The 70,486-nt window shown below is 49.0% G+C and overlaps 1 protein-coding gene, 1 long non-coding RNA gene and 1 pseudogene across 7 annotated transcripts; 1 reads left to right on the top strand and 2 right to left on the bottom strand.

Moving 5' to 3' along the window:
* Positions 1-2,961: 2,961 nt before the first annotated feature.
* Positions 2,962-3,584, bottom strand: LOC145713655 (large ribosomal subunit protein eL34 pseudogene; annotated as a pseudogene).
* A 25,635-nt stretch (positions 3,585-29,219) lies between these two features.
* On the bottom strand, positions 29,220-35,866 carry LOC145713914 (uncharacterized). 5 transcript variants are annotated; one of them, XR_014136720.1, is made up of 4 exons: positions 35,399-35,866; positions 34,069-34,408; positions 31,480-31,813; positions 29,220-29,490 (listed from the first exon to the last, which is right to left on the bottom strand). It is a non-coding gene; the product is annotated as an uncharacterized LOC145713914 (long non-coding RNA). The 5 variants fall into 5 exon arrangements; XR_014136723.1 differs by having other exon boundaries at positions 34,069-34,275; positions 35,399-35,861; XR_014136721.1 differs by lacking the exon at positions 35,399-35,866 and adding an exon at positions 34,934-35,047.
* SLC25A43 (solute carrier family 25 member 43) lies at positions 34,836-69,433 on the top strand. Of its 2 annotated transcripts, XM_081792735.1 has the most exons (5): positions 34,836-35,119; positions 42,698-42,939; positions 45,557-45,729; positions 66,177-66,311; positions 67,132-69,433. In XM_081792735.1, the coding sequence occupies exons 1-5, from the start codon at positions 34,845-34,847 to the stop codon at positions 67,330-67,332; spliced, it is 1,026 nt and encodes a 341-aa protein (XP_081648861.1). In that variant the 5' UTR covers positions 34,836-34,844; the 3' UTR covers positions 67,333-69,433. The 2 variants fall into 2 exon arrangements, with proteins under 2 accessions (XP_081648861.1, XP_081648862.1); XM_081792736.1 differs by lacking the exons at positions 66,177-66,311; positions 67,132-69,433 and adding an exon at positions 50,693-50,863.
* Positions 69,434-70,486: the final 1,053 nt, after the last annotated feature.

The following is a 70,486-nucleotide window of genomic DNA, read 5'->3' as shown; positions in this document are numbered from 1 at the left end:
TTAACATTGTCAGTTCCCCATAAATTAATCTAGAAATCTAACACGCACACAATGAAAATTCTAGAAAGAAATTCGCAGAAGGGAGAGATGGGGAACTCGACAAAATGATCATAAAAATACATTAAAATTTAGAAAAGGACGGTAATAAGTAGGGATTGAGCCTACCAGACAGTAAAGGGTATTATCAAGCCACACTATTTCAAGAAGTGTGATGCAGAAATTGACAAGAATTGGCAATTTAAAGGATCAGAATGGAGTATAGAAACAGACTCAAATATATGGGAGGAGAACATAGTACTATATGATAAAGTTGATATGCATTCATTCAACAAATACTTATCGAGCCATATGTGATGCAGGCGTGCAACACTCAAAATTTCTGTCTTAAGGGGAGTTTAAATTCTCATGGAGAAAAAAAAACCACAGTAAATAAAATCTGTAGGACAGCAGTGATCAGTGCTATTGAGAAAACTCAGGCAGGAAACGGTGATGGGAGTTGGAGGGATTGTGATTTTCAACAGAGTGGTCATCTCTGAGAAGGTGACATTTCAGCACAGACCGGGAGGTGAAGGCACGGGCCATGTAGACATCTGGGGAAAGAGCAGACCAGGATTTTTCAACCTGGGCGATATTGACGGTTGGCAAGATAATTCTTCATTGGAGGGGAGGCTGTGGTGTGAACATGTCTCCAAACATCCCCAAATGTCACCTGGGGAGCAAAATGGCCCCTGAATGAGAGCCTCCGCGTTGGAGGGAACAGTGAGGGCAAAGGTTTTGAGTGGCTGGGCATGTTAAAGCAACAGCAAGGGAGCCACTGTGACAGGAGTGGAGTGAACGTGGGTCGGGGATCCAGGTGGGGAGGGATACTGGGAGGAGAGCCAGTAGAATATGAGGTAACATTTCCAAGGGAGCAGTCGATGGCAGATGGCACAGGGTCTTGTAAGGCACTGTGATGACTGAATCTCTTACGCGGGATGAGACGAAAAAGCCATCAGAGGATTTTGTGCCAAGAAATGATTTGATGTTTGGGGCGCCTGGGTGGCTCCGTCGGTTAAGTGTCCGGCTCTTGATCTGGGCTCAGTCATGATCTCACGGTTCATGAGTTCAAGCCCCGCGTTGGGCTCTGTGCTGACAGAGTGGAGCCTGCTTGGGATTCTCTCTCCCTCTGTCTCTTTACTGTTCGGGAGAAAACCTCGGCGCTTGAAAAGATTTTCTTTTTTTCCAGCCTACTAGAAGAAACAGACGTATAAAGCACTGCTTTATATGCAGCAATAAAAACGCCTGTAGGATATCCAAATAAATGAACACAGATTTTATTTTTACGTCATCGCTACACCCAGTGCGGGGTTTGAACTCACAACCCGGGGATCAAAGGTCACATGATCCGCCGCCGACTGAGCCAGCCAGGCACCCCAGGGCTTGCAGACTTTAAGAGAAGATTGGGAGTTGGGTTTTGGACACGTTGAACTCCAGTGACCTTTTGTCCATCAGAGTGGAGGGGAGGTGGTCAGGGGATATGTGGCTCTGAATTGCCTAAGAGAGGTCAGGGCTGGAAATATACATTTGAGGTCGTTAGCAGATGGGTGGTATTTAAAGCCTTGAGAGCAAATGAGATCACCATAGGAGTAAACTCAGACAGGGGCGCTTGGCTGGCTCCGTTGATAGAGCATATGCGACTCTTGATCTTGGGGTTGTGAGTTGGAGCCCCACATTGGGTGTAGAGATTACTTGAAACTAAAATCTTCCCAAAAAATGGGGGGGGGGTAGTAAATTCAGACGGAAAAAGATCTAAGGACTGAGCCCCGGGACAGACCAACGCCAAGAGGTCAGGGGGGAGCGGGGAGGAGCTGGCAGAGGAAACTGAAAGGACAAGTCGAGAGAAATGAATGAAAACCAGCAGCGCGTGTGCGTCCTGGAAGCCGAGAGGAGAAAATGCCTCAAGGAAGCGGGAGTAATCGATTATGTCAAACGTCACGCACAGGTCACCGGATTTAGCACAAGGGAAGTAATTAGTCACCTTGATAAAGGCGGTTTTAGCGGAATAGCCGGGGCGACTTCGACTTCTCCAGGGTGGGGGGGGGGGGGGAGCCTTGTTTTAGCCGAGGAAGAGAAAGTAACCAGAGGAGGGAGTGAGTTCAAGAGAAAGATTCCAGAGGGGGGTCTAGAAGTAACATCTTGGCAGGCCTCTAGGAGAGACACAGTAAAGGGAGGGGCAGGAGGGACGGGGGCACTGCGGGAGTCAGGTCCCTGCGTAGAAGGGGGTGGAATCCAACGCACGCACAGAGGAAGCAGGTACTACCGCCAGAAATGCGAAGAGGTGTTTGGCTTTTATGAAAAGAGCTGCTACCGAACTATACCGTAGGGTCCTTCAGCAAAGCGACGTGGTCTCACGCAAACTTCTGGAAAGCAGGGGATACCTTTTGCTTTAGGCCGCTTCGGTTTACAAAAGGTTTCAAGGCAACACTACGCTTTCAGACAGTGGGGGGAACCTGAATACGGATGTATTCAAATGGTTTCTAGTAGTAGGATTTGGACGCACCCAAATATCTATCACATTGATTTTTTTTTTTTTTTTTAAATACCGTGTATTGGGGCACCTGGCTGGCTCAGTCGGTCAAGCGTTCAAGTGCGGCTCAGGTCATGATCTCGCGGTTCGTGAGTTCGAGCCCTGCATCGGGCTCTCTGCTGTCAGCACACAGCCCGCTTCGGATCCTCTGCCTCCCCCTCTCTCTGCCCCTCCCCTACTCTTGTGCTGTCTTTCTCTCCCTCTCCCTCTTTCTCTCTCTCTCTCAAAAATAAATAAACCTTTTCCAAAAAGTTACTCAGGCGATACTTTCAGGCGGATACTTTAAGTGGAAACAGCAAGCTGCGAATCACATGGAAAAGATGATGTTGTTGTTGTTGTTCTAACAGAACAAGCCTTTTGATTTGTTTATTACTCAACAACCCTTCGTGGTTTGTTTGTTTGTTTTTATTTCGCTTTCTGACTCTGTGCTTTTGCCTTCGACACTTTCACCACGATTTTCTGCTCCTCGATAAGGAAAGCATGTTTGATCCTGTCACGAACACACTTAGCACACGCGGAACCACCATAGGTCCTGCTGACGTGTGTTTTCGTCGTAGGCAACCTCGTAAGAACCTCAGGTCTCCCGGCACGAACTCCTCGAAGTCAGCCTGGGCACATACCACATGCTTTTTGGTGCCTTCTCACCCTTCTTGGTATAAAGGTAGACGATTCTGTTGCCAGGGGTTTGGGACAGCCTCGTTTTGTTAAGGGCTGTAGCGAACGATGGCCTACGACAGGTTGCCAAATGCTGGACCATTCTGAATGCCTACAGACGTTGTCCCCTGATCTTTTTTTTTTTTTTTTTAAGAAGCGGGAGGGAGGATATTAAAGTATCAAGACCCGATGACAGCGGTTTCCTAAGGGCGGTGGGAATGGGGCAGGAAAGGGGGTCAGAAGGCTCTTAATTTTTACTCTATGCAGTTCTAAGTGACTTAGTTTCTACAACAGACATTTCTTTATTTTTTTTTTTAAAGTTTTTACTTCTTTATTTATTTGAGAGAGACAGAGACAGCGCAGGTCCGGGAGGCGCACAGAGAGAAGGAGGGAGAGAATCCCAAGCAGGCTCCTCGCTGCCAACGTAGAGCCCGACGAGACTCGAAGTCATGAGATCATGACCTGAGCCAAAATCGGGAGTCGGATGCTTAACCAACCGAGCCACCCAGACGCCCCTACAACAGACATTTCTTAATTTGGTAGTAATTTGTATTTGTTTTTTTTAAATGTTTATTGATTTTGAGAGAGGGAGCATGAGCCCGGGCGGGGGGGAGCAGAGAGAAAGGGAGACAGAGAACCCCAAGCAGGCTCCAAGCTCAGCGCGGGGCCAAAAGCGGGGCTCGATCTCACGAACCGTGAGATCACGACCTGAGCCGAAACCAAGAGTCGGGCGCTTAACGGACTGAGCCCCCCGGGCGCCCCACAACCTGCTTTCCTGTAAACGTTTGGACAAAGTGGACCACAAGCAGTTTACAAAGGAGTCGTCAGTGATTCATTCAGTCGGTCACATGTTCATTTCTCCCTTCATGCAGCAAATATGTCTCAAGTTCGCGCTAGGCACCGGATACACCAAGATGCCCTTGGTGATGGACAGACACTGCTCCGAGGCAGCTCACTCACCCGGGGGGGTTGCTAAAGCCAGCAGTCGCAGCCTGAAGTGACTGAACCACAGGAGCAGCTGATACGGCCCGAATCAATTGTGCGTCATTAACCGCCACGAACAAAACAGGAAGTGAATGCCTGTCCCAAGAATGTCCCAAAGTAGAAGAGAACAGGACAGAAGCAGACATTTTTTTCAGTTTTTTAAATTTGATTTTTAATTTATTCAAGTAACCTCTACACCCAACGTGGGGCTCGAACTCACGACCCCTGAGATCAAAAGCCACATACTCCACCGACTGAGCCCGGCGGGCGTCCCCGGAAAGAGAACTTTTGAATCTAATGATGGGGCACCTGGGTGGCTCAGTCGGTTGAGCGTCTGACTTCGGCTCAGGTCATGATCTCACAGTCCGTGAGTTCGAGCCCCGCGTCGGGCTCTGCGCTGACAGCTCAGAGCGTAGAGCCTGCTCCGGATTCTGTGTCTCCTTCTCTCTCCACCCCTCCCCCACTCACGCTCTGTCTCTCTCTGTCTCTCAAAAATAGGTAAATGTTAAATAAAAGAGCAAGCCACATTGGAAAAATCCAAGAAAGCAGCGTAGGCTGCCAAGAACCTGAATAGCAGGTCAAGTCAAAGCCCTCAGGAGGAAATGTAGGTGTGAACGAGACGAGTTGATCTGGGGCCCTACCAGATCCCAAGAACCCGAGGCAAGATCCAGGCTGAGCCAAGAATTTGGTGCTGTGTCTCCTCTCAGTTTGCCTGCCCCCATCTCTCTGAGCTACTGAATTCCCTCCTCACGTTGCCCTTTCTGTCCTCCCACATCCTTTGGACTCAACGTGTGATGTTGGCTTTCCTATTAAAACCTCTGCTCTTCTGCCCATAGCGCCTGGCTCTCGGCCCCAGGCTGCCGGAAAGTCCTGACACAACCCAGCCCCTGGAACCCTGCTACCCAGAAGTCAAGCCTATGGCCAGCACTCCCCCGCCCCACTTGGTCCTAGTCCCTATGGTGGGGGGAGACCAGGACCCAGATACGGGCATGAGGACCTCACTTAAAGGACCCTTGGCAAGGCCCTGTCCGAGCGGCTCTCCCTTCTCGATACTGCTTCTCTTGGCAATACTTGTGACACTTGGCAGGTATGTTTTTCGGTGCAAATTCTCAGCTTGGTGTTCTGGACTAGGAATCAATCGCCTGCAAGTGTAGATAGGGCAATTCTGACCCTAGACCCAAACGCCCCTGGGGAAGCCAGCAAGACAAAGTCTCTGAATCTTCAAATCTGAGAAACAGACGCCAGACCATTTCAGAAACAGACCCTAGGCCCCTGGGAGGCCCTGTTCATACAGTCAGCTGGTTTCTTTCTTTACCACCTCATCATAGCCACAGGCAGAGTCCCAGGGATGATCCTGACACGTAAGACCCTCTCTGGGAAGGCAGGCTTAAGGAGGGCCTCCGGGAGAGCCGCTGGGTGTGCCGCGGAATAAAGGGTGTGCAAGCATATGGCAGTGAGGAGGGGCCGTTGGAAGATGCAGGGTGGCAAAGTAGTTAAGACTGTGGGTTCTGCCTGCGTTTGTGTCTCAGCCCGGCCACTTACAAACGGCGAGACTCGGACAAGTTCATTAACCTCTCTGAGTTTCAGTTTCCTCATTTGTAAAACGGGATCACAGTAGCATTTATGGCTACGTTATGCGAATGGAACGGGTAGTACCACGGAAAACATAGCACAGTGGCTCGCACAGAGGGAGCACTGAGTAAATGTCACCTGTTTCTAGAGGAGAGAGTAAGGCTAAGGAGGTTCCGACAGGGAGGAAAAGAGAAATGAAAGAGAGGTGACAAAGGCTCAAATAGACTTGGCCTAATTAATTCTCACTTTTGCCCTAAGGCCAACCTTGAGCGTTTTAGGCACATATGCAGAAACACATTTGCGTGCTTTGTACATTACCCCGTCATTGCTGATTTCCAGCCCCAACTCTCTCCTTGTCTAGTTGCATGACCTTGGGCCAGTCTCCTGATTGTTCTAGGCCTCAGTTTCTCCAAATGGAAAACTAAATGGCTATTGTCGGAAAATGTTACGGTCGCCCATACTTTAACATTCTGGTTCTATCTTATGTTCTTGCCTTTCTCTCTGGGCAAGTGTTATGGGTTGAATTGTATCCCCCGAAAAGATGTGTTGAAGACCTAATGCCCGGTACCTGTGAACGTGACCTCATTTGGAAATAATTACAGATGGAATCGCGTTAAGAGGAGGTCATCAGGGCTGGCCCTAATCTAATAGGAGAAGTGTCCTTATAAAAAGAGTAGAAGACAGACAGAAACACACAGGGAAACATTTAGCCGTGGAAAATAGGTCAACAGGCCCATAAATTAAGTGCCGCATTCCATTTTTACACTCATAATCGTGCTTCTAGAAACAACTGTCTTAAGCATCAAATAGTGTTCACGTGCAGATAAGGTGACCAAAAATACTTTTAAATATCATCAACTAAAAATAGAACTACCCTACGACCCGCAATTGCACTACTAGGCATTTATCCACGGGATACAGGTGTGCTGTTTCGAAGGGGCACATGCACCCCCATGTTTATAGCAGCGCTATCGACAATAGCCAAAGTATAGAAAGAGCCCAAATGCCCATCGATGGATGGATGGATAAAGAAGATGTGGTCTATATGTGTGTGTATACACACACACACACACACACACACACACACACACACACACAATGGAGTATTATTCGGCACTCAAAAAGAATGAAATCTTGCCATTTGCAACTACGTGGATGGAACTGGAGGGTATTATGTGAAGTGAAATTAGTCAGAAAGACAAAAATAATATGACTTCACTCATATGAGGACTTGAAGAGACAAAACAGATGAACATAAGGGAAGGGAAACAAAAATAATATAAAAACAGGGAGGGGGACAAAACAAAAGAGACTCTTAAATATGGAGAACACACTGAGGGTTACTGGAGGGGGTGTGGGAGGGGGGATGGGCTACGTGGGTAAGGGGCACTAAGGAATCTACTCCTGAAATCATTGTTGCACTATATGCTGACTAATTTGGATGTAAATCTTTAAAAATAAAAAATAAAATTTAAAAAAATCACCAAAAGAACTTGATATACCTTTCAAACTATGCATATCTGTACCATGAAGTAACATTTCTACCTTGAAATTTTCCCAAACTGAGAAAATACCCTATAACAGATTCTCTAGTCTCCTTTTTCTGACTTCTGGGGCAACGACAGCTATTTAAAGCCTTATGAGACATTCCTAAGTGTTTTATAGCAGCCTGCAAAATTTAACTTCTACTCTTTATTCATAAAAGAAACTTTCTAATAGACGCTAATGAATTTTGTATTTAAACAGTAGTATGTATATAAAATCATGCTGTTTCTCGGATTTCGATTGATGAGCTCAAAGTAAAGCTACCAGTTGGTAAATATAATGCATTTAATCCTTTCGTGCAATACAGAACCCACACCAGGGCATCTGGGAGGCAGGCTTAGTCCATATGCTTTTTTCTGACATAGTACTAACAGCAACCAAAAATTGTAACCCCAAGGAAACCATAAAGTTTAGAGTGCCTTAAATTTTAATGTTTCCAATAAAATGACTTAATATATATGCCTTTGTTGGGACGCCTGGGTGGTTCAGTCGGTTAAGCGTCCGACTTCGGCTCAGGTCATGATCTCACAGTCCATGAGTTCGAGCGCCGCGTCAGGCTCCGTGCTGACAGCTCAGAGCCTGGAGCCTGCTTCAGATTCTGTGTCTCCCCACTCTCTGCCCCTTCCCTGTTCACACTCTGTCTCTCTCTCTCTCCCTCTCTCTCAGCCCATCCCCTGCCCATACTCTCTCTCTCAAAAAAAAAAATAATAATGAATATGCTTAAAAATTAAAAAATAAAATAAAATCTTTAATATGTATATGTATTTAATAAAAAAGAAAAGAAAAGAAAGAAAGAAAGAAAGAAAGACAGACAGACACGGGGGAAGACAGCCATGTGATGATACAAGAAAATGTGGAAGCAATGCATCTACAAGCCAAGGAACACCAGCCACTACGAGCAAACAATGGAAGCAGAGAGAGAGAGAGAGAGAGAGAGAGAGAAAGGAAGGTTTCTTCCCTAAAGGTTTTCAAGGAAGCAAGGCCCTGCTGACACCTTCATGTCAGACTTCCAGCCTCCAAAACCGTAAGAGAATAAATTTCCGTTGCTTTCAGCCACCCAGCTAGTTGTATTTGTCACAGCAGCCCTGCGAAACGAATTCAGAAAGTTTTCTCCAAGTCATGTCTATCTGCTGCTACCAAACTGTGATTTCTGCGGGTCCTGGCTGTTTCCGTATCTCCATTTCCAATTAAAGAAAGCCTCCGCACAGCATTCTAAATTCCTGATTTAGTAATTTCATTAAATGATAGAAATTAATGCACGATAGACCCGATATTCAGAAAATGTAAATTGCCAGAAGATTGTTATAGCAACATCCATACTAATTATCGTGTCTTAAGAAAGGCCATGCATGTTTAGCAACTAATTAGAATCATACAATCAGAAGAATAAAGAGTACTTCCTCGGGGACATAAAATAAATAAATAACTACAATATTTTCATTAGGTAGTTGGCAATGTTCCTTGGAACCTATTTGAGTGTTAGAAATTGATGTACAAATGAAATGGTTTTATGGTTTAGATTTGATATTTAGAAAGGACTCAGGCCATTAGAGAAAATTGTTTGAAAACGTACCATGCGTTTGAAAAATGCCATGAGGTTTGTGATGTTATGTGAACAAAATCAACTGTAACTCATTTCAAATCTTGAAGAATGTTTTAGAGACTCATTTCCATATTCTTATAAGACCTGAAAAATTCTCAAAAGTTCAGAGAGCTTGATTTAAAAATGCACCAATGCGGGGCGCCTGGGTGGCGCAGTCGGTTGAGCGTCCATCTTCAGCCAGGTCACGATCTCGCGGTCCGTGAGTTCGAGCCCCGCGTCAGGCTCTGGGCTGATGGCTCGGAGCCTGGAGCCTGTTTCCGATTCTGTGTCTCCCTCTCTCTGCCCCTCCCCCGTTCATGCTCTGTCTCTCTCTGTCCCAAAAATAAATAAAAAACGTTGAAAAAAAAATTTAAAAAAAAAATAAAATAAAATAAAAAAAATGAAAATGCACCAATGCAGGGGTGCCTGGGTGGCTCGGTCGGTTAAGCGTCCGACTTCGGCTCGGGTCATGATCTCACAGTCCGTGAGTTCGGGCCCCGAGTCAGGCTCTGTGCTGACAGCTCGGAGCCTGGAGCCGGCTTCAGATTCTGTGTCTCCCTCTCTCTGCCCCTCCCCCGCTCATGCTCTGTCTCTCTCTCTCTCTTCAAAATAAATAAATAAAGATATGTAAAAAAATTTTTTTACAAATGCACCAATTCCTAGATCAGGGCTTGCCAACTATATAACCCACAAGCCAAATTCATCCCACCACTGGTTTCAGCCCATGAGTTAAGAATGGTTTCTTTAGGGGCACCTGGGTGGCTCAGTCGGTTGAGCGTCCGACTCTTGGTTTCAGCTCAAGTCATGATCTCCTGGTTCACGGTATTGAGCCCCGTGTTGGGTTCTGTCCTGACAGGGTAGAGCCTGCTTGGGATTCTCTCTCTCTCTCTCTCTCTCCCCCTCTCTCTCTGCCCCTCCTCTGCTCACTCTCTATCCCTCTCCATCTCAAAATAAATAAACACTTTAAAAAAAAAAAAGAATTTTTTTAGATACTCTAATTTTTGAAAATATATATATATTTTTAAAATTATATATATATATATATATATGTGTGTGTGTATATATATATATATATATATATATATTTTATTAAGCCAACTCTATGCCCAACATGGGGCTCAAAGTCACAACCCTGAGATCAAGAGTCACATGCTCTACCGACTAAGCCAGCCAGGTACCTCTCTAATTTTTTGATACTTTATTCTTTGTTGAAGTATAGTCGACACACCATGTGACATTAGTATCAGGTGGACAACGTCGTGATGCAGAAAAAACTCTATATGTTTTGCTGTGCTCACCACAAGCGTAACTACCACCTGTCCCCATACAATGTTATTCCAATACCGTTGACTATATTCCCCGTGCTGTACCTTTGATCCCCGAGAATGGTTTTTACATATTTAAATGATTGGGAAAAACTCAAAAATCAGGGCGCCTGGGGGGAGGGGGCGGGGCTCAGTCGGCTAAGCGTTCAACTCGATTTCAGCTCAGGTCATGATCTCGCCGTGCCGACGGCACGGAGCCTGCTTGGGATTCTCTCTCTATCGCCCTCTCTCTCTGTCCCTCCTGTGCTCTCTCTCTCTCTCTCCCCCAAAGTAAATAAACTTAAAAACAGACAAACCATAAAATAAAATAATTTTTTTTAATAAAAATTTCTAAGCAGCAAAACAGACGCAGTCGAAGCCCCCATTGCACCCTTCTCTAATCCCATGCCACTCCCTTCCGCTCCAGAGGCTAACCGCTACCCTGTGACCACCTGTTCCATCGACAACATATGGTCCAGTTTATCACGTCTTCAGCTTCCCATAAATGGAACTATACGCCACGTATTCCGCAATTTGGATCTTTTGCTCTGTGTACTTATGAGACTCATCCACACTGATGTGTGTAGTTACAACGTATTCATTTTTACCGCTCTATAGTATTCCATTGTATGAATAGGCCGTGGTTTATTTGTCTGTTCGACTGGTGATCTACGTTTGCGTTATACCCGGCTGTTTGCTATTAAAACGATGCTGCTCTGAATATCCTCGAGGAGCCTCTTGGCTCAAATATGAAAATTTGGCTCTTGTGTGTTCACCTGGGAGTAGAGGTTCTGGGTCTTGGGGTATGTGCATGCTTTTATTTATTGGATATTACCAAATTCTCCTCCAAAATGGTTGTGCCAACTTATACTCCAACCAACAGTGAACAGAGTTCCTTTTTCCTCCATCCTTCCCAACAATTGGCATTATCAGTCTTTTAATTTTTGCCAATCTCTCGAGTGTGAAGTGGTTGCTTCCTTATTGTTTAATTTTGCAATTTCTTGATTGCAAGTGGTATTAAATATTTTTCCATATTTTTATTGTCCCTTCAGGTTTGTGCTTTTGTGAACTGCCCATTCATAGCCCTGATCGATTTTCCTATTGAGCCGTTTGTTCAAATATTTCTCTTTTTTAATGTTTATTTATTTTGAAAGAGAGAGAGAGAGAGCGCATGCACGAGTGGGGAAAGGGCAGAGAAAGAGAGGGAGAAACAGAATCCCAAACAGACTCCACACCGTGAGCGTGGAGCTCGACGCAAGGTTCGATCCCACAAACCGTGAGTGAGATCATGACCTGAGCCGAAATTGAGAGTTGGGTGCTCAACCGACTGAGCCACCCAGGCACCTCATTTATTCAAATATTTCTAATTGATCTGTAGTTCTTTACATACCCTGGATACTAGGCCTTCATCATTTATATTCATCTGATAAATATTTACTAGGATATGCCATGTGCTAGACATTGGTTGGGAGCCAAGAAATATGGCAGCCAACAGAACAAAGTCCCTGTGCTCAAGGAGCTTGAATTCGAGTGGAGAGGTGGGTAGTAAATAAATTGAGCAAATAGATGTAGAATATCAGGTCGTAGTAAGTGGTACGTAGGCAAAACAGATGGTGAAGTGATGGAGGTGTTATTTTCAAAAAGGAGGTCAGGAAGTCCTCTCTGAGGAGGAGACACCTGGACGGAGACATGACTGAATTGAAAGAAAGAGCCAAACGTGCGTTTGAATGAAGACTGTTCCAGGCAGAGGAAGACCAGATTGCCAAGGGTCTGAAGGTAGGAGCCAGGACATCACAAATACCTTTCGCTGGTCTGTGGTCTGTGTTTTCATTTTGTTCATGGTTTATTTACTTGTACGCAAATTGTACATTTTCAGTGTAGTAACACTTATTCAGCTGATGCTTACGGTTCATCTATTGACATTTTGTTTAAGACATCCTTCCTTCCCACAAGATCATAAAGATACAGCATGGGGTCAGGGTGTAATTCTGGCTTGGGTTTTGTTTTTCCACATAGATAACCAACGGTTCCAGCAACGTGTATTAAATAATTCCTCCTCTCCACCCTGGTCATGTATCAAGTTTCCATGTATGCACGGGTCTGTTTCTGGGCTTGCTGTGTGGTGACACTGGTCTATTTCTTTTTCTCTGCACTGTCTTAATTACTACCACTTCTGAAACGTGTTGACATCCGCTAGGGTATAGAGTGCTGCTTCAATATCGCCTTGGCTATTCTCGGTCCTATTTAGAGAGACTTGGTATGATTACTTATTAAGTTTCCCTCCACATGAACATGTCTCATCCGTCCATTAACTTCGGCTTTCTCTAATGTCATTCAATAAAGATTTGCGCTCTTCTGTATACAGGTCTTAAACATCTGTTGTTAGATTTGTCCTTGGGGGACTTTCAGCGTTTGCTCCTACTGTAAGCTCTGATTATGGCGCTACTGACTTTTTCGTGCAGCTCTTACATCCTCAAACATTGCTAACCGTTCCGAATTTTTCAGTATTTGTATATTCTCTTGTATGTAGGCAAGCGTGCCATCTGCTAAGAGCCCCCTCTGTTTCTCCCTTCTCAATCCTGACTTTTTATTTACTCTCCTTTCTTTACTATACTGATGGTGACTTCTAGTGCAACACTGAATAGACGTGATCGTTTCGTTCCTTGTTTATTGTGGTGATTTAATAGATTTTCCTTTTTTTTTTTAATTTTTTTTTAATGTTTATTTTTGACAGAGAGAGAGACAGAGCGTGAGCGGGGGAGGGGCAGAGAGAGGGGGAGGCACAGAATCCGAAACAGGCTCCAGGCTCTGAGCTGTCAGCACAGAGCCCGACGCGGGGCTCGAGCTCGCGGACCGCGAGATCGTGACCTGAGCCGAAGTCGGACGCTCAACCGACTGAGCCCCTCAGGCGCCCCTAATAGATTTTTCTAATGTTAAAACATTCCTATTACAGAGATACATACAACTTGGCCCTAATGTATTCTTACACGTTATCGTTTCTGATGGCTCGTTTCGTTTGGTTTGGCATGACAGTTACGTTAGCCTTGATAAAACGAGTTGAAAGGGATTTACTGCAACAGTTTATATAGTATTGAGATTATCTGTTCCCTGAATGTTTGATGAGCTCATCTGTACAGCCAGCTCTCTAGGGGATCCATGGCGAGTTGCATATTTGCTTGTCGGTTGGTTGGTTGGTTGGTAGATTGTACCCACCACTTCAATTTCATTAACAATCATAAGTCAGCTCAGCTCTCCCATTTCTTCTTGAGTCAGTTTTGCTAAATTGTAGTTTCGTATAAAATGAATCATTTCGAGGGCGCCTGGGTGGCTCCGTCAGTGAAGCGTCCGACTCTTGACTTCAGCTCAGGTCATGATCTCCCGGTTCGTGAGTTCAAGCCCCGCATCGGGCTCTTTGCTGAGAGCGAGGAGCCCCTTTGGGATTCTCTCTCTCCCTCGCTCTCCCTGCCCCTTCCCCAGGTGCACCCCCGCATGTGCTTTTCTCTCAAGCTAAATAAACTTGAAAACAAAATACAATTTGTCAGTATATGTGGTAGAACTTGTAAGTTTCATGTGTTTACACTTTCACTGCGAGTTTGTTGAATTTCTTCCTATCATCTTGATTTGTGCTTTCTGCTTACCCTACTTTTCTTTTTTTCCTTTGTTTGCTATTTCTTGGTGCTTGTGGTATTAGTGTTATCTTCAATCTATGGCACGGGGACGTGGAGCAGAGGAGTCTTTATTTGTTTTTACAGGAATCTTTTTAATCCCCATGTACATTTTGTACGTGTTAGTTTAACTGAAACAAGATCATATTATCCATGAATTCACTTGACTCGGCACAGTAAATGTGTATTTCTTTTTTTTTTTTTTTTAACATTTATTTATTTTTGAGAGACAGAGAGAAGCAGAGCATGAGCAGGGGAGGAGGAGAGAGAAAGAGAGAGAGATACAGAATCCGAAGAAGGCTCCTGGCTCTGAGCCGTTTGTTAGCACAGAGCCCGACGCGGGGCTCGAACTGACGAACTGCGAGACCGTGACCTGAGCTGAAGTCGGAAGCTCAACCGACTGAGCCCCCCAGGCGCCCCAGTAAATGTGTACTTCTTTCAGGATACTTTGCATCCTGCCTCTGCCACCGACTGTCACAATAAGGTGTCAATATATGTCCTAAATATTAATGTCTTACTTGATGTCAATATATGTATTAAATATTAATATCTTACTTTCTGCCTTAAAAAAATGAATATATATTCTAACATTTTTATACCCCTCCTCAAAAGGATTAGTGTTATGGGTTGAATTTTACACACACCCCCCACAAAGATATGTTGAAGTCCTAGCCCTATAGCTCAGGATATGACCTTGCTTGGAGAGAGAGTCTTTACAGAGGTAATCAGGCTAAAATGAGGTCATCAGGCTGGGCCCTAATCCAATATAACTGGCATTCTTTAAAGAGGGGAAATCTGGGGCGCCTGGGCAGCTCAGTCGGTTAAGCATCCGACTCTTGGCTTCAGCTCAGGTCATGATCTGATGTTTTGTAAGATCGAACCCCACATCGGACTCTGTGCTGACAGCACAGAGCCTGCTTGGGATTCTCTCTCTGTTTCTCTCTCCCTGCCCCTCCCCCATTCACGTGCGTGTGCACTTGCTCTCTGTCTCTCTCTCTCTCTCTCTCTCAAAATGAATACTTAAAAAAAAAACAAAGTTAGGGGCGCCTGGGTGGCTCAGCCAGTTAAGCGTCCAACTTCGGCTCAGGTCATGATCTCGCTGTCCGTGAGTTCGAGCCCCACCTCGGGCTCCGGGCTGACCGCTCAGAGCCTGGACCCTGCTTTGGATTCTGTGTCTCCCTCTTGCTCTGCTCCTCCCCCACTCACACTCTGTCTCTCTCTCTCTCAAAAATAAATGAACACTAAAAAAAAATTTTTTTAAATAAAAATAAAAAATAAATTAGTATTAATATTAGTGTTACTGATGTGGTTGCGAAGCACTGGTCTTTTTTCTTTAATGTTTATTTATTTTTGAGAGAGAGAGACAAAGCGCGACCGGGGAAGGGGCAGAGAGAGGCAGGGAATGAGGATCTGAAGCGGGCTCCGTGCTGACAGCAGCGTGCCACATGTGGGGCTCGAGCTCATGAACTGTGAGATCATGACCTGAGCCGAAGTTAGATGCTCAACTGGCTGAGCCACCCAGCCGCCCCATTGTTTTTTAATATTTTTATTTTTTTTAAGTAACCTCTACACCCGACGTGGGGCTTGAACTCACAACTCCAAGATCAAGAGTCACATGCTCTACCGGCTGAGCCGGCCAGGCGCCCCTCTAATACGCTTTTATTCGATGATAGAGGACAATAAATCGTTGAAGATATTTTTCACTCACGCCTTCGTTCAACAAATGTCAAACAGGGGCTTCCGGGTGGCTCAGTCCGTTAGGCGGACAGCTGACGGCAGCTCGGGTCTTGAACTCATGGTTCGTGAGCTTGAGCCCCGCATCACTTCAGATCCTCTGCCCCTCCCCCTCAAAAATAAATGAAACCTTTTCAAAACTCTAGTCAGTCTTCAAGTGGGGGTGTCAAGTGGGCAATTGAATATGTAAGTTTGGAGCTCAGGGGAGAGGTGTGGGTTGGCCTTTTTTCTTTTGAGTCATCAGTATCCGTGATATTGAAAGCCATGGGATTACGAGGGATTGTCCAGGGAGTAAGTGTAGCTAGAGAAGGGAAGAGGGCCAAGGACCCAGTCCTGGAGCATCTGACATTTAGAGATTAGATTTTGTCAGATCAGCATTACAGTCTGAAGACTCTCCCTTCCTGACTCTGTGGCCTATTCCCTCCCTGTTCACAAGTGACAGGTCTGTGGTCTGGCCTGAGGCATTTCCTGCCCACTCCTGCTTCCTCCCCCTTTGTTGTTTTGGGGTTTTCTTTCTTTTTTTTTTTATATTTTTTTCCTTAACATTTTAATTTATTTTTGAGAGACAGAGTGTGAGCGGGGGAGGGGCAGAGCGAGAGGGAGACACAGAATCCGAAGCGGGCTCCAGGCTCCGAGCTGTCAGCACAGAGCCCGACGCGGGGCTCGAGCTCAGGGACCATGAGATCGTGACCCGAGCCGAAGTCAGACGCTTAACCGACTGAGCCACCCAGGCTCCCCTAGTTTTTTTGTTTTTTTTTTTAACGTTCATTTTTTTATTTGGAGAGAGAAAGAGGAGGCATGCGAGCTGGGGGAGGGGCAGAGATGGGGGGGGCGGAGAGAGAATCCCAAGCAGGCTCCACACTGTCACGCAGAGCCCGACACAGGGCTCGGTCCCATGGACGCTTAACCAACTTAACCAATTAAGCCACCCAGAGGTCCCCCTCCCCCTTTGTAGTTCACAGGCAAAACTCCCGAACTCCGAGCTGTTTCGGTATCTGCTCCCGAGAGGACCTAAAGTGACACCATTTGTACTAGGATTGGTCTGAGAAAGCAGAGCTAAGGTGGGGCTGTGGGACCGGATCACTTACCACCTGAACGGACATGAGGACTTCATCTCAGGTGATACAGGAGGCCAAGAATCGTCCTTCGTACAAGGTGGTGGCCCCGTGGCTAAAACTTGCACTGGCAGCGAGGTGGGAAAATGTCGTGGTGAAAGCATGATGCTCAGAGGCAGCTGAAATGAAAAGTGGGGGCAGACAACATTACTTACAAGGACAGCGGAATCGGCTGGCTGTCATTAATCGGCATTGACACCCCACGGAAAGAGAATGAAACCGCTGAGGGCAACTGAGACTAGAAATGGGCGCCTGGGTGGCTCGGTCCGTTGAGCGTCAGACTTCAGGTCAGGTCATGATCTCACAGTTCATGAGCTCGAGCCCCGCGTTGGGCTCTCTGCTGTCAGCACGGATCCCGCTTCTGGATCCTCTCTCTCTCTCTCTCTCTCTCTCTCTCTCTCTGCCCCTCCTGCACGCGCTCTCTCTCCCTCTCTCTCAAAAATAAACATTTTTTTTTTAAAAGGTGTAATGGCCAGAGCACCTATTTGGTAGCTCATGAAGAGGTCCTTATCCCCTTCGATGGGAGAGCAGAAAATCCTAAAAGCCAAACTCAGAACTTGATGACCAGAGTCATCAAGCTTCAAAGATGACTGCTTATCCAAGGCAGCTCTGTTCCACCAAAGTCAGGGCCCCAGTTGGGGAAACCCAGGAGCCTGGCAAATGGCATGGGGACATCTAAGTGGATGCGTCCAAAGAGCTTTGGCTCCCCCGACTGCTGGACCCTCAGAGCCTGCAATGATAACCCACCCCTTCCTATTAAAGGCTAGCATCCACCCCACCCCTTAAGGGAAGACAGTGGAAAGGTCTCTCCCTTGTAAGGCAGTAAGATCTGCCTCGACCTGTTCTCCTGGGTACTAAGCCATTAACTCGGGTTAAGCCAGGGTATAACCCAGCTAGGGATGTGCTGGGCTTGGTGAGAAAGAAAAGGGTCTATGTGCCAAGGGGCTGTAAGCCCTAGCCGACTGTGTGATCAGTGGGGCTAGAACATAAGACTAGGTAACGGAGAGTTTGTTGACGTGGGGGTGCTCTCTTGAGATACAGGACTCAAAACCCTGGCCAGGACCCTAGGGGTAGGTGCAAACCCACTGTTATGGTGGCTTCTAGAAGCCTGGAGAAAGTGATGACCCATACCGGGTGAGGTTAAAATGCCTGAATTGCCACAGCAGATGGTAAAGAAAAGAATTACACCCCTCAGAAGACCCACCAGAGAGTGACGTTGCATGGGAAGGTTCTGGAAAGGCCGTTTACCAGAGCTGAGGGACACACACCAGTGCAGGCCAGTGGGCACGGTAGGAGAGGCAACCACAGAGTTGGGTTCGTTAATAGAGACCAAAGCAACAAGGATTAGGCAGCTGGGTTTAACTGCCCGAAGCCAGGAGGCTACGGTAACCATACTGGCTGGCAAGAGCCGAGGGGCAGCCAAGGGGGCTTGCCCCTCATGGAGTCAAGAAGATTAAGAGAGTATGGTGTCCCCAGGGGCAAATAGATGGACAGCCAACAAGGATATTGTTTAATTATATCTTTTCTTTTTTTTAAAGCAGCAATAGAGGGGCGCCTGAGCGTCCGACTTTAGCTCAGGTCATGATCTCGCGGTTCGTGAGTTCGAGCCCCGCGTCAGGCTCTGTGTTGACGGCTCGGAGCCTGGAGCCTGCTTCGGCTTCTGTGTCTCCCTCTCTCTCGGCCCCTCCCCTGCTCACATCCTGTCTCTCTCTCAAGAATAAATAAAGATGAAAAAAATTTTTTTTACAAAGCAGCAAGAGAAAAGAGGCTGAGGGTAACACCGTGAAAATCCTAGAAGAGAGCACCGGCAGGGATATTTCTGACACTGGCCATAACGACATTTTTCTTTTTTTTTTTTATGTTTATTTATTTACTTTGAGAGACAGAGAGAGACAGCGAGCAGGGGAGGGGCAGACAGAGAGAGGAGAGAGAGAATTCCAAGCAGGCTCTGAGCTGGGAGCACAGAGCCCGATGCAGGGGCTTGAACTGACTAACCGTAAGATCATGACCCGAGCTGAAATCGAGGGTCGGATGCTCAACCAACTGAGACACCCAGGTGCCCCCGGACTCTTTTTTTTTTTTTTAATTTTTTTTTAACGTTTGTTTATTTTTGAGACAGAGAGAGACAGAGCATGAACGGGGGAGGGTCAGAGAGAGAGAGGGAGACACAGAATCGGAAGCAGGCTCCGAGCCATCAGCCCAGAGCCCGACACGGGGCTCGAACTCACGGACTGCGAGATCGTGATCTGAGCCGAAGTCGGACGCTTAACCGACCGAGCCACCCAGGCACCACCCCCCCGGACTCTTAACTATAGACAACAAACTAATAGTTACCAGAGGGGAGGTGGGTGGGGGATGGGTGAAATAGGGGATGGGGATTAAGGAGGGCAGTTGACGTGATAAGCGCCAGGTGATGTATGGAATTGTTGGATCCCTATGTCGTACACCTGAAACTAATATAACCCTGCATCTTAACTAATTGCAATTAAAACAAAAACTGGAAAAAACAAGACAAACAAAATTTAACTTCATCCAGAAACACCCTTAGGAACACTCGGAAAACAAAAAAGAGGGGCACCTGACTGGCTGAGTGGGTGAAGCATGTGACTTTGGATCTCGGGGTTGTAGGTTCCAGCCCCACGTTGGGGGTGGAGATTACTTAAAAATAAAATCTTCAGGGGTGCCTGGGCAGCCCAGTCAGTTGAGCACCTGACTCTTGGTTTTAGCTCAGGCCCTAAACTCATGGTCGTAAGATCGAGCCCCGAGTCGGACTCCCATGCTGAGCATGGAGCCTGCTTAAGATTCTCTCTCTCTCTCTCTCTCTCTCTCTCTCTCTCTCTCTCTCTCCCCCTGTCCCTCTCCCCGACTCGCTTCTCGCTCTCTCCCGAAAACATCCACTATTATAACTGGAGATTTTCTCCAACACGCCCTTTGGTTGGCAATTGATGGATGGAGTGGACAGAAAATCAGTACAAGTCTAGAAAGCATATTGGAGAACAGAAAGGTGAGGCCCGACAGTCGCAAGCCCTGAGAGCAGCTGCGGAGAGGTGTGGCGCTTCTCACTCACCTCTTCTTCTATGTTTCTCCTCAGGGAGAGAAGCCCACGGGAGCACTGAACAGGCTCGGAGAAGGGGGTCCCTGCAGCACCAAGGGTGGACTCTGACAGCAATGGAGGTGCACGCTCGATCTCCCTTCGGGAAAGAATTTGCCACGTGTCTCTGAGGAGCGCGGTTAGCCCACAGCCTCCCACCGCAGCACCTTGGGAGATCAGCTGCAGCACCCTCAACAAGGCCATGTTTTCTTGGGGAAGATTCTAGCCAATGACCGAGCGCAGCAGCAGTACGAGGGCCTAGTCCCTTCGGCCCAACACGGGACTCTTCTAGCAGGAAGTCTTTCCTCCGGAGCTCCCCACTGGGTTGGCCAAAACTTTGTCACATCTGCCTGGCAGTCTAAGGCAATTCTGCCCACTACCCGTCCTTCCCCTCCCTTTCACGGGCGTCAGAGCTGCGTGATGATGTAAGGGCTTTCCCCGCCCATTCTTGCACCCTGCCCTTGTACCTTTCGCTGGCATCGTCCCCAGTCAACGGCTTGCATTCCCAACACCATATTAGCATCTGCTTCCTGGAGGACCCAAATTGGCACAATTAGCCACTCACCACTGCCATCCACTTTGGAGAAATTCTGCAGAAGACCCTTAATCAAGCATTTCAAGAGTCTCTTCATTATAATCAAAATGTTGGCAGCAGGCTTCTCTGTCGAATTCAAAACTAGGTAATTCCAACCACGAAAACCATCGAATACCCCAAACTCAACAATCTCCATCAAGGCATATACGTGTTACAGCTACAGTTTTTGCGACCGTGTCATTGGGTTTCTCGTGCACTGATGAAGCCTGTCGTGAATTTGGGTTGTTCCAAGTCAATCCTACTCGTGCTTATGATCGTTCGGATTGAAGATGCCCCCCCCACTCCGCCGCGCCCAGAAACACACAGATTTTCTGTAAAGTTCAAACAGTCAGGTGATGACTTCTCCTCGTGAAGACCAGCGCAGAAGTAGTTATTTATAGTCCTTGCCCATCTCTTCATAAAGCTGAGGGGAAAAATTCTTGACGTAACTGGCAAGTATTGAGCGCTTCTCTCCTATCTTTGTTGCAACTCAGGCGCAGAGGGCTTCTCTGTGGACGACCATGGGGAGACATGTTCGTCAGGGTAGATGAGACTCTGCTGTGGTAACAGATCCACCCCCAAAATGTCAGTGGCTTAACACAAAGGCGGATTTCTCACTCGCACAAAGTCCCATGAGATGGTTCCAGTCTGAACAACTCTCCCAGGTGGGTTTCCTCAAAGCGGTAGGCTCGAGGGTCCAGGTTCCTTGAGTTGCACGACGCCCTTTTAGAGTCCGTCGCTTAGTGGCACTTACCAATCCCGTCCACATTCCACTGCCTGAAACGAAGCCCCATGGCTTCACTTGGCTAAAAGGAAAGTTGGGAAATACGAGTACACAGGTGCTGGTGTAGTCTCGGCCATAACAGACTTTGCTTTTGGCGTAACCGCTTGAATATATGGAAGGAGCCCTCAAGTTGGATTTACCATAGCTTGAACGTGCTTCATACTTTATCTTGACACATCACCTTCAGCCTAAATTATTCTCACGAAACCATCAGTGAGCTTAAAGTCCTTCCCTATCTCAGTTACTTGCAGCGCCACCCCCACCCAATGAGTCAAGTCCAAACTTTAGACGTTCTTTCCTCTACATGGAAACAAAACACGAGAGAGCCAAGGAGCCCAGTGCAAGGGCGATTCCAGAAAAACTTCCATAAATATTACAGTCCAATAGGAAGGCGTATCCCCGCAACAAAGATGGGTTGGTAGCATTACCTGTAAAGAGTATCCTAATATTTCCCTAACTTCTCATTGTAGCGGGAGACTCCCCTAAAGGAAAGAGGGTGCCCTGAATATACAATGTGAATATTCAGGTCCACTTAGCGGTCATATTTCTCACAGTAAGTTAATAAACAGACATTCTAGGGGAGCCTGGGTGGCTCAGTTAAGTGTCCAACTCTTCATTTCAGCTCAGATCATGATCTCCAGGTCGTGAGATGGAGCCCCACATCTGGCTCTGTCCTGACAGCCCAGGGCCTGCTTGGTATTCTCTCTCTCTCTCTCTCTCTCTGCCCCCTCCCCCACTCACGCATACTCTCTCTCACACATGCTCTCTCAAAATAAATAAACATTTTTAAAAAAACAGACACTCTGGGGCACCCGGGTGGCTCAGTCGGTTAAGCGTCCGACTTTGGCTCTGGCCATGATCTCGGGGTTCATGAGTTCCAGCCCTGTGTTGGGCTCTGTGCTGACAGCTCAGAGCCTGGAGCCTGCTTCGGATTCTGTGTCTCCCTCTCTCTCTGCTCATGCTGTATGTGTCTCTCTCTCTCTCAAAAATAAACATAAAAAAAAAAAACAGGCATTCTGATTTATATATCAGTATCTTAAAGTAGGATCATTCTAATATATATATATATTCAACAAATATTTATGTATATAATGTATAATGCATATATATAATGTATATATGTATATATATGTATATTATATATTATACATATATTCAACAAATATTTATCGAGTGCCTACTAGCCTACTATGTTCCACAGCAGTGTTCTAAGTTCTAGAAATATGGAAGTACAGTTGACCCTTGAACAACACGGGTTTGAACTGCATGGGTCCACTTATATGCAGATTCTTTTCAATAAACACAGTACGGTACAGTAAATGTGTTTTATCTTAGGATTTTCCTAATATTTTCTCTTCTCTAGCTTACTTTATTGTAAGAATACAGTATTTAATACACATAACATACAAAGTAAGGGGCACCGGGCTGGCTCAGTCAGTAGAACATGTGACTCTTGATCTCAGGGTTGTGAGTTCAAGCCGCATATTGGGCACGGAGCCTACTTTTAAAAAATTAAATATAATTTTTTAAAAAGATAAAACTGGGTATCAGGCAGACTACAAGTGTTTTGGCCTCAGTTACCAAAAGAACGAAGTTTCCACTCACGAAGACGGGGAAGGCCAGGGGTTTGGTTTGAGACACATTAGGTTTGAAATGCCCATTCGATGTCCAAAAGGAGCTGTTAAAGAGGCATCCGGGTATGAGACTCTGGAGTTCGGGGAGAATTCAAAGCTGGGGATACACATTTGAGAGCCGTCAGGACATAGATGGTATTTAAAGCCATGAGACTAGATGAGATCCCCATGGAATTCAGCGTAAATAGAGAAGAGGTTCAAGGATTGAGCCTGGAGGACTTCAATATTTAGATAAGGAGAAACCAGGGGCGCCTAGGTGGCTCAGTGGATTAAGCCTCCAACTCTTGATCTGGGCTCAGGTCATGATCTCTCGGCTTGTGACTTTGAGCCCCACACTGGGCCGCGCGCTGATGGAGTGGAGCCTGTCTGGGATTCCGTGTCTCCTCTCTTTTCCTCCCCGGCTTGTGCTCTCGCTCGCACGCGCTCTCTCTCTCTCTCTCTCTGTCTCTAAGTAAATAAAGAAACTTTAAAAAAAAACTTTTAAAGAAAGAGATAAGGAAGAACCAGCAAAGGAGACTGAGGCGTGACCAACAGTTATCAAGAGTTGACTCACTGCACCAGTTCACTGCTGGGTCTGCTCCTAAGGCAGAATTTCTGGATCCACAAAGCTAAGGCGTAGATACCGGGGACCCCCACCAAGGTATTGCCGTCCTGTGAAGTCTGACTCAGTAGCCGGGCAGCCTTTCTCTTTGACTTCTTTTCAGCGCAACAAACCTCACGCAAATCATAGGGAGAACAGCAGCAGCAGCATGGCGACACCTTGGTAGGTCTGGCTGGCCTCTAATTGGGACGTTAAACACCAGCTCCATGCATGTCATACTTGCAGGGGGGGCTCGGCCCTGTGACCTCCCCCACGCCGACTAGGTCCTTGGGCCCGATCTTGGGGAACACCCAGAAGAGACGCTGGAAACCATTCCCAGTGCCCCAATAGCGAAGGGCCAACATGGCTCATTGTAGCCAGAAGGCGAGGGTGAGGGTGAGGGTGAGGGTGAAGTCAGGGTTAGGGGCTAGGTTAAGGTTAGAACTGCCAGGCTGTGATGGGCCAAGTCCCTCCAGCCTCGAACCTCTCCTCAGCACGTTCCCTCCACATCCCGCTGTAATTGAAACCTTGGCGGTCTGCTTACCCCTCTGAAGACCAGGCTGTCTCTTCTCTGTCTCGTAGGCATTTAGATGCCTGAAAGGGTGCACGGAGTGGAGGGGGGGGGCTCCCCCTGCTCCCCAAGGCCGCCTCAGCTCTTGGCCAACGACCACTGCCGTGTGGGGAAGCACTTCACAATCCCAGGCTGGAGCACTAGCATGGGGCCTTGTATCTTGAGGGTCCACAGACCTCAAGACGCCATTGCCGGAAGCTGACAACCCAACCCTTCGTACAGGAAGAAAAGGCGTGTATAATTTTTATGAGGAATTAGGCCAGTGCTTCATTCTTCTGCTTTGTTTTCTTTTTTTTTTTTTAATGTTTTTATTTTTTAAAATTGACATCCGAATTAGCATATAGTGCAGCAATGATTTCAGGAGCAGATTCCTTAGTGCCCTTGACCCGTTTAGCCCCTCCCCCCTCCCCCAACCCCTCCTGCAACCCTCAGTTTGTTCTCCGTATTTACGAGTCTCTTCTGATTTGTCCCCCTCCCTGTTTTTATGTTATTTTCGTTTCCTTTCCCTTATGTTCATCTGTTTTGTCTCCTAAGGTCCTCATATGAGTGAAGTCATATGACTGTTGTCTTTCTCTGACTAATTTCACTTAGCATTATACCCTCCAGTTCCATCCACGTAGTTGCAAATGGCAAGATTTCATTCTTTTTGATGGCCGAGTAATACTCCGCTGTATATATATGCCACATCTTCTTTATCCATTCATCCATCGGTGGACATTTGGGCTCTTTCCATACTTTGGCTATTGTCGATGGTGCTGCTATAAACATGGGGGTGCATGTGTCCCTTCAAAACAGCACCACTGTATCCCGTGGATAAACGCCTAGTAGTGCGATTGCTGGGTCGTAGGGTAGGTCTATTTTTAGTTTTTTGAGGAACCTCCATACTGTTTTCCAGAGTGGCTGCACCAGCTTGCATTCCCAATTCTGTTTTGTTTTCTACTGAACTCAACATGGATCAGTGGTTACAACTGGGATTTTAAAGTTTAACAGCAGATGAAGATCAACCCCAGCAACACCAAAATACATATTCCCAAAGTTATTCATTGTAACATTGCTTTTTTTTTTTTTTAATGTGTATCATTTTTGAGAGAGACAGAGGGAGAGCGGGGGAGGGGCAGAGAGAGAGGGAGACACAGAATCCAAAGCAGGTTCCAGGCTCTGGAAGCTGTTAGCACAGAGCCTGATTTGGGGCTCAAAGTCATGAACTGTAAGATAGTGACCTGAGCTGAAGTCAGACGCTTAACCGACTGAGCCACCGAGGCGCCCCTGTAACAGTGTTTATAATTGCAAAATATTGCAATATAAGTATGAAATGTCCATACTTGGGAGTGTGGGTGAATAAACAGATACATCTATACAATAGAATACTATGTGGCCATTAAAAAAAAGTGAGAAAAATGTCTATGAACTGAGTCGGAGTGACTCCTTAGATATAGTGTCCAGTGTAAAAAGCCAAGTGCCAAAGGCTACATCCATAGAATGCTACCCTTTATGTAACAAAAGGAGATATTTTCTTTTTTGATTTTTTTAATGTTTATTTTTGAGAGAGAGACAGAGCGCGAGCAGGGGAGGGGCAGAGAGAGAGGGAGACACAGAATCCGAAGCAGGCTCCGGGCTCCGAGCTGTCAGCACAGAGGCCGACGCGGGGCTCGAACTCACGGACCGCGAGATCGTGACCTGAGCCGAAGTTGGACGCTCAACCGACTGAGCCACGCAGGTGCCGCTAAAGGAGATATTTTCAGACAAATGCCTGTACAGAAATGTTCATGGCCGCTTTATTCATAATAGCCCCAAACTGGAATCAGCCCAAATGTCCACCAATGGACGAGTGGGTAAACCCTGTGGTGGGGCCGCACAACGGAACACGACTCAGCGATAAAAAGAACAAATTACCGAGGAACAACCAGAACAGGGATGAATCGCAGAAGCATCAGGGCCAGTGAAAGAAGCCCGTCCCGAAAGGTTACCGGCTGTACGCTTCCATGTATGTGACGTGCTCAAAAGGCAAAACTAGAAGGCCAGAGAAAAGATCGGCGGCCGCCCAGGACTGGGAATCGGGGAGGCCCTGATGGGAAAGGGGCGGCACAAGAGCATCGCGGGGGCAGAGGGGCAGTGGCTCGGTTGGTTAAGCATCAGACTCTGGGTTTCAGCTCAGGTCACGATCTCAAGGGTTCTCTGCAAACCTTGTAGGATCAAACACTCCCCCTCGCGACCTGTGGGAGGAGTGCCCCCAAATGATTGGAAGCAGCCTCCAAGAGAGAGGACCCTGTCCCAGGTCCTAGACCGCCTCCCTCACAGAAAAGGAAAGGACCCTGTGCCCTCAGGGCAGTTGCCGCCTCGGGGCCTGCCAGCTGTCCCACCTTAAGTGTACTGTCACTAACAAAGCTGCTTTCTGCGTTCACTTTGAGCGCCCGGGCTCTAATCCCTTATTGTGTCCCTGCTAAGAGCACAATGCTTTTTGCACTGGGGCGCCTGGGTGGCTCAGTCCCTGAAGCGTCTAACTTCGGCCCCCGTCCGAGCTCATAGCTCGTGAATCCGAGCCCTGCATTGGGCTCCCTGCTGTCAGCGCAGAGCCCACTTTAGATCTTCTGCCCCTCGCCTGCTCTCTCTCTCTCAAAAATAAAAAAATAAAAAAAATTTAAAACAGTGCGTTTTACGCCGACACGGTACTACAGATGTATCACTCTATCAACCTGGACCATCTCTCAGAGTTGTAACCTACCAGCAGCCAAGAAACTAAAAGTATCATGTGACTATCATAAAAAAAAAAATTGAAATTGGGATTACTGTGGCCTGGTCACGGGAGCTAATTAAATTCCATGAGGTCACAGCATAGTTCCTGATATAGAGCAAGTATTTGTTAAATATTTGTGGAATGAATAAATGAGCGATTGAATGAATGAATGAAAACCTCACCTAGTTTTCACGCGAAGGCTTCCTGCGTCAAACATCATCGAAACTTCTGAAGCGGAGCGGAAGGATGTCCAAGCATCGCCTAAAGTTAAATACCGCGTGCCAAGGGATAAAAATGCCAAAGCCATGGAAGCCACATTTTATGGTGTTTATATTTCACTGCGAAGGTTTTGTTTTTTAACTTTCTTAATGTTTATTTATTTTTGAGAGAGAGAGAGACACAGGATGTGAGCAGGGGAGGGTCACAGAAAGGGAGACACAGAATCCGAAGCAGGCTCTGGGCTCTGAGCTGTCAGCACAGAGCCCGCCGTGGGGCTCGAACCCACGAACCGGAAGATCACGACCTGAGCCGAAATCGGATACTCAACTGACTGAGCCACCCAGGCGCCCCCTGAAGTCATTGTTGACACGTCTGCCAAAAAAACTGCCACGGAAGACAGGGTGACGGTGAGGACTGGGGCTAAAGCCAAGTGTCCCTGTCAAGTATCAGTTCACTTTAGAATGCCAGATGCGGCTATAAACATAAAATGGCAAATATCCAATTCTGACCAGGCCGAGTATCATCCAGTGCAAATTGAATCCACTGAACTTGTGAATTCAGCTAATCTTCTGCTATTTGTCACACATGACCTAGAAACTTTCATGAAGACGTTGTGTTTCGTTCATCTTTGCCCAATCGTACGGCGGAAAAAGAGATTTCCTTCCTCCCTTCCTTTTTTTTTTTCCTTCCTGTAACTAACGATGGCAGAGTTGATGTGCGTCAACCAGCGCGGCGGGGGACACAGCTGTGAACAAGCGACAAGATCCCTGCCCTCATGAATCTTACACTCTGGTAGGTGAAAACACAGGCAATCAACCGAGAAAGAAAAGTGGCAGATCGGGACAGATGCTATAGGGAGAATTGGAAGGCGGCAAAATGTGGTAGAGTGAACAGGGCCTCCGTGGAATGGGTAGGAAGGCCAGCGCTCTGGGCGCCTGGGTGGCTCGGTCGGTTAAGCGTCCGACTTCGGCTCGGGTCATGATCTCACGGTCCGTGGGTTCGAGCCCCGCGTCGGGCTCTGTGCTGACAGCTCAGAGCCTGCAGCCTGTTTCGGATTCTGTGTCTCCCTCTCTCTGACCCTCCCCTGTTCATGCTCTGTCTCTCTCTGTCTCAAAAATAAATAAACGTTAAAAAAAAAAAAAATTAAAAAAAAAAAAAAAAAACGGAGAAAGGCCAGCGCTCTGGGGAGGTAACGTTTCGGCTGAGCTTTGAATGAGCCGAAGGAACCAGCTCCTCAAACGTCTGAGGAAAGAACTTTCCAGGCCGAGGGAGCAGCGGCGAGAGCACGTGGTTCTCAAAAGGAACGGCGCTGGCTTCTAGGGGGGGCGTTTTGAAAATTGGGGCGGGGGCCGCCTCACCGATTGCGGTGCTCTACTGGCAATCAATGGGCAAAGGCCAGGCCTCTGCGACGCAGGGGAATGTCCTGCCTCCTTCATGACTTCCATAGATCCTACCAGACACTCGTGTTAATAATAATCATCCGAGTTGAGGGCTTAACTCTGCTCAACTCAAAGACGAACCGGCTTTTGCGCGGTTTCCTGTGCATGAAATTTCCCAGGAACACAACTACCACGTAAATGGAAGGTAGGTCGTATTTTGTTGCATTCGGATCTTCACCAAGAGCCTGTCAACATTTTGAAACCAACCCCTCCTGAGGGTAAAGCCAATGTCACAGAAAACACTGTACTGAACGGGAATGCTTCAGAGGAAACTGATGGCAGATGAGAGCATTTTTTTAATTGGTAGAGATTTTTTTGTTGTTGTTAAATTGGCAAAAAGAGCGAGCGAGGGAGGGAAACAGTACTGTGAGGAAGGAAAAATTACCTCTGCCCTCCAGGATTCTTCTAGCTGGAGTAAGAAGCAAATGGACCGGAGACAAATTAACAGGAGAAAATCAAATTTAATTTCAGGGGCACAGGGAATCCACACACACGTAAGATTCCAAAGACAGCCAGGCAGTGCGAAGTCACCCTGAACTAAGGAGGAGGAAGGAGTCTGAAACTACAAAGGGAAGGGATGCTCACAGGAAGAATGAAAAAGAGCGAACGTGGTAAGTAAATATTGACTGGGTCATCCAGAAACAATGGGACACAGGGAAGATTTTTTTTTTTTTTAATTTTTTTTTCAACGTTTTTTATTTATTTTTGGGACAGAGTGAGACAGAGCATGAACAGGGGAGGGTCAGAGAGAGAGGGAGACACAGAATCGGAAACAGGCTCCAGGCTCCGAGCCATCAGCCCAGAGCCTGACGCGGGGCTCGAACTCACGGACCGCGAGATCGTGACCTGGCTGAAGTCGGACGCTTAACCGACTGCGCCACCCAGGCGCCCCCACAGGGAAGATTTTGATCAACCAGACCTTGCTGAATTCCTCGCTCTCTACCACACCTACTTCACATTATAATGTAGGTAAATATGGCAATGGCTCCCTTCCTGGAGCACGTCCCCAATCTCATTTCTTTGAGGCAGTTTTGGGGGCAAGGTCAAAATTTCTCCCTGCGTCTTCTGGGCCTGGATTGTTTTCAGCTCGGCATAATCTGCGTGACCAAAGTGGCATGTCTTGGGGGCAGTCGGCCTTGGCCCCTACAACACAAGAGGGCACAGTCAAAACTCAATCTCCCTTGCACCTCTGTTCCCAAGCTTCACGTTTCCCTTCCTTGAGGGAACCTGTTGAATAGCTTTTTGGATGTCTCTCCAGGGGAATTATCTCGCTTTTGTTTAAAAGAAAGGCTGGCATGGGGCGCCTGGGTGGCTCAGGTCATGATCTCCCAGTTCATGAGTTTGAACCCCGTGTCCGGCTCTGTGCTGGCGGTGAGGAGCCGGCTTGGGATTCTCGCTCTCTCCTCTCTCTCTCTGCCCCTCCCCTGCTCGTGCTCTGTCTCTCGATAATAAATAAACACTTAAAAACGAGAAAAAAAGAAAAAAGAAAAGAAAAAAATTCAACTGAGTAAATGTAAAGATCAAATTGCCAGCACTCCGTCTAGCAGATAGTAAGGAGCTCCACTGAGCTGCAGGCCGAGGGTTTTAAAGGTGGGGGTGGGTGGGCCGGTATTCTTAGCAAAGAATGCATTGTTTTAGGCAAGGTCACCCCCCTAAGGGGAATGGGAGGGTCCAGCAGCGTTACCTCCAAATGCTGACCAGAAAAGTCCCAGGTTGGTTAAGGACCACATTTCTGGGAGAAGCTGGGAAGCTGCAATCAGCCTGGGTACTAAGTTTTGGTGGGGTTTAACGTAAGCGACTCCATTTTTAACAGAAGGAGGGAACAAAGGGAGGGGGAAACCCACATAAAGGAGTATCTGAGCGTGAAAAAAAAAATGCAAGGAGAGGTGCACAGATGCCTGTCAAGCTCTTACCCCTGAGCGCCTCGAAGCATGTGCAGGGGGCGCCTAAGTCTCTTTAATACACTTCTGTACTGTTTGTCCCAGCTTCTGACAGGTATGTACTACTTCTGTAATTTGCAAAATTCCACAAGGCTAAAGAATAGAAGACAAATTAAGAGAGCAGGCATCAACTAACTTTGGTATAATCATAGCAAGATAGGGGGGTGCCTGGGTGGCTCGGTCGGTTGAGCGTCCGACTTCGGCTCAGGTCATGATCTCGCGGTTGGTGAGTTCGCGTCCCACGTCAGGCTCTGTGCTGATAGCTCAGAGCCTGAAGCCTGCTTCGGATTCCGTGGGTCCCTTTCTCTCTGCCCGTCCCCCGCTCATATTCTCTCTCTCTCTCTCTCTCTCTCTCTCTCAAATAAATAAACATTAAAAAAAATTTTAAAAATCATAGCAAGGTACACTATAATCTGAGAAACATCAGCAAGTCAACTAAAGTAATTTATTGTTTTTAAAAAAAAAAAAAAGCCCAACTGGAGTCACTTGCCCCCCCACCTAGGACAGCAAGCCGAGATTTAGTTTCCACCTCTCCCAGGAATGTGACTTTCTAACAGTCAACCTGAAATGTTTCCCTCAGCACTCGTCATGTAATCTACATGATAAACACCCTGCCATTCCCTTCCGGCACTGCCCACCCCTCCAAAGCAGATGTCCTGGCCTACAGCAATCCTTTCTTTTCTTTTGGTATTAACAATCCCAAGGAGGCTCCAGGCTCTAAACTGTCAGCACAGAGCCCTATGCGGGGCTCGAACTCACGAACCGTAAGATCATGACCTGGGCCCAAGTCAGAGGCTTAACCGACTGAGCCCCTCACGCGCCCCAATTTTTATTTTTATTTTATTTATTTTATTTTTTTTTAATTTTTTTTAACGTTTATTTATTTTTGAGACAGAGAGAGACACAGCATGAACAGGGGAGGGGCAGAGAGAGAGGGAAACACAGAATCGGAAGCAGGCTCCAGGCTCTGAGCCGTCAGCCCAGAGCCGGACGCGGGGCTCGAACTCGCGGACCGCGAGATCGTGACCTGAGCCGAAGTCGGACGCTTAACCGACAGAGCCACCCAGGCGCCCCTATTTTTATTTTAAAGTAATCTCTACACCCCACGTGGGGCTCGAACTTACAACCATGAGATCAGGAGTCGCACGCTCCACCGACTGAGTCCCGCCTCCTCTTTAAAAACTAACCATACCTTTTTAACAGAGAATTCTAGTTTCACATCACGTTCCTTTTCCAAAGTTGGGGATCCTTAACCTGCTCAGTGCTTCTTCACAGACGTTTCAACAAGGGTGCAACAGAAGCAGTAACGTTAGCTTGAGTCTACAAGGCCCCGTGCACATCCAAGACACCGTCAGAAACCGATTTATGGTTAAGATCAACGCACACCAGGTTGTCAATCCTAGCGAATGAATGGGCCGTGGCAGAGTAAAAAGAAGAACACAGCTCATTGTGTTAGCACCCTATCGCGAAAAGACAGAAGGACGGGCAATACATATTCCTGTTCGTCATGTTACCGTTTAACGCACCTGCAGTAAAAAGAAACATAGACTTTTTTACTTTCTGGGTTAAAATAAACCGTCGGCTGGTGATTTCTCCCAGCTCCCAGCTATGAAAAGTGAAACACTTGTTCCTGCCTCTGGCTCACTGGAGCATCTTATTCGTGCTGGGGACAAAAAGAACAGCAGTGCTGGAGACAAGAGCATGTATGTACCCTGTCGTCAGGACGGGTGCCCTTGTGACGCTCACGCAAGCTGCCTTAAAACAAAATGAAAAACAGGAGCGCCTGGGTGGCTCAGTCGGTTAAGCGTCCGACTTCGGCTCGGGTCATGATCTCAAGGCTCGTCGGTTCGAGCCCCGCATCGGGCTCTGTGCTGACAGCTCGGAGCCTGGAGCCTGCTGCGGGCCCTCTCTCTCTGCCCCTCCCCAGCTTGTGCTCTCTCTCGCTTTCAAAAATAAATAAAACATTAAACAAAATGAAAACCAGAGGCACCTGGGTGGCTCAGTCAGTTAGGCGACTAACTGCACGTCAGCTCAGGTCTGGATCTCAGGGTTGTGCGTTTAAGTCCCGCAGTGGGTTCACATGCTGGGCACTGGGCGTGAGGCCTACTTAAAAAAAAAAAAAAAAATTACATATATATATATATATATATATATATATATATATATACATATATATATACATATTTAGATGCCTTTTAGAAAAGGTTTCTTTATTGTCCTGTGTGTCAGTAACTCGTAGAAAATAACTGTATGAAGGGCGCCTGGGTGGCTCAGTCAGTTAAGCATCTGATTTGGGCTCAGGGCGTGATCTCACAGTTTGTGGGTTCGAGCCCTGCATCGGGCTCTGTGCTGACAGCTCAGGGGGCCTGGAGCCTGCTTTGGATTCTGTGTGTGTGTGTGTGTGTGTGTGTCTCTCTCTCTCTCTGCTCCTCTCCTACTCATGCTCTTTCTCTCTCTCAAAAATAAAAAAGAGGGGTCCCTGGGTAGCTCAGTCAGTTAAGCATGCAACTTTAGCTCAGGTCATGATCTCACAGTTCATGGGTTCAAGCCCCGCGTTGGGCTCTGTGCTGACAGCTCGGAGCCTGCTTCGGATTGTGTCTCCCCTCTCTCTCTCAAAAATAAACACTAAAAAAAATGTTTTTTAAGAAGTAAAAAGAAGAAAAAAAAGAACGGAATGAGCCTAAAAGCAACTTGTGTACCTGGGATGTTTTACCCTAAGAGACTACTGACTGCCCCTTTCCTTTTCACTGTTATTATCAATGTGGCTTTTTAAAAAGAGGGACAGGGAGAAATTGGGAATTCTTTTTAACTTAAGAAAATTCTTCTTAAAAACAAAAAAAGAAAATTCATCTTGGGTTCTGGCCAAATCACTCTTAGCCTCCATTCCTTGCCCTCTGAAGCTTACAAAACCACTGAAATGTCCCTATTAGGTGGCATAAGACTGACCTAGATTTGAATCCCGCCTGCCTCCAGCAGCTGTGACCTAGAGCAGGTCAACCTCCCCGTCTCGGTTTCCCCTTCTGCAAAATAATACCTAATCGTAGCACACACAGTGCCTTCGGGGGCGTGGACAGGCTGTCCCAAGATGGACCGCTTCGGCAGGCCAACTCTTTGGAGCTGAGGCAATCGAGACCCCGTGAGCTCAAAAGACACTTTTGCCCCTCCCTTAACAGACACAAAAGAATTTAAATTGAGGGTCTTTTCCTGAATAAGGGCTATTACCGGAGATAAGTTTTATCTGAGTGACGCATCTGTCTGGCAGGACAAACATCTAATTACCAAACATCTGCTCTTACTGCCCCGTGAGCTGCATTCCTTTCCTTTCAAGTCCCAGACCCTACCCCCTTCTGAGTTCAGGATGACATAGATCCCTTGTTTTGCCTGTCTTTGGAATTTCCACGTGTGTGTGGTTCCCTGTGTGTACAAAATTAAATTTGATCTTCTATTAATCTGTCTTATGTCAATTTGATTCTTTTGTTTAAGTATACTTATTTCTTTCTGACAGAGAGAGAGAGACAGAGAGCAAGCACGAGCAGGGAAGGGGCAGAGAATCCCAAGCAGGCTCTACAATGTCATCCCGAGCTGGACTGGGGGGCTGGGGGGAGGGGGGCGGGGGGCAGGGAGCTCGAACTCAGGAACCGTGAGATCATGACCGGGGCTGAAATCCAGAGTTCGGCGCTAAACGGACTGAGCCACCCAGGCGCCCCTCGGGTCAATTTGATTCTTTATCTAGAAGAACCTTGAAGGGGACAGGAAATTCTTGCTGCCCGGAGGTGCTTACCTGTGTCATTGTTCTTTTAATCTTTACAACAACTCCTGGAGGAAGTAACTACAGATCGGGCAACTGAGGCACAGAGAGGTTGGACTTCCCCCAGGTCACACGGCTGGTAAACTGCGGAGCCGAGATGCTAAGGCAGGTTCCAGAGTCCAAACTCTAGCCACCACCACGTACAGCCTCTCCAAAGGAGGGCAGTAAAGGAGGACGTACCTGTTCAAGGATGATTTGAGGATTAAATGAGATCATGTGCGGGAGGGAACCCGATGTTTGACAAGGGCGACGGGTGGCAGCTGTGTGTAATCGGTTTCTTTTCCCCTTGTGCGTTGCGAAACTGGCCCGCCTTCTTCTTGGAGCAGAAAACCAGAGGTCGGAAGGAGGAGAGCCCCGGCCGGGGGAGGAAGCGGCCGAGGTGGAATGTGCAAAGGGGGGGAGGGGGGGGCGGGGGAGGAGAGGTAAACACGAGAGACGAGGCGGTGGGGGGAGCGCTGAAGACTTAGGAACCAAGAAGTGGGGGCGGCGGGGCCCCGGGAGCGTGGGGACTCTCAACGGCAAACAGAACCGGGCCCTCCGCAGCGCGCGCGGTGCAGGGGCGAGGCCTCAGCCCGGGGCGGCCTCCCCGCCCAGTCCCGGCCCCGAGGCCGGCGCGGGCGAGGACCCGGCTTCCCGTCCCGGCCGCGGCCCGCCCCGTTGCCGGGCGGGGCCCGATCCGCCCGCCGCGCCGGGAGCCGCAGCCCCGCGCCACGCGGTCCCCACGGGCCGGGCCGGGCGGCCGGGGCGCGATGGCGACGTGGCGGCGGGACGGCCGGCTGACGGGCGGCCAGCGGCTGCTGTGCGCCGGCGTGGCGGGGGCGCTCAGCCTGAGCCTCACCGCGCCGCTCGAGCTCGCCACCGTGCTGGCCCAGGTCGGCGCCCGGCGGGGCCGGGCCCGGGGGCCGTGGGCCGAGGGGCTCCGGGTGTGGCGCGCCGAGGGGCCCCGGGCCCTGTGGAAGGGGAACGCGGTGGCGTGCCTGCGCCTCTTCCCCTGCAGCGCCGTGCAGCTCGCCGCCTACCGCAAGTAAGCCGGGGTAGGGTAGGGGCGGGGCGGGCCCGGGAGCCGGAGCCGGGAGGCCGCCGCGGCCGGACGCCGCCCTGCTGCCCGGGCCCGCGCTCGGGGCAGGGGGGGGGGGGGGGCGCGCCCGGGAGCGGGGGGAGGGGGCGCAGCCTCCTTCCGGATCGCGTGCGAGCCCCTCGGGGCACTTCGGCCGGGACGCGGGCCCCCGGGACATACTCTGGGGCTCCCTGCCCCGCCAGGCGCCGTTTTGTGGGGGCGCGGCCCCCGCCCGGAGAGGCTCACCGGTGTCGGACGGGCGAGGACGTGGAATGGGGCAAAAGCATCTCCAGAGAGGTGGCTCCAAACCATTCCCACCGTCCACCGACTTGGAAAGTTCCGTGCACCGACTTGCAGAGTTCGCCTTGGGCTGCCTTAGGAGAGACCCCGTGGAAGGGGTGTCTGCGCGGTGCTGCAGTTGTGAGCAAAGCCCGCCGAAGAAAGTGCTTGGTTAGGGGGAGGTGCCACAAAAGGCCACAGATTTCTGCCCGCCCCCGAAGCTTGCCTTTTGGGCTCACCAGAGGCTGCAAACAGGCCCCTCAACTTACTGTCTCGCCGCACCCTCTGCCCACCGGCCTCCTCCTTTGGGTTTTTTTCACCTTCTCCAACAAGAGCTGCTTTTTTTTTTTTTTTTTTTAATGTTTGTTTTTGAAACAGAGAGAGAGAGCGACTCGGGGAGGGATAGAGACAGCCGGAGGAGACCTAGAATGTGAAGCACGCTCCAGGCTCTGAGCTTGTCAGCACGGAGCTGGAGGCGGGGCTCGAACTCCCGAACTGATCGTGACCAGAGCTGAAGTCGGAGGCTTAACCCACTGAGCCACCCAGGCGCCCTCAACAGCTGCTTCTTAAGGAAACTTATCGAAACATGTAAATACCAGATGAGTCTTCAAAGCTTCCTCAGAGCTCAGAGATATTTGCATTTTAACTGAAAACAAGCTTAAAAGAATGAAATGGTACTGATGGAATTTCAGGAAGAGGGGATGTTTCTGTACTTGGGTTGGGATGGTCCCTGTGTTCCTCATTCCGTGGCGCACAGTGCCAACTCCGAAGACTGGCCTTGGCTCTGAATTAGACAAACAGCTCACAGTCTTGACCACACAGTTGAAGCCTTGGAGGCGAACAGCCAGGATTTTTGCCTTTTTTCTGGGAGGCCCGGCTTACCTGGCAGCTGACAAGCCAGATGGAATCATTCTTCTCATTGAGTCTCTAGCGTGCATGACCTAGGCTTGGGAGAAGTTACCTTCTCTACCCCTGGGGAGGAAAGGTAGTGAGATCCTGGGGCATTTCTCTCAAGGCTCTCTTGCGACATCTGGCCTGATGTCTGTAAACAGTTCTCTGAGGGTTTTTTTTTTTTTTTTGTAAGTTTTATTTATCCTGAGAGAGAGTGTGCAAGCGGGGGAGAGAATCCCAAGCAGGCTCCCTACTGTCAGTGCAAAGCCCGACACAGGACTCGAACTCAAGAAGCTGGAGATCATGACCTGAGCGGAAGTCAGACACTCAACTGACTGAGCCACCCAGGCGCCCCAGTTATCAGAGTTTTAATGACTCCAGTCCTCCCTACTTCCCTCCATTCTCCACAAAGTGGTATGGAAGTCTTACTTTGGAATGTGTACCAAGGAGAAGGGGGTGGAACTTTGAAGGCTGGTTGAAGTATTGTCAGCTGTTCTGGGGACAGCCTTCCTCTGACAGACCTTTTCCTCTGTGGGAGGTTCTTCTAGCTGGACTAAGAAATTGACGTGAAACAGATTAAGGGGAGAAAGCCAAACTTAATTTCCTATGTATGTTCGGGAATACACACACACACACACACACACACACACACACATACACACACACACACACACACATATGAGATTGCAAAGACTGGCAAAATGAGGTAGAGATGTCACTCCAAACTAAGAAGAAGGAGGTGTGTAGGGGTCTGGGACTAAGAGTTAAATGTTTGGTGAACAAGTGTTTGCTGGGCCACTCAGAAACAAGGGGACTTAGGAATTTTTTTATTACTTTTAAAGTTTTTTATGCATTTATTTATTTTTGAGCGACAGAGCATGAGTGGGGGGAGGCAGAGAGAGAACAGAACCTGAAGCAGGCTCCTGAAGATGGCGAAGTCTGCCCTTGGCCTCGGCACCACCTAGTATGTATAGACATCACTGGATTTTTTTTTTAACAGCACCATTGAGACATTGACCTATAAAAAGTGTATATGTTTAAGGTGTACGACTTGATGTTTTGATGGACGTTGTGAAACGATCGCAATCAAGCTAACCAATATATCCATCACCTCTACATTGTGTGTGTGCATGTACACGCACACATTGGATTTCTACAATTCCTGCCTCCTGCCCTGTAAGGTCCATAAGGTGGGAAGCATTGTGCCCATTTTACAGATGCAGAATTGGGCTCAGACTGGCCGCACCACTCCTCAGTGATCGAGCGGAGAGCCCCGTCACCTGACCTTCTGCCTCCAGATCTATTACTCTATTACATCACGCTGCCTTTCTGTCTGCATTCATCTGACATTAATTTAGCCAGGCTTCATTCAGTACCCGCTGTGTGCGTAATGCTGGGGCCACGCAAAGATAGAAGAGTAAGACTAGTGTGTCTGTAGCGTGTGGCTGAAATGCTATAGAAATTCACGCTTCTGGGGCGCCTGGCTGGCGCAGTCGGTAGAGCGTGCAACTCTTGATCTCGGAGTTGTGAGTTCCAGCCCCACGTGGGGTGTAGGGATTACTTAAAAATAAAATCTTAAAAAAAAAAAAAAAAAAAGAAAAAGAAATTCACACTTCTGATGAGGAGAAGATGTGAAGACTTCACAGAGGAAGAAAGCCATCTGAGTTTGGCCCTGGGAGAACGAGGAGGAATCTGCCGGCAAAGATGGGGAGAAGGAGGTTGCAGGTCATGTCAAGAGCAAAGGCACAGAGGCGGGGAGGCATGTAGCATTGCTGGGACACAAGGTGGGTCTGCAGCAGTAATGGGAAGTACAGCCAGAAAAACAGGTTAGAATGAGACCTCAGAGTGCCAGGTTAAGAAGTCTGGTTCCGCAGGGCCAAGGTTAGGCGTGGGAGATTTTTGAGGAGGTGTGGGGGCGGGGGGGGGTGATGATGAAAGCAACTCCACGGGAATTACTGTCACCTGGTGGCAGGACCAGTTAGGGACCTGTTGCACTAGTTCGTGTAGCAGCTGAGGGCACCTGAGACAGGCTGGTGACTGGGAGAGGAAGAAAGAGATAGTTACCCGGGCTAAGTTTGCTAATAATTTTTCCTGCGCGATTATTTTCTTTCTGGAAACCAAAAGGAAGTGTTTCAGTGAGTGGCTAGGCATAGAAAGCCAAGTGGTTGATTAATCATGGTGCCATCCTTCCTACACAAAGATGATACCTTTGGCCCAGCATCCTACTGACTCATCTCTACTCTTTCCTGGCCATGAGTTTGTGAAAACAGTTGGCGGAGGTTAATGGTATAGCCTATGATCGTGGGTTTGAACGAAGCGTAAAGCATCCAGAATGTTCAGGAAATGGAGCGGTTAATTGACTTGCCCCCCGATAGAATTAATGGCAGAGTTGGAGCTTGAACCCGGGTCTTCTGGCTCCTTAGTCCAGGGCTCTGCCCACCATCGTCTGTCTGCTCACTTGGATTTCTGATCAAAAGTCCACTCCATGGTCTTTTAGGAGCGAGGTCCTTGCAATAAATAGTACGTAACACAGTAGATGGCTTTCAAATACATCAAATAGTAGATGCTCATCCAACTTTACTCCACGACTCCTCGTCTAGCTGTATAAACATTGGCCTGGACTGAACACTGAAATAGTTCATAACCAACACCACCTCTTTATTGTAGAACCACGTCATGAGCTTGGGTCTGGCTGATAAGCTATGTTAGGTTGAAGCTCTACCTACTTATGTCCAGGGTGTGTGAAATACCGTTGGGGCTGAAAGGCAAGGGTCACTGCTGTTCACCAGCTTACCCAGTCTCCCTGGGAAAAGCTTCTGTGCTTGCGTGGGAATTGAGCTGGGGGAGGAGAGCAGAAAGGGGGCCGCTGCCGCCCCAGGCAATCAGACAAGAGCTTAAGCTGATGTCATCGATGGCCTATCAGGGTTGCCTGCCTTGACTCTGCAATTCTAAAGGGGAAGGATTGGTGGTCATTGCCTGTTCAGATGGTAAGAGTCTGAGAAGAAAGGACTCCTTCCTCTGGTTCCTTTTAATTTTGGAGATTTGAGAGGAAGACCCTCCTTTGTGAACCAGACTGATCAAAGACAAGGTTCCTATTCCTAGTCTGTCAAGGTATTCAGTGAACCAAGGGCCTGTTTCCCCTCCTGTTGCCCCGTGGGTCACTGCTTTGGCAGGACTGTTGAGCTCTGTTAGGACCTATGCTGAGCACTAGCACCGTGTCTGGCACGTTGTAGATGTTCAATAAATGGGGAATGAATGAATTCAGGCCCCGGAAGTGGCCAAGTGGGATAGGGAAAACGGTGAGGCAATGAGAATGAATGGTGTTTCTTTTGGCATTTCAAACTCCCACCTTCGTCTAGATCCGTTCCAGCTTGCCGTGGGCCGCCCTTCCGGTCGAGCATTTCCATTTCCTCTGTCCCCCCCTGCCCCTCCTCAGGGTCCCCTCCAACCTGACTAGCCTGGGGAGAAAAAAAAAAGGGAGGAACAAGGAAGTGTCCACGCCATGAAACAAGTCAATGGTCCCTTGGCGAATGCCTGCTGTAGTTACTGCGACTTTCAAAAGCAGCTGGTTGGGGCGCCTGGGTGGCTCCGTCGGTTGAGCGCCCGACTTCGGCTCAGGTCATGATCTCACAGTTCATGAGTTCGAGCCCCGTGTCGGGCTCTGTGCTGACAGCTCGGAGCCTGGAGCCTGCTTCGGATTCTGCGTCTCCGTCTCTCTCTGCCCCTTCCCCGCTCATGCTCTGTCTCTGTCTCTCAAAAATGAATAAACATTAAAAAAAAATTTGTACAAAAGCAGCTGGTTAACTCACGAGTGTTTCTTTTGTTTTTTACGTTTTCCATTAGTGCGGTTAAGGCAGGTTGACAAAATGAAGTTAAGACTTTCCTACAGTTTGAAGGAGATGCTTTTAATCAATGAGTGTTTACCTGGGTGCCAAGGAAACCTTCCTGGAACGTCTTCAGTGACTTCAGGACATGCCTCTTTGCGGGAGATTTAAAAGCCAAAGTACTGAGGATGCTCTCGTTGTTAAAAAGATAACAATAATTTTATTTTAGCCTAGCCCCGTTCACTTTCCTTTCAGTCAAACCCTTGATATTTCTCTCCCTCTCCCCTACCCCATTCTCTGGCAGAGAATATTATTTTTCCTGGTCTCCAAGCGCTTTTTGATTTTGTCCTCATCAGCAAGGAGTAAAATTCCTTTGCTTCCTGGCCAGGGAATGGGTACTGTGTGAAAGTCCCTTTATAACCATTTCTGCCAAGGTAGGCCCTCATGACTAGGGGATGCACTGCTTCCAAAAAGGGGCGCCTGGGTGGCTCAGGCGGTTGAGCATCTCTGACTCTTGGTTGCAGCTCGGGTCGTGATCTCACGGTTCGTGGGTTCAAGCCCCGCGTCGGGCTCTGCGCTGACAGCACTTGGGATTCTCTCTCTCTCTCTCCCGCCTGCTGTCTTCCTCTCTCTCAAAATAAATAAATAAGCTTTAAAAAGTTAAATAATAAACAAGTAAATAAAGGGGGGGAGAGAGAGAGAGACTGTAACACAGTAGCTTTCTGGTTGGCATTTGGAAAAGTCCACCCAAAGCCATTTTGGACTCCATTATAAAACTGTAGAGAAACACAAACCCCGTGTGCCCGCCGCGCGGAAGTAACAGTACGAGCGGCAGTATGAAAGTATAAAAGATACTTCAAGTATCTTCTTTGTTTTAATACAAGAAAATACAATATTACAGAGAAAGCTGGAGTCCTGTTCATTCTCATTCCCAGCCCCTTCCCCCCCCCCTCCACCTTCCTGGAGGTCTATTTTACACATTTTTATATGTATCTACGCCTCTCAATGAATGATACAAGGTATGATTTTCATGGGTGTGTTTTGCAGTGTAAATAGTTTCCTAATTGTCGTACACTGGAAGTCAGCCTGCGACTTGCGTTCTGCGCTCAACTTCATGCTTTCAGGATTATCCACGTGAATACATAGTTGCAAAGTCATTTTAACTACAGTATCCATTGTATGAGCATGCTACAATTTATCTCCCTATGAATGGGCTTGTAGGTTGACTTTTCACAGCAACAGTGTCGTATGTGTCCTCACATGTACATGTGCAGGAGTTTCCCCAGGGGATGTGCCTAGAAATGGAATTTCTGGGGCGAAAGGCTTTCTTTCAGTTGTGCTAGATACTACAAAGGGGCTGTACCAAATTTACATTCCTTTTTTAAAAATGTTTATTTATTTTCAAAGAGAGAAGAGGGAGAGGGGCACCAGGAGGGACAAAGAGAATCCCAAGCAGGCTCTGCACTGTCAGCACAGAGCCTGATGTGGGGCTCGATCCCATGAACCGTGAGATCATGACCTGAGCCGAAGTGGGATGCTCAGCCGACTGAGCCACCCAGGCGCCCCCCCCCCCCATTTACATTTCTACCAGCAGTGGGTGAACATTCCTGTTTCCCCAGGTCCTCACCATCACTTCATATTCTCAGACTATTTCATCTTTGCCAATCTGCGAGGGGACAAATGGTACCTTGTTTTTACTTGTCGTTTCCCAGACAATGAGTGGGGTAACACATCTTCTCTTATAATTGTTCAACCAATACATTTTTAAAACTCAACTATAGGGGGCACAGGGGTGGCGCCTGGCTGGCTCAGTCGGTAGAGTGTGTGACTCCTGATCTCGGCATTGGAAGTTCAAGCCCCACATTGGGCACAGAGCTTAGTTTAAAAAAAAAAAATCAACCACTGGGGATGCCCCAAGTTATCATTTCAAGGGATTCGTTTAAGTTTCAACAGAACCAAAGGGGCACATTCCAGTATTTACCAAATACTCCTATTCATTTACACCCCACTGGCAAGCCGGGGTTGACAGGCAGATAACAGGGGGGAAATGCTTAAAATGAAGTGAGAAGAGGGGCACCTGGGGGGGCTCAGTCAGTTGAGCATCTGACTTGATTTCAGCTCAGGTCATGATCTCACAGTTGGTGAGTTCGAGCCCCTCATCGGGGCTTGGTGCTGACAGCACAGAGCCTGCTTGGGATTCTCTGTGCCTCTCCCTCCCTCCCCACTCCCCGCCCCTGTCCCAACTCGGGCTCTCTCTCGCCAAATAAAGAAAGAAACTTTCAAAAAATAAAATGGGTTTTAAAAAAATGAAGTGAGAAGAACTTAGGGTAGACGTCAAGAAGAGGGTTGGACGGCTCCTCGCAGCTAACTAGAATTCTACAGATATAGTAGAATCGGATGTGCTATTCATTCACCCTAATACATTAGTATAGTACTTTTCACTTCGGAAAACCTTTCCAAATGCTGGGAGATAATACAAGAAATTATAGAGAGCACTCTAGCACAATCCATTAGCCGACACTCTTGGGCTTTTCCCCCTTTTGTCTCCTAGGTTTGTCGTGCTGTTCACAGATGACCTGGGCCATATTTCCCAGTGGAGATCTATCATGGCCGGGAGTCTCGCAGGCATGGTTTCCACTGTTGTGACCTACCCTACAGACCTCATCAAAACCCGGCTGACTGTGCAGAACCTGCTGGAACCATCTTACCGAGGGATCTTCCATGCTTTTTCTACCGTCTATCAACAAGAAGGGTTCCTAGCCCTTTACCGAGGGGTTTCCCTTACTGTTCTAGGTAAGATGGAACTTTTCACCTTGTCCAAGAAAAGACTGCGTTCTGTGATATGTATGAACGTACCGTATACAGTTGCTCGTAACCAGTTAAATGCAGCTTTTTGAGGTCGTGGTCACATGGATCCAATCCATATAGAGCCAGTTAGCTTGGTTCTATTCCATAGCTATACGCCCCACTTGCAACTTTGGCCTGTCACACCCCAGGGCGGGAAGGAGGAGACAGTGGAGGTGGCTCAGCCCAAACTGATAGGAAGGCAACCCCACGCACCCCATCTGACTGCGGGGAGGCGTCTCAGCCTGCACCCATGGGCACGCACGACCAGGGCAATAACTGGAGCTTCTGTGGTCTTGGGAACCTTTGCCAGGGCTACAGACGCACGAGTCGCCCGTGTCCCCCAGTTGCCAGACGCAGCCGACTTTCACCCATTATCTGACCTTTGTTGCAGCGTTCGAGGAGACTGGCCACCCCTTCTTCCGGAAACTTGGCTTCTAGGACCCTACCGGCTTCTGGGTGTCTTCCCCAGAAGACACTCTCCCCGGGGCTCCTTCCTTACCTTTCTTTCCACCCTCCATCCCCTCCCCGGGAGGCCTCAGCTAAGCCAGTGGCTTAAACAGGCATCATCATACTCTAATGACCCCCAACGTCACCTCTGTAATAACAGAGACTAACGGTTCCCCTGCTGCTTCCTGTGGCTCAAGCAGGAAGAAATTTACAATCGAAGAAATTTACAATCGCCTCAGCTCCGCTCCTCTCACTGCTGTGGCTTCAGTCAGCGCATACCATCGACTCGACCCCTCCACTCTCAGTCTGTCGTCCCCCTCCTTCCCTGCACCCGCTGCGCTCATCCTCCCTTCCCCGCAGACATGAGCAAGACGCTCCCACCTGGTCCCAGGCCCGGGTCTCTCCTGCCTACACTGAAATTAGCCCTTTCACCACCCCCATGCCGCTGTCCTCCTTTAGAGCCTTCACTGATGGGCGCCTGGGTGGCTCAGTCGTTAAGCACCTGACTTCGGCTCAGGTCACCATCTCACAGTTCGTGGGTTCGTGTAGCACATCGGGTGAGCTCGAACCCCACTTCAGGTGAGCCCTGCTTCTCTCTCTGTCTCTCTCTCTCTGCCCCTCGCTCACTTGCGCCCCACCCCCTCTCAAATAAACAGATAAAGCCTTCACTGACTTCTGAGCTACAGGGGAAAGCCCCCACGGCCCATCCCACCTCCTCTCCTGCCCCGCCTCCACCTGCACTCACTCTCCAACCATGCAGAAAAACCTGCAGTTTCCTGGAAACCCCTCTCCCTCTGTACCTGCTGTTCCCTCTGCCTGGACTGCCTGTCCTCTCTCCTGATGTCTGGCGAACTCCTACTCAATCCTCAAGACCCAGTGGAAAAGTTCTCTTTTCTGTGAAATCCTTCCTGATCCCCCTAGGCAAAATTACGAGGATCGTCATGTGCCTAAAGAACTTTGTATAACCCACCGCCCCCCCCCGCCCCGCCCCCCCCAATTATGGCGCATATCCGCTGCCTGTCCCCTCCACTAGAGGGTGAGTATCTCTAGGAATTAGCCTACTCTTTGTGTTTACTCCTCTTTGTATTCCCAGCAGCTGACATAGGGCCCAGCATATGACAAAGTCCACAAATATTTTCTGAATGAAGGTAAATGCGGGGTTGGTGCTTCATGTTTAATGTGTTTATTAAATAAATATTATTGCATTTTCCTAAAGGCAAGCAACCCCACTGATGCTATCCCTTCTTTTAAATCTCATTTGAAGGAAATGTAGTACCTCTGTAAACTTAAGATAGCTCCCAAAGTTTCTGGAAGACCAGTCCCTCCTAACCACTTCCAAAACCTGATTAAGTGCCACTCACTGACTTTTTCTTTAGGGGAGTGATTTTTTTTCCCCCAAGATTTTATTTTTAAAAATTTCTAACACCCAACCATCCAGATGCTACAATTAACTTTTTTGCTTTATCATCTATCTGTCCATCCCTCTGGCCATTCACCAGTCCATCTTCCATAATTTTTGATGATTTCCATGTAATTTCCAAACATCGAGGCACTTCACCCCTCAACCCGTTCAACATTGTGTAATCATTATCTAGAGTTCAATATTCATTTGTGGTTCCTTGTAATGTAAAATTTACGTAAAGGGCGCAAACCTTTAGTGAACCATCCCATGCGTTTTGACAAATAACACAGCCCCTATCAAAATGTAGCACATTATCACCACCCAAGAAAAGTTCCTTCCTATTGTTCTGGTGGGAGGGATTTTATTTATGTATTTTTAAAAATTTTTTTAATGTTCATTTTTGAGAGAGAGAGAGAGTGCAAGTGGGGCAGAGAGAGAGGGAGACACAGAATCCGAAGCAGGCTCCAGGCTCTGAGCTGGCAGCACCGAACCCGACATGGGGCTGGAACGCAGGAACCTTGAGATCCTCCTCTGTCATCTGAGCTGAAAGTCGGACACTTAACCAACCGAGCCAGCCAGGCGCCCCTGGTGGGAGGGATTTTAACAAGCCCAGGGCCATCCTGTTTACTTCACCAGGCTTCCCCACAGGCATTTCTGTTCTCATGCCAGTGTTGCCAGAGACAGAAGCAGCCTCTTCCTGGCCTCGTTTTGCAGGTGCTCTCCCGTTCTCTGCCGGCTCCCTTCTCGTTTACATGAACCTGGAGAGAATCTGGAATGGACCCCGAGATCGGTTCTCTCTCCTCCAGAACTTTGCCAATGTCTGCCTGGCCGCTGCAGTAACCCAGACCCTCTCCTTTCCTTTCGACACAGTGAAGAGAAACATGCAGGTGAGGGGTTATGTTGGGGGCGCGTCACGTACGAAGGGGCGCCTTGATGTGGGCTGCAAAGAACACTGATCCTGAGTGATGCCGGGTCTCCAGGGCGCTCGTCACCACTCACGAAAATCCTGTGCAACCCCACGCACCCTCCTCCCCGCATTTCTGCTACTAACCTCAGGGCTAGTGGCCCGAGCCAGGTCACCTCCCTGTTCCCATATACTGCTTTTGTAGGTCTTTGTCAAAGCCTCCAGATGAGGCCCACTTTTCTTTCCTCTCTTCCTCAAAGCTGCCTCAATGAGGGAGACTGGAAAGAACCAAAATCAGTTTAGTTTAGTTTATTTATAATAATGCACATGGATTATAGAAAATTTGGGAGGGGCGCCTGGGTGGTTCAGTTGGTTAAGCATCCAACTTTGGCTCAGGTCATGATCTCATGGTTTGGGATTCTCTTGCACTCACTCTCTGCCCCTCCTCTCTCTCTCTCTCTCGCTCTCTCTCTCTCTCAGAATAAATAAATAAACTTAAAAAAAAAGAAAATTTGGGAAATACAGAAAAGTATAAAAAAGAAAACAATAATTACCTATAAACCCAGCACCTATGCACTATGATTAATAGTTTTCCTGCATGTTTGTGTGTGTGTGCATGTATATATGTGTGTGTATGCATAAATGTATATGATACATGTATATGGAAAGTTGGGTTTTTTTACAAACTTGTGTCCCTACCACATATAAAAATTAATATCCTACTTTGTTCACTTATTATATAATGGATATTGCCCCAGGCCATCAGCTATTGAAAACGCCTTTTTAAATTTTCACATAATATTCCATTATATGGGAGCGCCTGGGTGGCTCAGTCGGTTGAGCGTCGGACTTCGGCTCAGGTCATGATCTCATGGTTCATGGGTTCGAGCCCCGCATCGGGCTCTGTGCTGACAGCTCGGAGCCTGGAGCCCACTTTGGATTCTGTGTTTCCCTCTCTCTGTGCCCCCCCCCACTTGTGCTCTCGCTCTCTCTCTCAAAAGTAAATAAAATGTAAAAATATTCCATCATGTGGATGTGCCATAGATTTTTTTTTTTAATGATGATTTATTCTTGCAAAGTTCTTGAGGCTAGAATTTTAATATCAAGTTGATGCCAGGGCCAGGCCCCATTTGAAGGCTTTGGGGTGGATCCTTCCTTGTCTCTTCCAGCCTCTGGTCGCTTATTCCTTGGTCTGTGGCTGCATGATTCAATCTCTCCCTCCATTGTGCCATAAATAACAACTTCTTGGTTTTTAAATATTTAGGCTATTTCTAATTTTTCCGGGTGATAACGTTACAGTGAAAACCTTTGTATTTTTTTCACATCTGTGATGACACCCTTTAGCTCTATTCCTACAAATCGACTTACAGGTCTCACGATAAAAATAATGGTAAGGCTCTTTTGCTTTTTTAAGTTTGTTAGTTTGTTTATTGTGGGGGGGGGGGAAGACAAGGAAGGAGCATCCTAAGCGGGCTCCACACGGCCAGAGGAGCCTTATGTGGGGCTTGAACTGACGAACTATGAGATCATGACCTGAGCTGAAACCAAGAGTCAGATGTTTAACCAACTGAGCCACCCAGGTGCCCCCCCTTTTAAGTTTGTCTGTTTATTTATTTATTTATTCATTTATTTATTTTATTTTTAAAATTATTTTTATTTTTTTATACTATAAATCGGGGTAAGATGCATTAGAAGTAGGTATTCGGGGGTAAACCTGATTATCTTTTTCCCTGGTATGGAAACCTTCTTGATAACAGATGCACAGAGCTTCAACAAGAAGCTTTAAAATAAACGCAAAGTCATGATGGTTATTGGAAAAAAAAAAAAAAAATCCCAAAGAGGTAATTGCATGGGTTTCATAAAGTATGATCAGCATCCAGTTATGAATAACATCATAAATATCACCCAAAGATATAGGAAGTGAATTCTTAGGGTTGCGGTCAAAGTTTTATTTTACAGGCATTAATAAACATAATAATACCCGGTCCACCCTGCTTAAAAAAAAAAAATGAACTCCCAAGACAGAACCACAGGCTGCTGTTCCATGGCAACATGCATTGCTTCCTCTGGCCATTAGATGTCGCTGCAGTAAACGGGGCATTTCTGAGCACTCAGGATCTTAGCCTTGCAGGTAGCGATCTCTGTCCAGTTAACAACCTCTTAATCCCTGCTTGAAATCCACCTTCAGTTTGGAGGATAGGGAGCCTAGAAACAACAGGCTAACTCGAAACTCTGTTGTGGTGGTTTTTTTCCCCCGCAAGGCACACGATCCACATTCTCCAAGACAAAGCTTCGGTAGCAGTCCCCCCCCACCCCCCGCGGGAGCCTGCCAGTTTTGCCAGTGGAATTTATAAGGAGGGGACTTTGCCTGGGAGCCAGGCTGCCCTGAACTGAGGACACTTAATGGTAATGTTTGCGTTCCGCTGGCTTTCCTCCTGGAGCTGCCTGTCAGGAAGCGAATCCACATCAGGTGTCTGTTAGATAATCAGCTGGATGGGGAATTTTCTCAACTCCCACACTGACTGGCCACTTTATCTGAATGTCTCGTTCTCCTAATATGCTTTTGTCCAGATACACACACACACACACACACAATCTGCGCATCTAATGCCATATCAGGTTGTAACGCTCTCGAACATTAATGAGAATGATCAGAAGTCTCGTTTAACCAGCTGAACCCTTCCTTCACCATGCTTCCATTCATTTTTATTCCTTTCTCTTTTTCTCGCCCTGGCCCCTGGCTGGCATGCTAGGGAATGGAGAGGTGAATAAATTATGAATGTGCATGTTTTGATGCAGTGGTTTCTGGTGGGAAGGGGGGGTCAGCCCTGTGCACAAATGGCACTCTTCAGTGCATCATGGCTCAAGCTCTTGCAGGCACAGCCTGTCCTTTTCATCTTCATTCTCCCTCACGTGGCCCAGAACGTGGGCCTGAAATGTGTATTTCAAGGCAGCACTTAGTGTACTGAGAGAATAAGTGGCACAGGGAAGATATTGACAGAGACTAATCCGTCTAATTAATCTGTGGGCCCTTAATAAAGGCCAGGGACGGAGTCCTAAGCAAAAGGTTCTCTGGACAGGTGCCTGTGGAAGAGAGAGGGAGACCGGCTGCCCTGACACTCGAGGGAGCAGCTGAGAACATGGGAGCCTTGGAACCTGGCGGGCCCTCTGAGAGGGTCAGGTGGGAGGCACCAGGCACCAGCTTGGTGTCGCCCCCCCCCCCCCCCCACCGCCCCACACCCAGCCCAGAATCTCTGACACCCTCCCCCGCGGCCCATGTTAGGTGTCTCCGTTTCATCAAATATAAAACCGAGTGCCTGCCTGTTGCTCTGTACCCCGGGGGACTTTGACCCCATCAAGGCTCACAAGGCAAGCAGGATTGGGCCAGGTCAGCATTTGAACTGAAAGTACATAAACTGAAGGACAAAGGTGGTATCCGAGTGGCACAGCTGACCGAGCAGAATACACAGGGTCCCTGAGCGAAGAGAGGCCCCGGGCTGTTCAAACAGAGACGCTGAACCCACCCGAGACGCTTAACGCCTCAGGCTGCCTTCACCAAACGGGGCGCGCCGTCACTTGGTCCGTCCCCTCCCGGCACAGCCCTGTCCTCCTGGGTCTCACACGTGTTCAGCCCCGACCCACGCTCCTCGCGGCCCGCCGCGCGTGGTTATCACCTGTATACACTGTCGCCTCTAATGTAATCTGTATCAAACCGACCTCTCCTTCCCCTGCAACTTTGTGCCCAGGGCTTCCATTTCAGTCCCCCCACCCCCCACCCCCAGTCACCCGGACTGGAATTCCAGAAGTTGCTGCTCACGCTCCCTCTTCCCCTCCCCCAGGCAACCTTGAGTCCAGTTGGTTCCCACCCTGGTCTTTTTGTCGCGGTCCCTGCCCTAACCTAGGACCTTGTCAGCTCCTGCCCAGGCTATGGCAGCAAATCCTCTAACTGGTCTCCAGGATTAAATCCAAAAATGGGAGGGCGCCTGGGTGGCTCGGTCAGTTGGGCGGCTGACTTTGGCTCAGGTCATGATCTCGCAGCTCATGAGTTCGAGCCCCGCGTCGGGCTCTGTGCGGACGGCCTGGAGCCTGCTTCAGATTCTGTATCTCCTCTCTCTGCCCCTCCCCTGCTCACGCTCTCTCTCTCTCTCTCTCTCTCTCTCTCAAAAATAAACATTAAAAAAAATGTTTAATCTAAAAATGATCATAAGCATCGAACACTAACGTAGCAGGCACTGTGCCAAAAGTACTTCAGGCTCATTATCTCATTTCATCCTTAACAACGACCCTACGAGGTGGGTACTGTTCATATGAAGCCCATTTGACAGATGAGAAAACAGAGGCACTGAAAGGTCCCAGGGCACCTGGGTGGTTCAGTTGGTTAAGCGTCCGACTTTGGCTGCGGTCATGACCTCACGGTTCAGTTCGTGAGTTCAAGCTCCGCACTGGGCTCTCTGCTGTCCGCACGGAGCCTGCTTCAGATCCTCTGTCCCCTTCTCTCTCTGCCCCTCCCCTGCGTGTTCTCTCTCTCTCTCTCTCTCAAAATAAATAAACTTTAAAAAAAAAGAAAGAAAGAAAGGTCCTGCAGCCTGCCCAAGTAACTGAGCTGTGATTGAAGACCAGGTAGTGGCTCAGTCGTGAAGCACCTGACTTTAGATCAGGTCATGATCTCACGGTTCACTCCCTGCTTTGGGTAAAAAAAAAAAAAAAAAACAAGCCCTACTTCCCTCTCCCTCCCTCTCCCTCCCTCCCTCTCTCTCTCTCTCTCTCTCTCTCTCTGCCCCTGGCTCACTTGCGCACCCCCCGCCTCAAAAAAAGACCAGGTAGAGGTAGCTTGTCTCCAGGGTCAGTACTCATTTCAGTCCCTCCAGCCCAGCCCAGCCCCTGGCTCCTGCCAGCCCCATTTCCTTAAGATCTGCCTGTGTTCTGTCCTTCTTTATTGCCCATAGAGAACACAAGCTGAAGTTGAGCCCCTTGGCCTGGCCTGCTGCCTTTACCCACTTTGCCACCGCATTGCACAGAGGTCCTATATTCAGAGTTGCAAAATCAAATGCCAGCAGCAACTTGGAAGTAACATGGAGAAAAAAAAAAAAAAAACCGACGCAGGGAAACCCAGATAACAGACACTCACCCACTAAAGACGGCTTTCAAAGGCTTTCTGAGCCATCACAGTCTTTTTGGCTTGCGAAGCATTTTGGAGAGCTAACTGGTTCTGTGCTCACAAAACGTGATTAGCATCTCAATACGGGTCGCGGGAGGGAATAAAGGAAGCCAGTGGAGGCCAAGGCGAGTTCCCCTTCTCCAAGGGTTGGATGCCATTTTGAAACGTGGGCCCAGTTTTTCAGGGGAGGCTACACTCCAGATTTTTATGTCAAAATCTCCCAGTGTTCCAATGTTGGCAAATAAAAACTGTTGAATCTTGCGTGGGCTAAGTAAGCCCTGCCTTTTTATAACCTCTGCTCTATTCAAGCCTCCAGTTCGGTCAGAATGATCTTAGTCCCCGCCCCCCGGGCCCCCTAGAGAATAAATGTATTTCACATTCCTGTCACCTCTGCCTGGACCATCTACCTGCCTCTTGAAGGCTCAACTGAGGTGTTTCACCTCACAATGAGGGTGTTCCAGACCACCACGAGGAGGGCATTGTGGGGCAGGAGAGGCAGAGTTCACTAACAATGTGCTCTACCAACAATTGCAGATTGGAAAGCACTGGAACCCAAGGTTGCTTGGGTGGCTCAGTCGGTTAAGCGTCCAACCTCGGCTCAGGTCATGATCTCACGGTTCGTGAGTTCAAGCCCCACGTCGGGTTCTGTGCTGACGGCTCAGAGCCTGGGGCCTGCTTCAGATTCTGTGTGTGTGTGTCTCTCTCTCTCTCTCTGTCCCACCCCTGCTCACGCTCTTTCTCTCGCCCTCTCTCAAGAATAAACATTAAAAAAAAAAAAACAATTGCAGATACTATGTTTTCATTTTCACCCCCACCCCACCCCTGAGGGCATACTTATTTGTTTCAAGAGCTTAGTGGGTAACACCACCCCCCCGTTTTTTTAAGGTTTATTTTTGAGCGAGAGTGCGATCAAGCAGGGGAGCGTCAGAGAGAGGGAGAGGGAGACAGAGAATTCCAAACAGGCTCTGTGCTGACAGCAGAGAGCCCGATACCAGGCTCAAACCCACGAACCATGAGGTCATGACCTGAGCCCAAGTCGGACGCTCAACCCACTGAGCCACCCAGGCGCCCCCCCCCCCCAAGTAATCCCTTTTAAATGACGCCGTTAGTCTGTATGTGCCCTCTGAGCCAGCCAGTTGAATTTCCTTAGCGTTTCTCTACATGCCCCACCCTCTCCCACGTCTGTGTCTCCACCTCCCCCCTATCAGGGCCACCTCCTCAAGCCTTCTGTCACCTCACAGCGGGAGTCTCCCCCTTCGGAATGCCCCATAGCTCAACTCTCCTTATGGCTCTCTCCTGGCTCGAAGTCACCTGCTTCCTTGTGTTATAACCTTCCGTGTCACGAGCCCCTCCATCCCCTCGAGACTGCAAGCTCTTTGCCTTCGGGAAGTAGGGCTCACACATTTGTGTGTCCCCACCGCATGTGGCCTCATGTGGCAGGCACTCGATACTTGCTGAAAAATGAATGAAGTTCAGGGCCGGCTTATGAGATCTCACTGCCCGTGAGCACAGAATTGAGCCTTAGCTGCCATGGGGTGAGCTCCAAGTCCTGTGCCCGTCCCTCCCCAGCTGTTCCCATCTGAAGACAGGTGAATATGCTGAAAGGCCAGCGTCGGAGAATTTGTATTTGTTAGTTTGTTGATTTCAGTAACTGTGGCCCAAGGTGAACGAACGGGGGGTCTCAATCTGCGCTCTCTTGTGACGGGGGAGGCTTTTGTCAGGGGCAAGGGTGGGGACAAAAGTAGGTCAGGAGGAGGGAATGAAAGGAGAGTCTTGCCTGGGATTAATAAATTATAATCTGATAAGAACTACCATTTATTGGTCATGCAGCAGGGACGAGGCAGTTTATTATCCCACTCCATCCTCCTTATCGACCCTGTGAAATAAGTTTTCTAGCTGAAGAAAGGAGGCGCAGAGAGGGTAAGTTACTTGCCCAACAGTCACACAGCCAGCAAGTGGTGGGGCTGGGATTGAACGCAGGCCTCTCCTTCCTCCGGCCCATGCTCTATCTTCCAGGACGGAGTACGGGGCACTTGTGCCTAGACACCAGGTAATCTGTCCGTTTCTTTCCGTTCCCTTGCCCTGGAGGCAGGAGTAGAGGATGAGGGCGGAGACCTGACCTTGACAACTGGGAGCTCACGGTCTCAGTGCCAGAGCAGGTGAAACCAACAAACACAAAAACAATAACGTACACGCTCAGGAACGGACAGACAAGAGCGTGGTTTGGGCCAGGGAATGATTAACTCAAGTTAAAAGGGCGGGGAGGGGAGTCTTTAGAAAAACCGGGCTGCCCAAAGGCTCTCTTTTAGTCCCTGGCAGCCTGACAATGGAAGGCTTGAAGCCAGCAGATCGGAATGAGGAACACAGATGGTTCAGTAGCCAGGACCTCTGGCGGGCCACAAACTGACCAGGCAGGCACAGGCGAGCAGGGTTTTCAGGTCTTCTGTCCAGTTCAACACTCCTTGCCTGACACAGCGTCTCTTCCCAGCAGGAACAGAGCTGGAACAGAGCTCGGTAGAGCCACCTCACCTATCCAGTGGTGCAAACACTGCTGAGTTCTAAAGCTCTCCGGGTAGTGGGAGAGGACGGGAACGTTGCCTTTACTCTGTTGCCATTTTCCGCTCCTGGCTGTCTGCCGGCTTACTCTGGGGTCTGGCCCCTTTGGGGACTAACTTCTGCCTAAGTCAGTAGCATTACCTTGGCAGTCTGCCAAAAAAAAAAAAAACAGACACTTTTCGGATCCAGGTGGATGTCCGGACATCCCTTAGGCAAGATGGCTTTGGTTGAGCATCAGTTGTGCCGGTGTAAGGGAAGGAGAACTCTCCCCTGGGTTTTCCCAAAAGGTGTAGAGTGCCCTAAATACTTTAGGGATGGCAGTTGTTGGTCATGGAAACAAGGCTGGCCCTAGAGGCAGGCGAGGAGGCAGTAGGGAGGGGCCTGCCTAATTCCACTCCTGTAAAATCACTCTGCCCTTTTCCTCTGACCTGAGCTGGCTTACTCTGGGAATCAAAATGGCCGCCCTGTGCTAAGCAGGCTTCTCTGAGCTCCAGCTCAACAGTAACAGCAGCTCTGACAGGCGCTGACCGCCCCCCCCCCCTCCACAAAAGGGGTGAAGGAGGAGGTAGGGGAGAGAGCGAGGTCCCCACCTCCACAGCAGGGGTGAAGAAGGAGGTAGGGGAGAGAGAGAAAGAGAGGTCCCAGAGAAGGCCTGCTCTCAGCCAGGAAAGACCCTGCTGTCAGGAGGAGACCAAGACCACAGCTTGCTGACCTCTCTGCTCCCCCCACGGAGCTGTTGCTTGATTGGTTTTGACAGCTACGTTCCTCTTAAAGCCGTAATGGGCAGACTCGCTCAGTGGTCAAGAGTATGGGCTTTGGGGGGCACCTGGGTGGCTCAGTCAGTTAAGCACCTGACGTCGGCTCAGGGCGTGACCTCGTGGTCTGAGAGTTCGAGCCCCGCATTGGGCTGTCTGCTGTCAGCACAGAGCTCGCTTGGGGTCCTCCGTCTCCCCCTCTCTCCGCCCCTCCCCTGCTCACGCGCGCGCGCTCTCTCTCTCTCTCAAATATTAAAATTAAAAAAAAAAAATTCAGAGCATGGGGTCTGGATGCCGGCCCTGCCCCTTACCCCTCTGTGAACTTGCGTAAGGCGTGCGGCCTCTCTGAGCCTCGTCTTCCTCGTCCGTAAAACATGGGGATAAGCGTAGTGCCTGACTCGTACACCCGCAGAGAACACAGAATTGGGTTAATGCAGATACAGAGCCGGGCACGCGACAGTTCGTCAATAAAACTGAGGTGCTATTTGTTATTGTTCTTGAAGCATCTCTTCAGAATCTATGCGTGGCGTTGGAGGCCCGATTCGAACTATAAAAGCCTGTCCAGGTGTGTTTCCGTGTGCTCTGTGATTGTCATACACACACAAAAGGGCCAGCTAGCCTCACAAAACCTCAAAGGAAAGGACCCTCGATCTCGAGAGAGAATGGGGAGCAGGGACGGTAGGAGGGTTAATGATTCATCGGGTTGGGTGCGCTTGACGGGCATTTACCTAGAGGCCACCGTGCGCCAGCACGGCACAAATCTGTATACTCCCAGCCCTCCGAAAACCGCTTTCTTGATCTTTCCCCTCAGCCCCATCGGGGTGACGCTAAATTTGGCTCTTCGGGGCCACTGCTGCTCCGGGCGCTGCTCCCAAGGCCTCAGCCGGCTCCACGCCCCTACATCTCAGTCCCCGCGAGTCGGGCCCAGCCTCACCTCTGGTTTCCCCACCCCCACCTCCCGACCCCGCACCCAGGAACCCACGGTTTCTCTTCTCTCTTGCCAAGCGCAATACTAACCTGCGGTCCCTTTGCCGGCTTCCCCGCCATTCCCGTTACCTCGGGCTTTCTGGACTGCTAGCGGCCCCCCTGGTCTGCTGAGAGGCGAGGCGTGCGGGTAGGGGTGGAGGGTAGCTTGTCGGCGGCCGTGATGAGGCCAGCTGCCCACACCCACTGTGCGGACCTCCCCACGGCAGAGCCGGGCGCTTCCCCAGCCGTATGTGGACGGCCCTTGGGGGTCAAGGTCTGCCAAGAGCAACCTGGGCCACGTGGTTCACAGGACCATGAAGGTCCTTTTACGCCCATACGGTGGGCTTCTTTTGTCGCTTGGTTATTGGAGACGGGCCGGAAGACAAAAGCTTCCTACCACGACTGCCTTCCGCGTCTATACGTCCTCAGACGGTGTAGGGACGGGACAGCTTGGTCTTCAGGTTGTGTCTTAACGTGTCCACGGAAGATAAAAGTTGTTTCCAGTAACAGGCCAAAGGTTCTGAGCCCCCGTTTGCTCCAAGTACAAGACCCTGCTTCTTTTTTCCTTTTCTTTCTTTTGTCCCTCCTTTTATGTACTCTTTTTTTATAGTTTTTTAAAAGTTGATTTATTTTTGAGAGAGAGAGAGAGAGAGAGGGCCCTCGCACACGTGGCGGAGGGGCAGAGAGAGAGAGAGAGAGAGAGGGAATCCCAGGCAGGCTCCACACTGTTAGCACAGAGCCCCACGTGGGGCTCAGACTCACAAACCGTGACATCATGACCTGAACCGAAATCAAGAGTTGGACGCTTAACCGACTGAGCCACCCAGGCGCCCCTCTTTTTTACAATTTTTTTTTAATTTTACTTGAGAGAGAGTGTGTGTGTGCGTGACCAGGGGCGAGAGGCAGAGGGAGAGTGAGAATCTTTTTTTTTTTTTAAGTTTCTTTTTTTTTTTTTAACATTTATTTTTGAGAGACAGAGACCGGCCGTGAGCCGGGGAGGGGCAGAGCGAGAGGGAGACACAGAATCCGAAGCGGGCTCCAGGCTCCGAGCTGTCAGCACAGAGCCCCACGCGGGGCTCGAACTCACGAACTGCGAGACCATGACCTGAGCCGAAGTCGGCCGCTCAACCGACTGAGCCACCCAGGCGCCCCAAGAGAGAGAGTGAGAATCTTAAGCAGACCCCACGCTCAGTGCAGAGTCCGACACGGGGCTCGATGCCACGACCCGGGGATCACGATCTGAGCTGAAATCAAGAGTCGGGATGCTCAACTGACTGAGCCACCCAGGCACCTCATTTAAGTATTCTTTTTTTAAATCAAGAATTTATTTTTTTAGAGCAGTCTTAGGTTCAGAGCCAAGTTGAAGGAAAGGTACAGAGATTTCCCACACGTCCCCCGCCCCCACACGTGCCTGTCTCTCCCATTCTCACCACCCCCACCCGAATGATACACTTGTTACAATTGATGGAACTCCGCGCGGGCACATCATAATCACCCAAAGTTTGGACTTTACCTTAGGGTTCACTCTTGCTGTTGTACATCCTATGGGTTTGGACAAATGTATCATGATGTATCATTATAGTATCCAGAGTATTTGCACTACCCTAAAAATCCTCTGGGCTCTGCCTATTCATTGCCACCCCCCCCCCCCAAACTCCTGCAAGCACTGATCTTTTTACAGTCTCCAGAGGGTCATATATTGGAGGGGGAGGTGAGGGAGGTGGGTTGACACCTGGGAAGGTGCCGGAGAGGACGCATTTCAGCTGGGTCCTGAAGGGTCACCGGGAGTTTACCTGGCAGTAAAGGGGGGGAGGGGGAGGTCTCTGCAGGCGAAAGCAGCAGCCTGAACAGTGGCAGAGATGGGTGTGTGTGTGTGTGTGTGTGTGTGTGTGTGTGTGTGTGTTTAAGTAAGCTCGAAGCCCAACGTGGGGCTTCAATTCCTCACCCTGAAATCAAGATCCCATATGCTCACTGACTGAGCCAGCCAGGCACCTCTACAATACAAGGTTGTGGGGTTTTTTAATGTTTATTTATTTATTTTTGATCCAGAGAGAGAGAGAGAGAGAGAGAGAATCCCAAGCAGGCTCCATGCTCAGCACTGAGCCCGACTCGGGACTTGATCCCATGACCATGAGCTGAGTCTAAATCAAGAGTCAGATGCTTAACCAACTGAGCCACCCAGGCGCCCCCAAAGTTTTTTAAAAAGACAGGTAGGGGTGCCTGGCTGGCTCAGTCAGGAGAGCATATGACTCTTTTTTTTTTTTTTTAATGTTTATTTATTTTTGACAGAGAGAGAGAGAGACAGAGCATGAACGGGGGAGGGTCAGAGAGAGAGGGAGACACAGAATTCGGAACAGGCTCCAGGCTCCGAGCTGTCAGTACAGAGCCCGACGCGGGGATTGAACTCACGGACCACGAGATTATGACCTGAGCCGAAGGCGGACACTCAACCGACAGAGCCACCCAGGCGCCCCCACAGCATATGACTCTTGATCTCAGGGTTGTGAGTTCAAGTCCCACATTGGGTGTAGAGATTACTTAAATAAATAAATAATTTTTTTTAAATCCTCAAAAAAAAAAAAAAAAAAAAGAGAGGTAAAGTTTAAGAAAAGAAGAGAGAGAGGGAAGAAGGAGCTGGGAAACAGTTCCAATTAGGGAATTTACAATTTTTTTAATTAAGTTCATTTATTTATTTTGAGAGAGAGAGAGAGAGAGCACAAGTGGGGGAGGGACAGACAGAATTCCAAGCAGGCTCCGCGCTGTCAGCCCAGAGCCCACTGCGGGGCTCAGTCTCACAAACCTGTGAGATCTTGACCTGAGCCAAAATCAGGAGTCAGATGCTCAACCGACTAAGCCACCCAGGCACCGCCGGGGAAAGGAGTCTTTTAGTATCTAGCAAGAGTCCTTTTTTTTTTTTTTTTAATGTTTATTTTTGAGAGAGAAAGAGAGCACAAACAGGGGAGGGATGGAGAGACAGGGAGACAGGGGACCCGAAGCAGGCTCTTCCCTGACAGCACAGAGCCCAGTGTGGGGCCTGAACTCACGAACTCTGAGATCGTGACCTGAGCTGAAGTCGGACGCTCCACCGACGGAGCCACCCAGGTGCCCCAGCGACGTTGGATGTAGAGATTACTTAAAATCTCTGGGGCGCCTGGGTGGCTCAGTCGGCTAAGCATCAGACTTCAGCTCGTGTCACAATCTCACGATCTGTGGGTTCAAGCCCCTCATGGGGCTCTTTTCTGGCAGTGTGGAACCTGCCTGGGACCGACAGTCTCCCTCTCTCTCTCTCTCTCTCTCTCTCTCTCAAAATAAATAAATAAACTTTAAAAAACAATAACATCTTTTTTAAAAAGTTGATCAAGCTGGATTAATGAGGAAAGAGACAACGATGTCTCATATAAAATGAAGAACTGTGGAACCTTATTCATTTGCACGGCATTAAAATTATACTAACATCCCAGGACTCGGTAAGGAAAATAATAATATAAACAGCATAGGGCGCCCGGGGGGTGCAGTCCATTCAGTGCCTGGCTCTCGATCTCGGCTCAGGTCGTGATCCCACAAGTCTTGTGGATTCGAGCCCCGTGTTGGGCTCCGCGTTGACAGCGCAAAGACTGCTTGGGATTCTCCCTCTCTCTCTCTCTGCCCCTCCCCTGCTCACCCTCTCTCACACTCTCTCTGTCTCCCCCCAAATAAACTTAAAAAATAAATAAATAAATCAATAAATCAATCCCGTTTTTGAAATGAGGAAATTGAAGTTCAGAGAAATTAAGGAACTTGCTTGCGATCACACAGCTAGTGACTGGCAGAGAGAAGGGTTGGAATCCAGGTCTGTGTGACGGTAAAACCCATGCACGTGACCTTTGCGCCCCACTTGGACTTCCCCAAACGGCTCAGCTGTCTGCGATTGTAGGGCCCGGAAAGTTTCTCTACTAGGCTGTCCTTCGTTAACCTACTTTCAGTCATATATAATAAAACAGAATATCCTGCTAAAATTTCGTAATTTAGGTGTCACTAATTTAAACGAACCCCCCCCACTCCCCCCCCCCCCGCCCGCCACACACACATAACACGTTGGAATTAGTGACGTTTTTCTGTATTGTGTATTATATGCCCTTGTGGTGGGGGTTCACGAGAGAGGCTAAAGTCTAACGATATAGAGGACTGCTGCCATCGCCAGGGGGGTTGCGACAAGGAGCGGGTGGGGTGTCCTGCAAGGACACAAGTGAAGTACATGTTGGGTGCAACACACGTTGTCATTTTATGTCTTGGAACTTAACGCTTTATTTATTTTTGAGAGAGAGCGCGAGCAGGGCAGGGGCAGAGAGAGGGGGACAGAGGATCCAAAGCGGGCTCCATGAGACCGCTTCGAGCCTGATGCGGGGCTCAAACCCACAAGCCACGAGATCATGACCTGAGCCGAAGTCGGACGCTTAGCCGACTGAGCCGCCCAGGTGCCCCCATGTCTTGGAACTTAGAGGCCAAGGTCAGGGAGTCCCTGGGAGGCAGGTCCTGGAGGGCAGGCCACAGTGACCCAGGAGGCAGAGCACCTGGCTTTCGTCCCGGTCACTCTTCCGTTCAAGATCTTGAGTTTTCATCTGTCAAATGAAGTCTTTGGAGAGGAATATCATTTTTTTTAAGTTTATTTATTTATTTGGGGAGGGCAGAGAGAGGGGGGGAGAGAGAATCCCAAGCGTTGACAGCGCAGAGCCCGATGCGGGGCTCGATCTCACGAACCGCGAGATCATGACCTGAGCCAAGATCAGGAGTCAGACGCTTAACCAATCGAGCCACCCAGGCGCCCCGGAATATCATTTTCTGAAGATTTTATTTTTAAGTCATCTCTACACCCAAGGTGGGGCTCCAACTCACAACCCCAAGATCAAGAGTCACACGTTCCACTGAATGAGCCAGCCGGGCGCCTCCGTTGGACTAGAATATCTTAAAGTCCCTTTCAGATCTGAGTCTGTGGTTTGGGGATTCGGGGTTATCGGGGCCCAGAGTAATGAAGATCTGGGAACCAGAAGGAGAGCAAGACAGGGCCAGGCTTTGTGGTCAGAGACAACAGAAATCTACAGTCCCCGAGGCCTGACCTTCTTGGTAGTTTGTTTCAGTGATTAAACTTGAGTTTGAGCGCTGCTTCTCTGGCTGTAATTTGCTCGTACATTCTACGGAGATTTATGGAGGATGGCGGAAAGAGGAAAGAGGAGAGTAAGACGTGGTCTCAGCCATCAGGAATTACGGTCTCCGGGGGAAAGAACACGAAACAACGAACGAACAGAAAACAGAATAAAATGTCTTATGGACTAGCCGTGTGACCTTGATCAAATCACTGAACCTGTCCCCAGGCCTCAGTTTCCTCACCTGGAACAGGTGCCTACACGGTCAACAAATGCCTGTGGATTAGTAGTAGGACTACGACCATTATTATGGGCGACGGGTGTGCTTAGCAAAATAGAACTATCTACACAGTGTTGCAAAGGGAGAAACGAAACCACATGAAAGCTGATCCTGGTTTTCTCAAAGGATTCCGTATCATATTGGACAGTTTTTGAGCCACCGTCTTTGTAACTCGTGCCTGACTTTACGCCAAAACGCTTTAAAAACTCCAGACCACTCCCGTCCTGAGCATTTCAGGCATTTGTTCAGCAAACCGTTCACAGAGCCCCGGCCACGTGATACAGAACTGAACAAGGCCAGTCCCTACGGAGTGCACAGCCCCCTCGGAAAAACGGACATGCGAAAGAGTTGTTTGTATTCACTGTCTCCAGTCTTTCTCTTCCCATCGCTCTTGAATGATGCCCACCAGACTTTGGCCCTTACCACCCAACAGAAACTTCTTTTCTTAAGGCAAGCAGTGACCTCCGTGTCTCTAAATCCAGCGGTCGGTACTCGGGCCTCATCTTCTCGGCTCCCTCTGATTCACTCACTGCCTGCACTTGGCTTCTGAGACACCACCCTGGCCTGCTGTCCCTTCTCAACACCGACAGCCCCTTCTCGGTCTTCTTTGCGTGACTTCTAAATGCGGGGGTATCCCCGGACTCGGGCCCTAAGTGATCTCATCCGGTCTCCTGGCTTTAAATACCATCCAGGTGTTGAGGACTCCCAAATTCTATCTCCAGCCCTGACCCTCTCTCCTGAGCTCCAGACTTGTGTGGCCAGCCCTCGGTTTCGGCTCAGGTCATGATCTCACAGTTCGTGGGATCGGGTCCCACGTCGGGCTCTGCATTGACGGCGTGGAGCCTGCTTGGGATTCTCTCCCCCTCTCTCTAGCCCTTTCCCGGCCCCCCCCCCTCAAAATAAACATTTTTATGTCACTCTCCTATTGAGAACCCCCCCAGCGACTCCCATTCTCACTCAGTAAAAGCCAAAATACTTACAATGGCCTACCAGCCATTGTTACTGCCTTGTTCATTCCATTCTCACCACATTGGCCTCCTTTTTGTCTCTCTAACGCCCTAGGCATGCTCCTGCCCCAGGGCCTTTGCAGAGAGCTGCACAATTCAAGTCCTTCAGATCTTTCCTCAAAGGTCTTGGTGAGTCTCCCTTGACCACCCAAATAAGACTTCCACACCCTCTAGGCACTCCCTGTATCTTTTCCCTGCCCCTATTTTCTTCAGAGCACCCCGTGCCTTTGAATATTTGGTATAATCATTTACCTCCTTTGTCTAGTCCTCTGCCCCAACTAGAATTTCAGCTCCGTGGGAACAGGGACTTTCATCTGTTTGTTCACTGCTGTATCCTCAGCGCCTGGCACCTAGTGGGTATGAAATAGGCATCTGAATAAATGAAAAGTCTTCAGAGGGGATAACAAGAGCTAATGGAAGCACAGAAAGATTGCTAAGGAGTGCGGGGGGTGAATGATGCTTTTAATGCCAGGAAAATTGTTATTTAAGGCCCTTGTACGTCATTCTAAGGAGCTTGGATTTCCCAGGAATCCCAGGTTCCTGACTTGGGGCAGCAGGTTGAATGGTGGTGACATTCACTGAGTTAAGAAATACAGAAGAGGCCGGGCGCCTGGGTGGTTCAGGCAGTTAAGCATCTGACTTGGGCTCAGGTAATGGTCTTGCAGTTCATGAGTTTGAGCCCCACATCAGGCTGCCTGCTGTCAGCACAGAGCCTGCTTTGGAGCCTCTGTCTCCCTCTCTCACTCTCTGCCCCTCCCCCACTAGCATGCTTGTTTCCTCTCTCTCTCTCTCTCTCTCTCTCTCAAAAATAAATTTAAAAAAACAAAAAAGAAATACAAGAGTGGCCGAGTGGTTCGGGCAGTCGAGTGTCGGACTCTTGAGTTTGGCTCAGGTCATGAACTCACAGTTCGTGAGATCGAGCCCCACATCGGGCTTTGTGGTGAGAGTGCAGACCCTGCTTAGGATTCTGTCTCTCCCTCTTTCTCTGCCCCTCCCCAACTTATGCATGCGTTTTCTCTCTCTCTGTCTCTCAAAATTAATTAATTAATTCATTAATTAAAAAGAAAGACAGAAGAAAGAATAAATTTCATGGGGCACCTGGGTGGCTCAGTCAGTTAAGCATCCAACTCTTGATTTTGGCTCAGGTCATGATCTCACGGTTGGTGAAAATCAAGCCCCACGTTGGGCTCTGCCCTGACCGTGTGAGGAACCTGCTTAGAATGTTCTCTCTCCCTCTCTCTCTGCCCCTCCCCTGTGCTCAACCTCTCTCTCTCTCTCTCTCTCTCTCTCTGTCAAAATAAATAAATAAACTTAAAAAAAGAAAGAATAAATTTCATGTGGTCAAGGTGAAAGTCAAGAATGGGTTCTAGGAGTGTGAAGTTTTGAAAACCTGTGTGCTATCCAGGTGGAGATGTCCAGTAGGCAGCTGAGTGCTTGGTTTGGGAGCTCAGGGTGGGAGGTCAGGGCCAAAGAGAAAGATTTGAAAGTCATCTAGCTCTAGATGGTGTTTAAAGCCATGGCTATGGTAGAATTTCCTAGAGAAGTCGTATAAATTGAGGAGGGCAAAACGTTACTGGTTATTAATGCCAAATACTGCTCCAAAATCCAATAAGAAAATACCAAGGGTGCCCGGGGGGCTCAGTCAGTTAAGTGTTTGACTCTTGGTTTCAGCTCAGGTCATGATCTCATGGTTCTTGAGCTCCACGCTTCGAGGAACCTGCTTAGGATTCTCTCTCTGCCCTTCCCCAGCTCCCCAGCTCGCCCTCCCTCCCTCTCTCTCTTTCTCTCTCTCTCTCTCTCTCTCTCTCAAAATAAACTTAAAAAGATATTGTTAAAAATCCTACTGAATTTGGCAGTGAGGAGGCCCTAAGTGAATATATTCATTTATTCAAATATTTCTTGAACATTTGCTCTGCGTCAAGGATACAGAAGATACCATAGTGAACCAAACAGGCAAAAATCCCCTTTGCCCCAGAACTAAAATTCTAGTTGAGGGGAACAGACAAATAAGAAAAGAAATAAGGAGCGCCTGGGTGGCTTGGTCGGTTAAGTGTCCGACTCTAGAGTTTGGCTCAGGTCATATCACGCTTCATGATATCACGTGAGGTCATGGGTTCAAACCCCGCATCAGGGTTCACACTGATGGTGCAAAGTCTGCTTGGGAATCTCTCTCCCTGTGTTTGCCCTCCTCTGCGTGCTCTCTCTCTCTCTCTCTCTCTCTCATACAAAATAAATAAACTTGCAAAAAAAGTACAAATGAAAAGGGAAAGGGACGTCCATTAACAGACGAGCGGGTAAACCCTGTGGTGGGGCCGCACAACGGAACACGACTCAGCGATAAAAAGAACAAATTACCGAGGAACAACCAGAACAGGGATGAATCGCAGAAGCATCAGGGCCAGTGGAAGAAGCCCGTCCCGAAAGGTTACCGGCTGTACGCTTCCATGTAATGTGACGTGCTCAAAAGGCAAAACTAGAAGGCCAGAGAAAAGATCGGCGGCCGCCCAGGACTGGGAATCGGGGAGGCCCTGACGGGAAAGGGGCGGCGTAAGAGCATCGCGGGGGCAGAGGGGCACTTCTGTGTCCTGACGGTGCTGATGGTCACACGAAGCTCTACGGAGGAAGGAGTTGTTGTCTTTTTTCCTTAAGAGAACGTTTTTTTCTTTTTTTAATGTTTATTTATTTTTGAGAGAGAGAGAGAGAGAGGCAGTATGAGCAGGGGAGGGGCAGAGACAGGTTGAGAGGGAGAGAGAGAGAGAGAGAGAGAGAGAGAGCACCCAAAGCAGGCTCCGCACTGACAGCACAAAGCCCAGCACAGGGCTCAAACCCGTGAACCGTGAGATCACGACCTGAGCGAAAGCGAGAGTCAGACGCTTAACCCACTGAGCCACCCAGGCGCCCTGAAGCGAACTTTCTATGTAATAGTAAATAGCAACACTGGCCCATATTTATTGACCCTCCCCATGTGCAGGACACTGCTGAGTGCCTTCCACGCACCCCTCGTTTAATTCTCACGAAAGTCTCATGAAGTGGGTACTATGAATAAGGAAACCAAGGCTCAGGAGGGCTAGGTAAGTGCCCAGGGTCACATGGCCAGCAGGTGAGGCGGCCAGGATAGAACCCGACTTGTCTGACTCCAGAGATTCTGCTCTTCTGACTGTGAGACTCTATTGCCTCGCCCGCGTGGAAGATCGTTTCTGTTGCGTGTTTATTTATTTGCTTATTTATTTTTAAGTAATCCCTACAGCCAAGTTGGGGCTCGAACTCACGACCCTGAGACCAAGAGGCACGTGCTCTTGTGACCGAGCCAGCGGGGCGCCCCTCCCGCCTGGCAGATCTGGATTGCACTCCTCGAGAATGCCATGCTAGCCTCAACTAGACATTTCAGAAACAAACCAAAGTATGCGCGACGCTCAGTGTGACCCTGACACCATTTCTGAACGCCAGCTGTAAGGGGCCGTCCCCCTCACGGTGGCCCGGAGCTGTCAGGTGCGTATGCAGATGGTATACTGAGAAGTCCTTTCATCTGGTCCCTGAAACTGTTTTACTAAAGGACAAAAATGTGACTTTCAGGGAGGGAGCATTTTGGTGATCGGCCCGGACAGTCCTCGGAGTAGCGATGAAGTCCGTGAACGTGGCCAAAAGTGGTGTAAAAGTAAGGATCGCCGAAGTCGAGGTCCAGAAACTGGGTGCGGGAGGGGTTTGTCTTACGGATGCCGAAGTTCCCTGAGATGGTGTTGAACCTGGAAGAGGGGGAGCCCCCAGGGGGCACGGTCTTCAGTGAACATGGCAGACCTTCAGGAGGTCAAGAGACGGGAGCAGCAGCAAGGAGTGTGGTTCAGTGACACGAGCCCCTGGCGAGAACTTGTGGCCGTAGAGCCAAGGAGTCAGGGTCCGGGGACGGCGAGACGGATCTGCTCCTCAGCCGGGGACATCTGTGACGTGGAGAAATGAGCGGCCCACACCTGAGAGCTTCACAAGGGAGGCCTCAGTTAAGACAGGGAGACGGAGGGGCGCCTGGGTGGCTCAGTCAGTTGAGCGTCCAACTTCGGCTCAGGTCACAACCTCACGGCTCGTGGGTTCGAGCCCCGCATCGGGCTCTGTGCTGGCTGCTTCGGATTCTGGCCCCTCTCTTTGTCTGTCCCTCCCTGGCTCTCTCTCTCTCTCTCAAAAATAAACATCCTGGCTCTCTCTCTCTCAAAAATAAACATAAAGAAAAAAAGAAAAAAGACAGGGAGCCAGAGGAGGGAGGCATTTAAAGGTTAAGGGCCTGGGAGAATGTTAATCACGTCCAGAGGGCATAGGTAGGGAAGCCACGTTAAGTATGAAGTTTCCTTTGTCCTGAATGGTTGCTTCCTTCCGAGCAAAACAAGCCGCAAAAATGTGAACGGGGCGTCGTGACTTTACTGCGTGTTGATGTTCATCCTGAGCCCATCGAACAAGAGGCCTGTGACAGCCGTTCTTGGCCAGCCTCTTGACCAGGAGCATAGCAACCGGGGCCCGGACTGGAGACGCTGGCTTCTCTGGCTAGAACATTTATTTCCCGGTGACTGCGTCACCTCATCCCATCTTCTCGATTTCCCGCCAGGCTCAGAGCCCGTGCCTTCCGCACCGTGGAGGAGTGGACGTCCATTTCTCAGGAGCGGTGGACTGCTTCCGGCAGATAGTCAAGGCCCGAGGGGTCCTGGCGCTCTGGAACGGACTGACACCCAACTTGCTAAAGGTGAGAAGGGCGGTCAGTCTCTTCTTCCCCACCTCTTCCAATTCTAGCCCGTTCCCTTGCCGCTCCCCGACAGGATGTATGGAGACACCCTGTCTTGTGCCGACGGTCGCACGAGACCCAGGCGTGGAGGCTGGCAGTCAGCCCCAAGAGAGGGGACCCTGTGCAGCGTTGGGGCATCTGACACCCCACCCCCGAGCAGCTGAGCACTGAGTGTAGAGGCTCCTCCCATGGGGGCTCATGGCCTCCTAAGGGGAACCTAACCCCCCCCCCAGCCTAACATCGTTTGCAAAAAAGTGTACGATGTGCCTGTGTGCATCTCTCTGGGGAGAGGATCCCAAGCTTTCATCGTATTCCCAAAGTAGCTCATGACCCTCCCACCACCACCACCACCGAAGAAGGCAAAGAACTCCGGACTGATCTTGCGTGAGCTGACGCTTAAATGATTCCAACCAAGACCAGCATACGTCGCCAGCTTTCATTCTGTCATCTTCCCTGATTCCGAGAATCACGTCAGGTTGACTGCAGACGTACTGACTGTTTTCTGCTTAAAATTTGAACATGCTTGGGGCGCCTGGGTGGCTCAGTCGGTTAAGCGGCCGACTTCGACTCAGGTTATGATCTCGTGGTCCGTGAGTTCGAGCCCCGCGTCGGGCTCTGTGCTGACAGCTCAGAGCCTGCAGCCTGTTTCGGATTCTGTGTCTCCCTCTCTCTGACCCTCCCCCGTTCATGCTCTGTCTCTCTCTGTCTCAAAAATAAATAAACGTTAAAAAAAAAAATTAAAAAAAAATTTTGAACATGCTTTCCATTTCTTTTTACACAGATAGTTCCGTATTTTGGAGTTATGTTTGGCACCTTTGAGTTCTGCAAGAGAATCTGTCTCTACCAAAACGGTTACACTGTGTCTCCTCTGAGCTATCAGCTGACCCCAGGGGTGGATCAGAGTTTGAAGCCCCAGGAATTACGGGAATTTAAAAAGTTCTTCAAAACCAGACAGCTGAAGTCTAAGAAACCAACTCTTTAAAACCGAATGGAGCAAGAAGGGCACTGACTGAAGGCGGGTTACAGTCACAGAAAAGAGGTAGCCTCGGAATTGCGTGTGCGTGGAGCGACAAGCGGGTCCTCCTGTCTGCTGCTCTCGGAAATGAGAAGGTTGAGCCGCGTATCACCTCCGAGATCCGATCTGATGTCCTGGTGAACACCTGTGCCAGGGGAAGTTTCCCAACGTGACCGTTTTGTGGCAGCATTCCACCCGATTTCATAACAAAACGTGGCTGTAGCGAAATGTGCAACGTACACGTGCAACTTACACGACACCAAAGAAATGGCACCGCCGTGACCTCAAAGCAAAGTGTAGTTGGAGTGGCCGAGCGGATACATACCACACCGTGAGCTTAGCCGCAGGGTCACAGCTTGCACTAAGCCACACTGGCCTAGCTTTGCTCCATTTGACCCGAGACTTCCCAACATAGCTGCTCTGAAACTCCTAATCCTTGCTGACTCCGGAGTGCACACGCTATAGCGTAAATTTCACCTTCTCAGAAACTAAATTAAAACGTTTAACATTTAAAAATTATCACTGCCGTAGTAGAAGCATCCTTCTTTATTTAAATTTGAAGTATCTCGGGGCGCCCAGGTGGCTCAATCGCTTGAGCATCCGACTTCGGCGCAGGTCATGATCTTGCAGTTCACGAGTTCAAGCCCCACGTCGGGCTCTGTGCTGACAGCTCGGAGCCCGGAGCCTGCTTTGGATTCTGTGTCTCCCTCTCTCTCTGCCCCTCCCCTGCTCGCGCTCTGTCTCTCTCTGTCTCTCTCAAAAATAAATAAACATCAAAAAAAATTTTTTAGGGGCACCTGCGTGGCTCCATTGGTTAAGCGTCCGACTTCGGCTCAGGCCATGATCTCACGGTTTGTGAGTTTGAGCCCCGCGTGGGGCTCTGTGCTGACGGCTCGGAGCCCGGCGCCTGCTTCGGATTCTGTGTCTCCTCCTCTCTCTGCCCCTCCCATGCTCATGCTTATGCTCTGTCTCTCAATAATAAATAAATGTTAAAAAAAAAAAAAAACACTAAAAAAAATTTTTTTTTAATTTAAAGTATCTCAAGCTGAGGAATTTCAGGAATCTTGTTTCAAGAAGGCAGTTTTTACTGTGACCGCTTAATTATACCCCAAAAGAGCTTCTTCCAGTTGAAGTCATGTGCAGGTGAAGGGGCCTGAATTCTCCACCTTTTTAACTTGCTTTAACTTGCAAGCTTACCCTGGAAATAAATTAGTCACGTTACTCTCACAAGATGTCCCCGTTGCCTAAAAAGGATCAAATAGAACATTTGACACACATATCAAAAATACATATATAACTGAACAAAACCGCTTCAGGCTAATCATCTCTACTAGATTTTTTAAAAATCGCATTTCAGATTATTCCACCTTAAGGACTCCATGTCAAGTTTCTATAGCTGTACTTTCCAATAGTGCCTATGTATGCATTAAAAAACAGTAAAATTGTTAATTTACACATGCATAAACACACACACACACACACACACACACACACACGGGCTTTTGGTATGTTGAAAGTATTTGGGGGGCGCCTGGATGGCTCCATTGGTTAAGTGTCCGACGTCGGCCCAGGTCATGATCTCGAGGTCCGTGAGTTCAAGCCCCGCGTCGGGCTCTGTGCCGACAGCTCGGAGCCCGGAGCCTGTTTCGGATTCTGTGTCTCCCTCTCTCTCTGACCCTCCCCCATTCATGCTCTGTCTCTCTCTGTCTCAAAAATATATAAACATTAAAAAAAATTTTTTTTTAAAGTATTTTGCCCTGTTAAATTTATTTCCCAAAGAAAAATGTGTGGTCATTTGTTACTAATGTGAGTTGTAGCTGTAGCCCAGTCTATTTGTTACAGTTTGGAGGGTGGCAAATCCTTTCCCCACAGGGAGGCATCATATTTATTACTCTTCGTTTTCCTGGAGGTGAACAATTTTGTTTTCACTTGTAAAATCTACAAAAAGAAATTATTTTTTTTACTCGATCTAAAATCCTAACCTCAGGGTACTTACATCATGTTAATATCCTCTGTGTATTTTTCCACAGGGTTGACTTTTTCAATAAAGTTACGTGGGGAAAAGGAATGCCTCATTGTTCTAATTTCGGGACCACTCTTAAAACTCTAGTTTGGGGGCGGGGCGCCTGGCTGGCTCAGTCAGAAGAGCATGTGACTCTTGATCTCGAGATCATGAGTACGAGCCCCCTGCTGGACGCAGAGACTACTAAAAATACATTTTTGTAAATCCCCCTAGTTTTGTCCTAAAAGAAACTTCCAGCTTATTTTCATTTTCTCAGGGGTGTGAAGGGAGCATTCTGCTTTTCTGCTTTATGGCTGGCAGGGTGCACCAAACTGGGTTGGTTAAACGTCCGACTTCAGCTCAGGTCACGATCTCGTGGTTCGTGAGTTCGAGCCCCGCGTCGGGCTCTGTGCCGACAGCTCGGAGCCCGGAGCCTGCTTCGGATTCTGTGTCTCCCTCTCTCTGCCCCTCCCCCGCTCATGCTCTGTCCCTGTCTCTCTCCCTCTCAAAAATAAATAAGAGCTTTTTAAAAATTAATGTGGTAGCAGCCGTGTATAAGACTGCCAGGGGGCTCCCTGTATAGCCACCGAATCAATGATTAAAGGAATCATCGTAGATGAGAGGAGCCAGTAATGCGTCTTGAAGGAAGGGAGAGGACATTGGGGGGTGAAGAACAGGTTGGAGGTAGGTCAAGGATAGGTTACCGGCGGAAGGGGAGGCCCATGTGGTATCGCAAAGAATGGAAGTAAGCAAACAGTGGGGTAGAGTAGGAAGACTGACTTCCACACGTCGATGCAACGGCCGTCGGACCCCCTGGCCACAGCGGTAACGCAAGGTGGACAAGGTCCTTGCCCTCTGGGGCTTTCTAGTAAGGGTCGCAGGCAATAAAAAAGTAACCTGCAAGTCAGGTCATTACAGATTGTAATGTTATGAAGGGGACAAACAGGGAGCTTCATCAGAGACTTTTGAGGGGGCCAGGGAAATAATGTTGCATCACAGACTCAGGGAAGGCTGCTCTGAGAGCTGACATTTGAGATGAGGCCTGAAGGAAGAGCATTCTGGCAGAGGGAACAGAAGGTGCTAAAGTGAAAAAAGACCGGCGAACCGCGGAGAGGTGAG

The sequence above is a fragment of the Panthera onca genome, chromosome X (genome assembly GCF_046562875.1).
Source record: "Panthera onca isolate mPanOnc1 chromosome X, mPanOnc1 haplotype 2, whole genome shotgun sequence".
NCBI lineage: Eukaryota > Metazoa > Chordata > Mammalia > Carnivora > Felidae > Panthera > Panthera onca.
The sequence above is the reverse complement of the archived record's forward strand: the minus strand, read 5'-3'. Positions and strand labels throughout refer to the sequence as shown.

What these genes read in the sequence shown, in the direction of transcription:
- SLC25A43 (XM_081792735.1), top strand. Translation starts at nt 34,845, where the DNA reads ATGGCGACGTGGCGGCGGGACGGCCGGCTGACGGGCGGCCAGCGGCTG. An exon ending in CAGTGAAGAGAAACATGCAG is followed by an intron (nt 45,730 to 66,176) that starts GTGAGGGGTTAT and finishes ATTTCCCGCCAG; the next exon opens with GCTCAGAGCCCGTGCCTTCC. An exon ending in TGACACCCAACTTGCTAAAG is followed by an intron (nt 66,312 to 67,131) that starts GTGAGAAGGGCG and finishes CTTTTTACACAG; the next exon opens with ATAGTTCCGTATTTTGGAGT.